The sequence below is a fragment of the Nicotiana tabacum genome, chromosome 7 (assembly GCF_000715075.1).
Source record: "Nicotiana tabacum cultivar K326 chromosome 7, ASM71507v2, whole genome shotgun sequence".
NCBI lineage: Eukaryota > Viridiplantae > Streptophyta > Magnoliopsida > Solanales > Solanaceae > Nicotiana > Nicotiana tabacum.
The window spans coordinates 84209083-84281171 of record NC_134086.1 but is presented as its reverse complement, the minus strand read 5'-3'; positions in this window follow the sequence as shown (position 1 = coordinate 84281171).

Below are 72089 nucleotides of genomic sequence, written 5' to 3'. Positions count from 1 at the left end.
TGTCAGAAGTAGTAGAACAGGTGGGGCTGCTCAATCAAGTCGTTCCCGCCCCTCGAACCTCCACGGCTTCAACATGATCGGTGAAGTAACAAAAGGAGAGATCACCCTCCCGATCAACACATCTGGCACAATCCAGAACACCAAGTTCCAGGTCATCGACGACGACATGAGGTACAACGCCTTACTCGACTGGCCTTGGATACACAACATGAGGGCAGTGCCCTCAACCTTGCACCAGTTGATAAGGTTTCCCAAGAGGGATGGCATCATGACCATACATGGAGAATGACGGTCAGTGCAAGAAATGTTCACAGTCCACCATGAGACGCCAACCCTCACACGCCCGGTCTCGGACAAGAAGGGAAGCGTACAGACCCCCGAAGATGACAAGGAAGACTTCCTCGCCCCCTGAACCTTCGTCGCCCCCGAGGAATCGGATGCGACCAAATCAATAGTCGAAGAACTGGAGCAGACCATTTTGATCGAGCACCTCCCGGATCGCAAGGAATACTTGGGGATGGGGCTGACCCCCCAACTCAGGATAGGGTTTATTCAATTTCCTAGTAACAATATCGATTGTTTTGCCTGGTTCCACCTAGATATGACAGGAATACCACCGAAAATAACTTCCTACAGGCTAAGTGTTGATCCCAAATTCAAACCCGTAAAGCAAAAGAGAAGACCACAGTCCGAGGTAAAACATGCCTTCATCAAAGAGGAGGTAGCGAAACTTCTTAAAATCAGATCCATTAGAGAGGTAAAATATCCCGAATGGCTGGATAACATAGTAGTAGTGCCAAAAAAGGGGAACAAGCTAAGAATGTGCGTAGATTATAAATATTTGAATAAAGCATGCCCCAAAGATTCCTTCCCATTGCCTAATATCGATCATCTGATCGATGCTACGGCCGGCCACGAGACCCTCACTTTTCTCAATGCCTACTCGGGGTATAATCAAATCCAAATGAACCATGAGGACAAGGAAAAGACCTCGTTCATCATGAAATATGGTGCATATTGCTATAATATAATGCCCTTCGGGCTAAAAAATGCGGGAGCAATATACCAGCGCCTAGTTAATAAAATGTTCGAGCATCAATTAGGCAAATCAATAGAAGTGTATATTGATGAGATGCTGGTCAAATCCCTACACGTAGAGAACCATTTGACCCATTTGTAGGAAACTTTCAACATCCTCAGAAGCTACAACATGAAGCTTAACCCCAAGAAGTGTGCCTTCGAAGTAGGTTCGGGCAAATTCCTGGGCTTCATGGTCTCAAATAGGGGGATCGAGATCAACCTCGACAAAATAAAAGCCATCGAAGAGATCATGGCGGTGAACAACGTAAAAGCCGTCCAATGGCTGACAGGGCGGATAATGGCCCCGGGCAGATTCATATCAAGATCATCGGATAAAAGCCACCATTTCTTCTCCCTACTTAAAAGAAAGAGCAGCTTCGAATGGACTCCGGAATGCCAGCACACCATAGAAGAACTAAAGTGGTACCTGACTAGCCCGCCTTTGTTGCACACACCCAAGGAGGATAAAATAGTATACCTATACCTGGCCGTGTCTGAAATTGCAGTAAGCGAAATACTGTTCGAGAAGAGCAAGGTACACAATTTCCTGTTTATTATGTAAGCCGAACCTTGGGGGACGCCGAAACCCGGTATCCCCATCTGGAAAAATTGGCTCTCGCACTAATAAGTGCCTCGCACAAGCTGAAGCCTTACTTTGAGCGTCACCATATCTGCGTTCTGTCAACTTATCCCCTCTAAAGCGTACTGCACAAACCTGAGTTATCGGGTCGATTGGACGAATGGGCCATTGAACTCAGAGGGTATAATATCGAGTATCAACCTCGGAAAGCCATCAAGTCCCAAATTCTGGCAGACTTCGTGGCCGATTTCTCACCATCCCTCATGCCCGAGGTAGAGAAAGATCTTTTATTAAAATCAGGCACGTCCTCCGAGGTATGGACCCTATTCACAAATAGTGCCGCAAACATATGAGGATCCGGGCTCGGTATAGTCCTAAAGCCGCCCGTCGACGGCACAATCAGGCAATCCATAAAAAACGCAAAACTAACTAACAATGAAGCCGAGTATGAGGCAATGATTGTAGGCTTAGAATTGGCCAAAAGTTTGGCAGCCGAGACCATCGAGGAAAAATGCGATTCAGTCCTCTTAGTAAGCCAAGTGAATGGAAGCTACGAAGCCCGGGAGGACATGATGCAGAGGTATTTAGACAAAATTCAAATCACCTTACATCGCTTCAAAGAATGGACCATAGTCCATGTACACCGGGAGCAGAACAGTAAGGCTGATGCCCTCGTGAACCTGGGATACTCTACCGAAGAAGAAGACCTACTTGCTGGAGCTGTCATCCAATTGCTCAAATCTGAGGTCGAGGAAGGTCACGCGAAGATTAACTCCGCCAGCCTGACATGGGATTGGAGAAATAAATACATCGTTTATATGTAGGGCGAGAAGTTACCCGTAGATCCAAAAGAATCGAGGGCCCTGCAAACCAAAGCGGTCCGGTTCTCACTTGACGAAAATGGGGCTCTGTATAGGAGAACTTTTGATGGCCCCCTAGCGGTATGCTTGGGACCGGGCGACATAGATTATGTACTCCGAGAGATCCACGAGGGCATCTGAGAAAATCATTCCAGGGCCGATTCTTTAGTCCAAAAGGTGATTAGAGCGGGCTACAATTGGGACAGCATGGAAAAAGATGCCAGGGAATTCGCCCCAAAATGCGACAAGTGTCAGAGGTTTGCTCCCATGATCCACCAGCTCGGCGAGCAGCAACATTCTGTTTTATCACCATGGCCATTCATGAAATGGGGAATGGACATCGTTGGCACCAGGTAAAACTAGATTCATTCAGTTTACGACTGACTACTTTTCAAAATAGGTGGAAGCGCAGGCCTTCGAAAAAATAAGAGAGAAGGAAGTCATCAATTTTATATGGGATCACATCATATGCCAGTTCGGAATTCCTTCCGAAATAACATGCGATAACGGGAGGCACTTTATCGGGAGCAAGGTAACACAGTTCCTTGAAGACAACAAAATCAAGAGAATCCTGTCAATGCCATACCACCCGTGTGCGTACGGCTAGGACGAATCTACAAATAAAACCATCATTCAGAACTTTAACAAGAAATTGGAGAGCGCCATGGGAAAATGGAGAGAAACGCTACCCGAGGTGCTATGGGCATACCGGACAACTTCAAAATCGAGAACCGGGGAAACACCTTTCTCTCTAGTATATGGCGCCGAAGCACTGATACCAGTGGAAGTCGGGGATCCAAGTGCCATATTCCAGCATGCTAATGAGGTCTCGAACAATGAGGCCATGACCATGGCCCTCGAGCTGCTCGACGAAAGACGAGAAGCTTCACTGGCTCGGATGGCTGCCCAGAAGCAGAAAATCGAAAGATACTACAATAGAAGGGCAAATCTCCGATATTTCGGGATCAGGGACTTGGTCCTAAGGAAGGTTACTCTCAACACCCGAAACCTTAATGAAGGGAAGCTGGGCCAGAATTGGGAGGGGCCATACCGTATCCTCGGGATAGTTGGCAAATATCCTATAAGCTTGGCTCCATGGAGGGGTAACAACTTTCGAGCAATTGGAATGTATCGATGCTCAAGTGGTACTACTGCTAGGGCGTCCAATTGCAAAGTCCCACAAATATCCTCAAGAAAACGTCGCACTCTTTTCCTTCGACGGAGCTTTTCATCCCGAAATGGTTTTTTTCCGGCAAGGTTTTTAACGAGGCAACATCCACTTATCTCCCGATAAATGACAAACGAGCTTCTATAGGGAATCATGTGTCGGACCAAACAGTCCAAGAAGCTGTGCCCGCACGGGCCGGGCTCACAACAACTGTGAGCACGTGATTTTTACCCGATATGAATTACTCCAATAAAATTCAAGAAAAATAATTTTTTTCCATTATTTGCAATTTTATTGGATTTTGTGAGAACTTGTTCTAATTGTTTGCATTTCTGTGCATGTTTATTTCTGTTAAAAATCATGATAATGTCAAAAATATCATGCATTTGCATTTAGGATTTATTTTTACATTTTAAGGTTAATTAGTAAATTAGTTGCTTTATTAAAAAATGAAAATCACAAAAATTAGCTTACTTTTGCATTTTAAACCTTTTAATTTTAAATTTGTAATTTTCCTTTTAATTTAGGAGTAATTAATTTTCATAAATATTTAGTAGTTGATCCGTTTTATTTTTATCAATTTAATTATTTTTAGGAGTTTAATTTAAGGTTGAAATAATTAAAATAGGGAAAGAAAATTGAAAAAGGAAAAGGAAAAAAGAATCAGAAAAAGGGTTGTTGTATTAGGGCAAATTTATCAAAGCCCAAATCATTTCTTCCTTACACATTTCAGTCAAGCCCAATCCCCACCCGGTCCAACAACCCCTACCAAAATAACCCCATTTCAGTTTGTGTCATCTCAGCCGTTGGATTCCCACAATCCAACGGTCCGGAACTAAGGTTTCGTTTATATTTAATTGTCTGAACCGGCCACCCCCAGTCAAACATATCTCAGTCTCTAACCTTCCAAACCCTAGAAGATCCGCCGCCCCAAATCCACATCGTCTCCGGCCGACAGCGGACCATCCAATCAGTTCCAAATTTCTCCCACATAATCCCCAGGCCTGCCTAAATCCTATCCCCACATCTATTTCCCAAAAATCCCAACAGAATTCCTCCAATTTCAAATCTAGGAATTTCAAACCCTAAATTGTTCTGCTTTTCTAATTTCGCGCAAAGCTCCGACTCGTTTTGACCTATAACTTACGTTAGTTAAGAGCAATCGATTGGAATTAGTTCTAGTTCATTCCTAGGTCACCGGATTTTGACCGACTCATCGGATTCCGGCCAAATTTTGACTCTCGTCATCGTTTGTCGATTCGTCTCAAGTTGTCAATTCATTCCGGCAAGATTTGGTACATTTCCCCTCTTTTCTCTCATGACTCTGTTCTTGCATCACTTTTCTATTTTTCTATATTGTTATTACTTTTATGTTTATATTTTGTTTCATTATTTGTCATGTTTTCTTTATTAGTTGAATTAACCTTAGTTTACTTAGGGTTTGTTTTCAATTGGTCAATAACATAAGTCAGAGTTGATTGTAAAAAATCATTTAGTTCTGGAATGTTTTCTCTTCTTGTTAATCACTGAATATGATTTTTGTTTGATCATTTGGACTGATTGGTTTTGTTTGGTCATCTCTGACCCGTTTTAAAGGAGCCCGTTCATTTGGGTTGGGACTTGGGTCAAATTTGGCCCATGTGTGATTCTTTTCTGAATGTAAATACAGGGTTGACAAAGTGTATTTTGGGTATTTGGGGGTTGAGAGAATATTTTTCTGTTGGGGGAAGTTTCTAGAGGATAAGGTTGGGGCTGATTTGTTAAGAGATAAGGGAGGGTCAGACATTTTGAAGGGGTAAAAAGGGTAAATATAACTAAGAATTGAAGGGGTAAAAGGGAAATTGGCTAACCAGGTTAAGGTTGTTTGAGGAGTGCCTGTATAAAGCCATTTTTCCTTCATTTTAGGGAGAATTGATAACCACTAAAAAGAACTAAAAGAGTTTTTGCATTGCTTCATTGAAATTTGGCTAAATTACTTCTGATTTTCTCCTTTAACAAGAGTTTAGAAACCTCCGCTGGATTTCTGATTTTTCTGGATTGAACATGGATGAAATCATGGCTGTGTGTTGCTGAGATTTGCTGTTGCTATCATTAGCTTGCTTTGCTGAAATCCTTACTCCTTTTGGTTTTGTTTCAATATCCAGGTACCTTTTGGACTATGATCTCCAAAGTGCAAGCCTGCTTGTTCAATGTAGCAGGAAACTGAAATCTATTGAAGTTTCTTTTTGTGTTGTTTTCATTAGTTCTCTTTTTAGCTTTAGTTTCCTGAAGTGTGCATGCAGTTTGAATATATTTTGTGGTTGTTTGTATGATAAGAAATCTGATAAATCTGTTGTTAGGAAGTATGTGATCCTTCACATTCAGTATACAGGTGTAGTGTTGTTGTTCTTTTGATAATATGTAAAAGCAGGACTGTAGTTTTGGAATCATTATTCATGAAAGTGATCTGGACTTCCCTGCATAATGTGATTAAGTGTTTAAGACACTAGTTTTTTTCCAGTCAAGATAACTATAGTTATATCAACATGTCCTTATGATTAGTTTACCATTTCTTGGCCTATAAAATAGCTCAATTATTTCAGTATCAATATTCAGCTTTGCCTTGTTTGTGTTTAAGCAGCTTGAACTCTCAAAGGCCTTTAATTTAATTTTGGGCCTAATTTTAGGCCTAGTAGTTCTCAGATTCGGCCTGCTCTTTTTACATGTTGTTTTCTTTGAAATGATTCGGAACATGGGATTTTTGTTTAAATGTGTTAGCCCAAGTCAGACTTGGCATGGGATGTGACGCTGGTCTTCTACTTCTGGGCTTAACATTGAGCCCAAATTTCATCAGTGACGTTATTACCTGGGCAAGTTACATGCTTCTGATTAATAGTTTAATTGGGCCGGGGCATGTGGTCCACTTAGAAACGAGCATTCTTTTGGTCCACTTTCGGGTTTGTTTTAAGCCCAGTTTTTCCCTTTGGGCAATTTGTTGAGTCTAAGTATAATCCAGAAGTGGCTAATCAATTATACGTCCAACATCTCCAATTTTTTTTTACTAATTGTCAAGTCATTTGCAAATAAGGATAACCCTTAGGCCTAATTAAAAATATTGAGGTGTGCCATTTTAACTAGATCACCTATGGCCCTTACCAATTTTATAATTAGTTGTTGGAAATGAACACTCGTAGAAAAGCCTTTATGCATGTTTAAAAGACTATTGTGATTGTGTACACGTTCGCGTGACATAATTACAATTCTAAAAACTAAGTCGGAGTATGCATTCGCGCAACTTTGATCAAACTTTCTTAATAATAAAAGTGTTGCTAATAGGCCATTAAATTAATTTAGTCCGAGGCGTGCCATCCACATTTAATCATACATGGCCCTCGTATTAATATAGACATAAAAATGACAAATGTTTGTAGTTTGCTTTAGGCACTTTTAATATACCATCTGGTTGTGGACACGTTCGCGTGACATGATTACGATTTCTAAAAATAAAACCGTAGTATGCGTTCGCGCAATTTCGGCCAAATTTCCTTAATAATAATAAGCGCTATTAATTGTGGACACGTTCGCGTGCCATAATTTTTGACGCGCCAGACAAATGGGTACACGTGCGCGTGACCCGTTTTAGGAAAATTTCTTAATTAAAAAAGGCTAATGCACATAGGTTCTAAAAGTAAGTAATTAAACAATTTAATTAAGCCAAGAATGATTAAAGCGACCGTGCTAGAACCACCGAACTCGGGAATGCCTAACACCTTCTCCTGGGTTAACAGAATTCCTTACCCAGATTTCTGCATTCGTAGACCGTAATTAGAGTCAATTTCTTTGATTCGGGATTTTAAACCGGTGACTTGGGACACCATAAATTATTCCAAGTGGCGGCTCTGATTTGAATAAATAATCCCATTTAGATTGTCAGTAAAATTGGAAAAAAGTCCCCCATATCCCTTCCAGGGTAGTAAAAAGGAGGTGTGACAGCTCTGGCGACTCTGCTAGGGATCGAACCCAGAATCTCTGGTTCAGGGCTCAAGAATTTGAGATTGTTAAAATGATTTTTACTTGGCTTCATTTATTGCTAATATTACTGTATTATGTGAACCTTTTGTGCTAAATGCTATCTGTTTATCGCTTTAATATTGTTTGAATTGTATATTATTGTCTTCTTACGCCACCTTTCTGAGTCTTCTGAAAATGGTGCACACGTTCGCATGACCTGCTTTTTCTGTAGAATTATACCGAATAGAATGAGGCTGGGCCAGCAACAAGGCCGGGAAGACTTTAGTGCTCCCGGTACGTTGCCCCCTCTTCAGCCCCAATTGTCTGCTCGGGTAACCCAAGTCTAGAACAAAATCATAGGATTCAAACCTAAAAAAACACAACCTCATGCTGGACCCCTAGTAGGAACATTTGTTTGAATCATGTGCATTTGACTTAGGGGACTCAACACAGGGGTTTGGTCCGTCTAGGACAGGTTGACCCAAAATAATAGACCATCCTGATGCATCCTATGTGCTATGTGAACATTTATTTGTTTCGTCTTGCATGCTGACCGGCTAGGAGAAATAAAGCAAAAGAAAAACCAAGAGTGATGTAAGGAAAGAAATAAAACCCGATTTTGAAAAATCCCCGGTATTTGGAAATGTCCCAAAACGCTGCCAAAATTTTTTCAAAAAAAAGAGGAAAGGAAAGAGAGTCACTTCAAAAGAGTCAGTATTGTGTCCTTTTCAAGTGTGTCAAAATTGACTGAACTACGCAGGGTTGATTCTCACCGGATGTGGGATACGTAGGCAACCTACATAAGGTTCAGCCTTATTTTTTTCAAAAAAAGAAAGAAAAAGAGAGTAAATGGTCAAGTAAATGTAGTTTGGGGTTTTTAAGCCGATCCAACTTCGGCAGTGTCTTAAGTCATTCTTGCTGAAATAGCCTTAGAGTATCTTCAGTTGTCGAAGGGCTATTTTCGTAAAAGAACGGACAAGTCTGTCGGTTAAGTGTCATTTTTCCATAAAACAGTCCTCCCCAGCCTCAAAATATATTTGGAATTAGGAAGGGGCCACGTTTGCAAAAACGATCATTTTTGCTAAAATTAACATATAAGGGAAGGAATCATGGTCCATTGATTTTTCTGGTAGAAATTGGAAATCCTGTTTTACAAAAAGGGTCCACCGGAGTCAAACCTAACCTTAACCCTCCACAAGTACAAATGAATACCGTCCAGGACCCGTCACAAATGAGTACTGCCTAGAACCCATCAAAAGTGGTCAGGAAACAGGCTTAGTTGCAGTTGCATATGTGGTGGAATGATCTGGATGAAGATGGCCAGAAGTGGGTGAAAAAACAGTTGGGTGCCCTTATAGACATTTTGGAAATCAAACCACGGGAAGATTTAATCAAGGCTTTGGTAACTTTTTGGGATCCTGTCTACAATGTGTTTCATTTCTCGGACTTTGAGATCACCCCTACTCTGGAGGAGATGGCTGGGTATATAGAGTTTGGCTGGGATTTGAGGAAACAAAAGCTTATATTTCCAAGGGCTCCATCGGTACACAAGGTCTTTGACCTCCTGAATATCAGTAAACAGATGAAGATGGCCCATATAAGCAAAGGGTGTTGTTCTTTCCACTTCTTGTACATCAGGTTGGGGCACTCAGCTGGGTTCGAAACCCATGAAAAGGGTTTGAGCAACAAACAAGATAAGGGCCTTCGGCAAATTCAGCGTCGATTCGCTTTTATTGTGGCGTGTTTAGGGATCATGGTCTTTCCAAATGAGGAAGGGACTGTGGATACCCGTATGGTTAGAATTGCACAAATCCTCACTACCAAGGAAGATTATACACTTGTCCCGTTAGTGCTGGCAGATATTTACCGCGCATTGACATTATGTAAAGTTGGGGCTAAATTCTTTGAAGGTTGCAATATTCTTCTACAAATGTGGTTGATCGAGCATCTCCGCCATCACCCCAAATTCATGAGTTATGGTTTAAGCCCGGATAACTTCATTACAAGTTATGAGGAAATGGTAAAAGACTACAACGTGCCAGAAGGGTTTGAAGCCTGGGTCTCCCACATGAAGGCTCTAAAAGCATGTCAGGTCGAGTGGACTATAGGATGGCTCCCGATGACTGAAGCCATATACATAACGACTACCAAGGGTTACCTGAGGTTGATGGGTATGAGGAGTATCCAGCTATATGCACCGCAGAGGGTCTTAAGGCAGTTGGGAAGATATTAGGTGCTGCCCGAAGATGAAGATCTAACCACCCAGGTCATTGAGCTACATCCAGAAGCTGCATTGCCCGAAACTCTAGTTCAATAGGATTGGAATGGCTGTAGGTATCTGAAAAATGGCACCCAGGTACCAGATGTTACAAAGGGGGAAGTGGATCCAAATTGCGCTGCATGGTTTGAGAAAAAGTCTTGTATAAACAGCGAGCAAGAGCTTGAGCCAGAGCCCCAGCCCGAGAGGCCTGCCAAGAGACCTCATGTTCAAGCTTTTGACGAAAAAATCCAAGAAACGTTAGCCTGGGGAGAAAAGGAGAAAAAATATCAAGCTGAGATTCACACCTTGAAAGAGAAGTTGAGAAACATGAAATTCAACAATGATCTCCAAGCACAAGAAGCTGAAGGTGAAAGAAGAAAGTTGGCCCAAGAGAATGAAGCTCTCCGAGCTCAAGTTCGAAAAATGAGAATAGCAGTTGAGAACCCGGGCAGAAGCAGAAAAGATGAAAAGCTCATCTACAGCCTTGCGCAAAAAGTACGTGACTATGAGGATGATTTGCAAAAGACTGAAGCTGAGCTAGCAAATGCCCGAGCCAAGTTAGCTAAGAATGCGGAGGACGGGCCAGTTTCGTTCGGCAACTGAAGGACAAGTATGATAAAGGAATGATGAGTATAAAGAAAAAGGTCAATGTCCTTGAGAATGAAATGGCCAAGCAGGCAAGAGACTTCAAAGCAGAAAGGGAACACTATTATGCCCTGATGGCGAAGCTAGAAAAAGACCTGCAGCAGCTTCAAGAGAAAAATCATACAGCCGAGCAAGTTTTGGATGCCAGATCTTAGCAGATCGGATGGTTGCTATAGGATAAAGGTTTATTAGGGAAAGGGTTAGGAGAATTATGGACTACATTGTGATGAAATGCAACGAATGTGAAGACATGACCAGGTCCATGTTCTTCGCTTCAGTTATGATTTTTGTCCAACAGATCATGGATGACTTATTTCGCCTCCAAAAAGACATGGCGCAAAGGCCCCTAGCAAGGCCAACTGGAGTAGCAGTTGAAGCGCTTATGTATTCTTGACTTTGTTTGTTCGAGTCTAAATTTTGTTTATTTTCGAGTCTGCATTGTCAGTTTGTTAGTTCATTTTCGAGTTTGTATTTTCAGTTTTCTTTTGAAGTTATTGGTTCACTCATCAAGTCTATCAGTCTCTACGTTTAACTCTGTAGGGGAAGTTGTAAGATGTTTTATTTTATTTTATGAAAATTTGAAAACCCAAAAAAAAGTTATTTATTTATTTACTTATTTTGCACATGATCCCAGAACTACACTTGGTCTGATTCATGCGGCGTCATGATACGTAGGCAATTCCTATAGGATTCGATCATAACCGTGAAATGAAAAAAAAGAGAAAACAAGAAAACTGTGGGAAAGAAATAATGGCAAAACAAGAGCGGAAAAATGAGAGAATAAAAGGATAAAAACAAGAGTCAAGCAAAGAGAAGAAGGAATGATAAAAAAGAAAAGAAAGGAGAGAGTGAAAGAAATTGCAAAATGGAAATTAGTGAAAGCCGGGATAACGCAAGCAGCCGTTCAAATGCATAATAGAAATGGTTAACTGCTTAGGTGCATTGCATCCCCAATGTGCGGTTGCCTATCTGTTAAGCTCTAATCTCTAACAAGTTTGCTTGTTATCATCAAGTTCAGGCTGGTGGTTAGTTTGTTTGGCATTCTGGAAACTCACCCGTACAACACCAGGTCCAAAGACAAGTTGATCATGGCCGACCAAGAACTGGATGCAAATGTTATTGATCCGTCAAGAGAGGGGGAAGAGTCTGATGTTAATCCGAAAGAGGAATTACATAAGTTGAAATACCAGATGGTAGAGATGTACTAGGCATGAGTGAAAGGGCATCCACCACCATCATACCCAGCCAACCCTGCTTTCATCTCGCTGCTGGCTAAATCCCAAGAACCTCCCACTGTTGATTCATCTCAAGGCGTTCCCCGTTACCACCACTACCAATGCACCACTTCCCAAACCCCACAAGCACCATCACCCAAACCAATCCCATATCCCCCTCCACCAGGCACCCCTATTTTCATAGCACCCCCACCCGCTACACTCTAGTGATCCTCCAGTGAACCCTTATTCCAGACCCAAGATAACGAATACTATCCCCCGGAGCCTACTTTTAAGGCCCCAGAGCATTACTTCTACACTTATCATTTCGACCTCCCAGTTGAGAATGAGAAACCACCTAAAAACCCAGAGCATGAGGAGATGTTCAGGTAGGTAAAAAACCTGGAATAATCATTCAGAAACATGCAGGGATTAGGAGGCTAGGTGAGCGTAGCCTACAGAGATCTGTGTCTATTTCCCAATGTTCAGTTGCCTCTGGGGTTTAAGATGCCGAAATTTGATCTGTATAACGGGCACGGAGACCCGGTGGCCCATTTGAGGGGATTATACAGTAAAATGAGAGGAGCTAGTGGGAAAGATGAGCTGTTGATGGTGTACTTTACCCAGAGTCTGAGTGATGTGGCATTGGAGTGGTACACTCGTCAGGCTCATGGCAGATGGTATACCTGGGATGATTTGGCCCAAGCATTCGCTCGTCATTTCCATTACAACATCGAGATTCTTCCAGATCGTTTGTCTTTGACTAAGATAAAAAAGAAGCCTAGTGAAAGTTTCAGGGAATATGGTTTTCACTGGAGAGAACAAGCGGCAAGAGTCAACCCTCCGATGGAGGAGAGTGAAATGGTGGAGTACTTTCTTCAGGATCTGGAGCCTACTTACTTTGGCCATCTGATATCGGCCATAGGCAAGTTTTTTGAACAATGTAGTGAAAATGGGTGGCATGGTGGAAGAAGGGCTTAAGTCAAGCAAAATCATGAGTTACTCGGCCATCAAAGCAACTACCCAAGCCATTCAGAATGGTACTGGAGGAGTGATCGGAAAGAAGAAGAAAGAAGATGTGGCAACAATCGATTCAGGATCATGGTTTGGACCAAGGGGCCCATCACACCATTATACCCAGCCTCGACCCCATCACCAAACCTATACCTAAACCCCATATAACCTACCTCAACATTACTTCCCATTACCAAACTCTCAGATTTCTATCCACCATGCCCAGACATATACTCAACCTTCCGCCTACTCACAATGGCGTGCCCCAGCCCCACAAAACACCTACCCAGCTCAACAAAATGCTTACCTACCCCCATGAACCTACCAAAACCCTGCCATCCCAAGTTTCCGACCCAATACAGCGTTAAAAAATGAGAGGTTGCAGCGAAAGAAAACTTTCACCTTATTGGGGGAGTTTTCTACCAGTTTATTCCATATATTGAGATATACTGAGGCCAATTGAGTCGAAATTGTCAAACCCTCTTCCAAAGAATCTTGATTACTCTGTGAGCTGTGAATATTGTTATGGTACTCCGGGGCATGATACGGAGAAGTGCTGGCACTTGAAAAATGCCATCCAGGAGCTCATTGAAACAAACCGGATATAATTCCAGACTCCAGAGGCACCCAACATCAATCAGAGCCCATTGCCAACCCACGGGGAAGCAAACATGATTGAGATAGTACACAAGGGGGGGGGGGGGGAGCCCAATAAGCCTTCACAGTCCGTCATGATGATTCGGTCCAATGAGATCAAGCCAGTAAAAAAACCAACGGTTGAAGGATCAGCAAACAAGTTGAGCACGACAAATGGTGAACCATCTGTGGTATTTAAGAAAAGATCCCCAAGTGATGTTATAGCAAAGCAATAAAAGTCAAAAGTGGTCGTGCCAGGGTTGGAAAACAAGCTTATCATAATTGTAGAGGGTGCCCATACAGATCCTGTCATCATCAAGCCTATAACCCAGTTGCCGATAATCGACACCAAGGCTGTCCCATGGAACTATGAACGGGTGATAGTGATCTATAAGGGAAAGGAAGTGAAAAAAGAAGTCAATGAGGCCTAGGGATTAACTCGTTCGGGGAGATGCTTTGCCCCGGAAGAGTTAGGGAAAGCTAAAACATCCAGAGACAATCTAGTTCTAGTAAAGAAAGCAGTAACTAAAGAAGAGGCAGAGGAGTTCTTGAGGAAAATGAAGGTATAAGATTATTCCATTGTGGAGCAGTTGAGAAAGACGCCTGCTCGGATTTCCTTGCTATCATTGTTGAACCATTTAGACGAGCATTGTTGGGCCCTGATGAAAATTCTAAATGAGGCTTATGTCCCCGACAAAATCTCAGTGAACCAACTCGAAAAGATTGCCAACAAAATATTTGAGGTGAACAGGGTCACCTTCTCTGATGACGAGTTGCCTGTGGAGGGTACTGAACACAACAAAGCTCTCTATCTTACGGTAAAATGTGAAGATTCTGTGGTCACTAGGGTGTTATTCGACAATGGTTCCAGTGCAAACATCTGCCCTCTCTCTACTATGAACAAGTTGAAAGTTGATGATGAGAGGATTCACAAGAACAACATCTGTGTCCGAGGTTTTGACGATGGAGGGAAAGACTCGGTTGGTGATATAGTGCTTGAATTGATAATAAGACCGGTGGAATTCACCATGGATTTCCAAGTACTGTACGTAGCTGTCTCTTACAATTTACTACTAGGTCAGCCTTGGATACATGCCGCCAAAGCAGTCCCATCCACTTTGCATCAGATGGTCAAGTTCGAGTAGGATAGGAAGGAGATCGTCGTGCATAGTGAGGAGAATTTGTGTGCTCACAGTGATTCCTCCATCCCATTTATTGAGGCTGAAGAGGACAAAGGGCCCTGGGTCTATCGAGTTTTTGAAACAGTGCCGGTCGAGAAGGTTCCAGAAGGGAAATGTGTTCCAACTCCAAAGATAGCCTCTACATCCGTCATGGTGGCCTATGAAATGCTGAAAAATGGTTTTGTGCCAGGTAAAGGTCTGGGTGCATCCTTACAGGGTATCATACAGTCAATGTCCCTCCCTGAAAACATGGGTACGTTCTGTCTTGGATTCAAACCTACAGCGACAGATGTGAAAAAGGCTAAAAGTTTGGAACAGAAGGCGTGGGCACTTCGAAAGCCTTTCCCTCCTCTCTCCATGTCTTTTGTCAAACCCCATGCCAGGAAACGCCCAGTGACGACAGTTCTAAGATCCGTGGTTGACGTTGATGAAGTGTTAATTGAAAGGTTCCAGAGTTTGTTTGATGATGTGAACATAGTAGAAGTTGGAGAAGGTTCTAGCAAAGCAAACATGCAGTTCATCGGGCCGAATGTAAAGCTTAACAATTAGAAGGCTACTCCTCTCCCTACTCAGAAGGAGTCTTGGTAGTTTGTTTTGTTTTCCTTTCTATCTAGGTCATTCCAGGGTTGTGACCCAGATTTTTATTTTTCGCTTGTTGAGGTACAAACCTTGTTATCCTTTTTTTAATGAAATGTAATTTCTCTTTTCCATCATTCCTGATAGTTTTATTTTTGTTTTCTTTTCTTCTCTGTACAGTTCTTTTTATGCTAGTTTCAGTGACATGACATGCATGAGGAATCTTCAGCCAAGTCTTGAAAGTCAATCTAATTCTGAAATAATAATCCAAGAAATAGAGTGTGATGATGAATCAGAATATGATAAGGATGAGGCCTTTGAAGATATTAGTAAGGAACTAAGTCATTTTGAAGAAAAACACAAGCCTAATCTAAATGATACGGAAGCAGTCAATCTAGGAGATCCGGATAATGTCAGAAAAACTAAGATAATTGTCCATCTTGACCCACAAATCAGGGAAGAAATAATTAAAGCATTGTTTGAGTATAAGGATATTTTTGCATGGTCGTATGATGAAATGCCAGGCTTGAGTACCAATCTTGTGGTCCACAAATTGCCAATTGATCTAGCATTCCCTCCCGTCAAACAGAAGTTGAAAAAGTTCAAAACTGACATGAGTGTGAAGATTAAAGAAGAAGTCACAAAGCAGCTTGATGCGAAAGTCATTCGAGTCATGCGGTATCCCATGTGGTTAGCCAATGTTGTGCCTGTGCCAAAGAAAGATGGTAATACCAGAGTGTGTGTTGATTACCGTCACCTCAAAAAAGCAATTCCAAAGGACAACCTCCCACTGCCAAATATCCATATTTTGATCGATAATTGTGCCAAACATGAGATTGGATCTTTCGTGGACTGCTATGCAGGGTATCATCAAATCCGAATGGATGGGGAGGATGCGGAAAAGACGACATTCATCATGCCGTAGGGTTTGAAAAATGTTGGGGCAACTTACTTAAGGGAAATGACTACCATATTCCATGACATGATACATAATGAGATTGAGGTTTACGTGGATGATGTGATCATAAAATCCAGGAAGCAGTCGGACCACATCAAAGATTTGAGAAGACTCTTTCCGAGGCTCTGCAAGTACAATCTTAAGCTCAACCCTGTAAAGTGTGTATTTGGTTTTCCATCTGGGAAACTATTGGGGTTCATAGTCAGCCGGCGAGGCATTGAATTGGATCCTTCAAAGATAAAAGATATCCAAGAGTTACCACCGCCAAAGAACAAGACTGAGGTGATGAGTCTGTTAGGGAGGCTGAACTACATCAGCAGGTTTATTTCTCAGCTTAGACAACTTCTGAGCCCATCTTTAAGTTGCTAAAGAAGGATGCTGCGGTCAAATGGATTGATGAATGCTAGGAAGCATTTGATAAAATTAAAGTTTATTTGTCGAACCCACTTGTGTTAGTCCCGCCTGAGCTGGGGAGACCTTTGATTCTTTATTTGACAGTCCTGGATAACTCATTTGGTTTTGTGTTGGGTCAGCATGACATCACTGGTAGGAAAGAGCAAGCCATCTATTATCTCAGCAAGAAGTTCACATCTTATGAGGTCAAATATACTCCCCTTGAGAGAAGATGTTGTGCCCTGACTTGGGTAGCACAGAAATTGAAGCATTATTTGTCACCCTACACTACCTACCTCATTTCTCGCCTGGATCCTTTGAAGTATATCTTTCAGAAGACCATGCCCATGGGAAGGCTCGCAAAGTGGCAGATTTTGCTCACAGAGTTTGACATCATATATGTGACTCGGACGGGGATGAAAGCCCAAGCTCTGGCCGATCACTTGGCCGAGAACCCAGTGGATGAAGAATATGAACCTTTGAGGACTTACTTTCCGGATGAAGAAGTAATACATATTGGCGAGGTCAAGAAGGACGAATAGCCTGGTTGGAAACTCTTCTTTGATGGAGCTGCTAACATGAAGGGCGTTGGAATAGGAGTTGTACTCATTTCTAAAACAGGGCACCACTACCTTATCATAGCTCAACTTTGTTTCTATTGTACCAAAAACATGGCCAAATACGAAGCGTGCATTTTGGGTTTAAGGTTAGTCGTGGACATGGGAGTCCAAAAAGTGCTGGTTTTGGGGGATTCAGATCTATTGGTGCACCAGATCCAGGGAGAATGGGAGACCCGAGATTTGCAACTCATACTGTACCGACAACGTCTGCAGGATCTTTGTCAACGGTTCAGATCAGTGAAGTTTAGGCATATCTGTAGGATCCAAAATGAGGTTGCTGATGCATTGGCTACTCTGGCGTCGATGTTACATCATCTAGATAAGGCTTATATTGACCTTTTGCATATTCAGGTCCGCGATTAGCATGCTTACTATAACATGGTGGATGAAGAACAACCTTGGTTCCACGATATCAGGGAGTACATCAGGTCGGGGTATATCCGGTACAAGCCACAGGGGATCAAAAGAGAATAATTCGATGTCTGGAAAGTGGATTTTTCTTTAGTGGAGGAGTTTTGTACAAAATAACTCCATATCTTGGATTGCTGAGATGTGTAGATGCTAGACAAGCCACAACTATCATGGCTGAAATGCATTTCGGAGTATGTGTGCCGCATATGAGTGGGTATGTTATAGCAAGGAAAATTCTTCGAGTGGGTTATTATTGGTCACCATGGAGCGAGATTGCATCAATTTTGTGTGCAAATGTCATCAATGTCAAGTACACGGAGATTTGATTCATTCTCTGCCATCTGAATTGCACACAATTTCCGCACCATGGCCCTTTGTTGCTTGGGGTATGGATGTCATTGGAACAATCGAGCTAGCAGCATCCAATGGTCACAGGTTCATTCTGGTGGCCATTGACTACTTCACTAAGTGGGTTGAAGCTAAAACTTTCAAATCTGTGACAAAAAAGGCAGTGGTCGATTTTGTTCATTCAAATATCATTTGTCGGTTTGGGATCCCAAAGGTGATCATCACAGATAATGGTGCACATCTTAACAGTCATCTGATGAAAGAGGTATGTCAACAATTTAAGATTACGCATCGAAATTCCACCACGTATCGCCCCAAGGCGAATGGAGCAGTTGATGCAGCGAACAAGAACATAAAGAACCTTAGTTAACTTTATGGTTTGTTTTCAATTGGTCAATAACATAAGTCAGGGTTGATTGTAAAAAATCATTTAGTCTTGGAATGTTTTCTCTTCTTGTTAATCACTGAATTTGATTTTTGTTTGATCATTTGGGCTGATTGATTTTGTTTGGTCATCTATGACTCGTTTTAAAGGGGCCCGTTCATTTGGGTTGGGACTTGGGTCAAATTTGGCCCATGTGTGATTCTTTTCTGAATGTAAATACAGGGTTGACAAAGTGTATTTTGGGTATTTGGGGGTTGAGAGAATATTTTTCTGTTGGGGGAAGTTTCTAGAGGATAAGGTTGGGGCTGATTTGTTAAGAGATAAGGGAGGGTCAGACATTTTGAAGGGGTAAAAAGGGTAAATATAACTAAGAATTGAAGGGGTAAAAGGGAAATTGGCTAACCAGGTTAAGGTTGTTTGAGGAGTGCCTGTATAAAGCCATTTTTCCTTCATTTTAGGGAGAATTGATAACCACTAAAAAGAACTAAAAGAGTTTTTGCATTGCTTCATTGAAATTTGGCTAAATTACTTCTGATTTTCTCCTTTAACAAGAGTTTAGAAACCTCCGCTGGATTTCTGATTTTTCTGGATTGAACATGGATGAAATCATGGCTGTGTGTTGCTGAGATTTGCTGTTGCTATCATTAGCTTGCTTTTCTGAAATCCTTACTCCTTTTGGTTTTGTTTCAATATCCAGGTACCTTTTGGACTATGATCTCCAAAGTGCAAGCCTGCTTGTTCAATGTAGTCGGAAACTGAAATCTATTGAATTTTCTTTTTGTGTTGTTTTCATTAGTTCTCTTTTTAGCTTTAGTTTCCCGAAGTGTGCATGCAGTTTGAATATATTTTGTGGTTGTTTGTATGATAAGAAATCTGATAAATCTGTTGTTAGGAAGTATGTGATCCTTCACATTAAGTATACAGGTGTTGTGTTGTTGTTCTTTTGAGAATATGTAAAAGCAGGACTGTAGTTTTGGAATCATTATTCATGAAAGTGATCTGGACTTCCCTACATAATGTGATTAAGTGTTTAAGACACTAGTTTATTTCTAGTCAAGATAACTGTAGTTTTATCAGAATGTCCTTATGATTAGTTTTCCATTTCGTGGCCTATAAAATAGCTCAATTATTTCAGTAACAATATTCGACTTTGTCTTGTTCGTGTTTAAGCAGCTTGAACTCTCAAAGACCTTCAATTTAATTTTGGGCCTAATTTCATGCCTAGCAGTTCTCAGATTTAGCCTGCACTTTTTACATTTTGTTTTCTTTGAAATGATTCGGAACACTTAGAAACAGACAGTCTTTTGGTCTATTTCGGGGTTTGTTTTAAGCCCAGTTTTTCCCTTTGGGAAGTTTGTTGAGTCTAAGTATAAGCCAAAACTGGCTAATCAATTAAACGTCCAACATCTCCAATTTTTTTTACTAATTGTCAAGTCATTTGCAAATAAGGATAACCCTTAGGCCTAATTAAATAGATTGAGGTGTGCCATTTTAACTAGATCACCTATGGCCCTCGCCAATTTTATAATTAGTTGTTGGAAATGAACACTCGTAGAAAAGCCTTTAGGTGCGTTTAAAATACTATTTTTATTGTGTACACGTTCGCGTGACATAATTACAATTCTAAAAACCAAGTCGGAGTATGCGTTCGCGCAACTTCGATCAAACTTTCTTAATAATAAAAGTGTTGCTAATAGGCCGTTAAATTAATTTTAGTCTGAGGCGTGCCATCCACATTTAATCATACATGGCCCTCGTATTAATTTAGATATAAAAATAAAAAATATTCGTAGTTTGCTTTAGGCACGTTTAATATACTATCGTGGTTGTGGACACGTTCGCGTGACATGATTATGATTTCTAAAAACAAAACCGGAGTATGCGCTTGCGCAACTTTGTCCAAATTTCCTTAATAATAATAAGCGTTATTAATTGTGGACACGTTCGCGTGACATGATTTTTGACGAGCCAGACTAATGGGTACACATGCGCATTACTCGTTTCAAGATAATTTCTTAATTAAAAAAGGCAAATGCACATAGGTTCTAAAAGCAAGTAATTAGACAATTTAATTAGGTCAAGTATGATCAAAGCGACAGTGCTAGAACCACGGAACTCGCGAATGCCTAAGACCTTCTCCCGGGTTAACAGAATTCCTTACCCGGATTTTTGCGTTCACATACCGTAATTAGTGTCAATTTCCTCGATTCGGGATTTTAAACCGGTGACTTGGGACACCATAAATTATCCCAAGTGGCGACTCTGATTTGAATAAATAATCCCATTTTGATTGTCACTTAAATTGGAAAAAACTCCCCTATATCCCTTTCGGGGATAGTATAAAGGAGGCGTGACATCAACGAAATGATATGTATTTATGCCAAGCAATAAAAGTATATCTTTCAACATCTCACACTCTAAGAAAAGGAATTTCAACATACTCTCGGTAGGGATTCCTCCACCAAATGCATCCCGAAATACCCAGAGACTTAGCGTCAATAATTTCGCACCCGCACGACGTCAGGGTCAGAACTCCGGGCTCATAAAGCCCCAACAAGGTAATTCGAGCTCACGAATAACGGCCTTCGGGCCTAAGAGAACTCGATGACTCGAAGACTGTCACCAATCGCCGTATACTAGAAAACTCGAGGCCGTAAGACCCCGAGCGGGCAAACTCGATATAAACAGGTCTATTCTACATAAAAAAAACTATAATACCTCAACAAGTATGGAAAACTGTAAGCCTCAACATGCATGAAAATTTTGTAAGACCTTTCTACAGGCATAAAACTCAATCCCGAAGTTTAGGCTATACGTCGCATTTGTAAGAATCCCAAAAGGGCATACCCTCTGTGTAGACGCCTAAAATATCACTCGGGATCAAAAGTGGCTCCGGCCAAACATATACGACTATGGTCAAAACGGCCGCTCCATCCAAATTAACGCGACTAGGGGACACTCGACTGTTGCTAACAAAATCGCAGTCTATTACTTCGAATATACTTCGAAAAGAATTAGTTAAAACAGGCTTCCCTCAACAGACAAACGAGCTTCGACCATGCAGCTCCAAAAAACACAAGGCTTCGAGCTACTTAGCCTACGAGCTAAAAACCTTCCGAAGTGCACGAACATCGCCGCTAACAACTTGAAATCGAGGTTCTTCAAGAACCGACGACGGGTCAGGCAAAATCATTTCAAAAAGACATTAATGAGAGGAAAAAAAAGCCTACAAAATGCCCACGGGCAAAAGCGTAAGAGCTATTCTCGCCAGCCAAACGAGCCTCTGGTCCGCACACTAAAAGGTCTCAACGACCAAACAGCATAAGAGCCATTGTCACTATCTTGACAATTGAAAACTTGAGGATTAAAATGAGTTCGAGTGATAAACCGATTCGGAGACCGAATCCAAAATAGTTAACTATAAAATGCCCACGGGCAAAAGCATAAGAGCTATTGTTGCTGACCAAATGAGCCTCCGAGCCACACACTCAAAAGGTCGCTTTGACCCGAGGTGCAAGAACCATCATCACCTGACCATACAGGCACAGGAGATTGAAGATCGAGTAGGCTCCAAACAAAACTCGGCCCGAAGATTCGACACAAAATGGTTGGGCAAAAGCGCAAGGATTCTCATGGCAGTTCACACTGAAGGCCGCATCGACCAGCCGCATAACATCACCCGAGCTGGCCCAAATAGGCCACAGAGCTGTATTGCGAATCTAAGGTTTTTTCACCAATCCTTGATAAATTCAGAGCAGAAAGGGGAATAAGGGAAACAAAACCGCAAGATTCTCTTTATACATATGCCAAAAAGAAAAAGTACTATATACAAACAAAGAGATCGGCAACAAAAAACAATAGAGATCCTAATCTATTTGCCGAATCGGCAGCCTCAATAGCTCCCCAAGAGTTTCACCCAGGCGATTACGAGTCCCCCAACGGCCCATTCTCAATGGCATCCTCTCTCTCCGGGGATCCACTCCCATTTTTAACACACTCGAGCTACCTTCCAATGCGCCCTCAATAATCTGACTTCGGGAACCCGGCCAAGCATGATCTGCAACTTGAGGTAAAATCGGGACAGCTTCCCCAAACGTCCTCTCGATGCAAGAATCTGCGACGACTGCTTCTTCCCCATGCAAAGATACGAGCACCTCGGCCTCAGCTTTGATCCGAACCAATGCTGCCACCAACTTGGAATGAAAGCTCTTGTGCTTACCATTATCCTCCTTCACGTCTTGGAGCTAACACTTAATCAAGGTAACTCTCCCCCTAAGGATGTCCCTCTCGGAAGCCACCTCGCTCACGTGCCGACTAAGCTCGGCGATTTCAGCATCTTTGGCCCGAAGCTCCCCTCTCAGCAGGGCGTTCTCCTTCTTAAACTTCACAAATCAAGGCCTAAAGAGTTAAAAGCGATGGAATCTCACAAGAGCTCAAATGATAGTAAAAACAAGGATGAATAACCTACTCGGTAAAATAGGCCTTCTCACGTTTGCGACGGCTCACCTCATCCTGATACTGGGCAAGAGCCTGGTTATAAAGCACTTTTGGCCTGGAACCATATAAAAAGTTAGGAGAATGAAGGCTGGAGCAGCCCAAAGCAGCGAAAAAAGCTAGCAGAAGTTACCCGCTCACAAAGTCTGCCCATCTCGCCAAAAATGAACGAAGCATCAACCTTGGAACTACACTCAAGAATGATTGACGACCTCTCGAGTGCATCTCCGCCTTCGATTAGTGCCCCTGCTGCAGAAGGCTCCTTGCGAGTCCCGTCTGGTGCTCTGTAAGATGGAAGGATCTCCCCCTGAGGAGAATCAACAACAATTAATGGGCCAACGAGGTCAGCCAAAATCTCCGTCCCTTGTTCACCCTAGGTCCTAGATCGAGGCCCCTCCGAACTGCCTGCCAAGGGCGTCCCAACTTAAGAAGAACTGCGGCCACCTACCAATTCGAGGACAGTGCTCGATACCCCATCTATTGCCTCACCGCCATAAAGTTGGGCCGTGCCAGTATCAGACTCCTGCCCGGAAACATCCACCTCCACGGCCCAATGATCAATCGAGCCCAAACACTCTTCGGGGGTGCCGAGAAGCTGCTTTCTCCCTTGCCTTCAGCACGGGGATTTCCCATCACCCTGGAGGACGGAATCACCGGGTCAGCCTTGGAATCTTCCACTTTGACTCTCTAGGGCTCTAGTGGCTTAACAAATAGACTCTCCTGCCTTTTCTTCTCCTCGCCAAGTACCAGAATGTCCCCTCTAATGGATAGTGCCTCCCTCATCAGTGGGATTCCTCCCAGACCTACATAGATGCAGAGGCTAAATGCACAGAATGGGAAAGCTACTAAACTGCGTCAAAATGCACGGGTGCGTCAAGGCTCGAGGCTCACCATGGTCTTTGGCTTCCCACCGAGCTCGGGATAAATCTCTCCATGCTCGAACTATATACGGGCAGACTGAGTACAAATGACCAACCCAACCCTAGAGATCCGACGTCGCGCAAGGATAGATCGCTACAACTGAAAAGACAAAAAAGGCAGAGTTAGGCGCATAAGGAGAAATCGCCAAGAAGGGGCAAAGACACCATGTTTACTTACGCCCGGCGTTCTATTTTTCAGGGAACGACATCTTTTCCACCGGGATCAGGTAAGACGTCCGCACTCGGACGAATCAGCTTAACTACCCGTCGTCCCCAAAATCCTTGGTGCAGGCAAAAAGGGATCTCGGGACTCGACAATGAAGCTTGATTGACAACAAAGCTTGATTAAGCCCCCCAAAAGAAAACATGGACTATACATCCGAATCAGATGGTTCAGGGTAAAGGGCATTCCCTCTATCATGCTCGAATAATGCCTGATCATATGAACCACAAGCCAGAACAAAGGATGAACTTGACCCAGAGTTACCTGATAACTTCGGTAGAAGTTGAGAATCACAGGGTCGATAGGGGGTGAGGATGGCCCCACCGGGCCCAAGGTGAATGGGTAGGTATACACACTCAGAAAGTTGGCTCTATGAGTCGTAATATCTTCCTCCCGAGCGGGAATCTCCACAAGCACAGTATTCCCCAGCAACAATCGGCCCTCACTCTTTCAATGTCTGTTATAGAGTTGATATAGCAGGTTACAGGCTTACGATGCCCCAATTTCGAGGAAGGTCTCTCGACCCTAAAATTGGAGGTCATCACAAAGGATCCTGAGATGCACTATTCGATAAGGGGGGGGGAGAGGGGGTGGCTGCTTCGCCTTGAGAGAAAAATGAAGAAGATGAGCCCGAAATCTCCTAGGAAGCAGAAGTGGAAATTTTTGCCATCCTTGAGAAAATCTAAGTGAAGAAGAAAAGGGCGGTTGCATCCCTAGAAAAGAGCAAGAACGAGGGAAAAATAGACCTTACTAGGCGTTTTTCTTTTTGGCACGAGATAGAATCTAGAAAGGAAGAGGTGAGTATTTATAAAAGCACCATAGGTACATTGAAGGAAGCCAACCATCATAGTCAATGCTGAAACCTGTAGGGATGGTGCACGTAGCCGTTCGCAAGAACACCGAAGGAAGCAGGAGTTCAAGACCATTTCTTATCGCTTCTTGTCACCTCCACTCTAAGAAATGCGAAGACTATCTATATACAGCGAATCCAGGGGCCCAATTTCCCCGCCATAAGGTCGTCTCGCGATCATGAACCTCGAAGCTCGGAGCCAAGGTCAAGACTCACCCTCGGGGGTTGTAAGGTATCGGTCCAAAGAACATCGCATTTCGATAGCTATAGCGGGCTACAACAGGCAAGAGGGGAGTTCCCAAGGCGCACGACTTAATTTGACAAAGCTTACCTACCCGGGGCCTATTTCCAGATGTCACGTCTAGCCATCCTATCTCCACGCCTTCATGGTTAACACGTTTTGTACTATACCGGATTTCCCTCCTATATAAAGGGGATATCACTTTGTCACCCCCCGTCTGATGTTGCTCCAACTATTTCTCCGCAAGATCAATAATATCTCTCTCTCTCTTTTCTCTCTAACTTCCTCGCTCTTATTGGCTCGAGACCACTCTTAGCGTCTATAGTTTTCATACTGTTCTTCATTTATTTTTTGGTATTGGCCATAAAGAGCCCTGCGTGATCATATTCTAACTGATATCCCATTCTCGAATACCCCCGATGGCTCGAGATCGAGCCCAGATATCGACCTCGAGGTCTTCCGTCGACCATTCCAAAGCCAGGGCAGTAGGCTGCTCGGTTTGATCATTGCCCCATTTTAAGCTCGTATTTTGTCAGTAACTTCATATTCTTAGCACCATCTGCTCTAACAACTAGCATAAAAATAAATCACATATTTTTAGAATCCCATTTACAAATATAATTGTCGTTACCATTTTCATGGTAAACACAATTGTTTATCGTGAAAATGGTAATAACAATTAAATTTGTTGGTGGGACTCTAAAAATACGTGATCTATTTTTATGCTAGTTTGTTAAGCAGTTGATGATAAGTATATGAGATTTAGAGACAAAATAAAGTTAGGGAGAGAGCTATAATCAAACCGTCGGGGCCTCGAGCCTGTCACTTTGGGGCCTCGAGGTCAATTCCAGGGCTCGGACTCGAGCTATCATGGGTGATCGGTGTAGAACTAACAGTTATGAAATAATCAACGATAGCTCTTTATGGCCAATGATAGGCAATAAATGATGAACAAATATAAAGACAGTAAATGAAAGAAATAATATCAAGGGAGTCCCATCAACAAATTTAATTGTTATTACCATATTCACGGTAAATAGTTTGGCGCCCACCATGGGGCTAAACATAACAGTGATTATTTTCTGGCTGGTTTCGTCAAACAATGCAAGTTATATTTCATGCTTTTTCTTGTCCAAGATCTTCGATTTTAGGTTAATATGTCTAACTCAGTGAACGGAGGCGAAAACAACAATCTCAAGGACCACGAGGAGAATAGTGTGGATGTTCCGGGTGTTGGTTTGCCGCAACAAAACCCTAGTAATGCACCAGAGCCAGTCCCCATGGATGCAATCTCACGCGACGCCCAATGGGTCGATATAAGCTCGCATACCGACAGAAGCATGTGTCAAAGAGATCCGCAAGAAGCTCTGAAAACCCCAACTAGGGAAGAACGTGAGGTTAGACTTCATGTTATTTTTGAAATATTGCAAGCACAATAACTAGCTATTGCTCAGCTGCAAAGTCACCAGAAAACTCCCAGCATGGTGGGCGCCAAACTATTTACCGTGAAAAGGGTAATAACAATTAAATTTGTTGATGGGACTCTAAAAATACGTGATCTATTTTTATGCTAGTTTGTTAAGAAGTTGATGATAAGTATATGAGATTTAGAAACAAAATAAAGTCAGGGAGAGAGCTATAATCAAACCGTTAACTATTTCGGGCCTTAAGACTGTCGATTTGGGGCCTCAAGGTCGATTCCAGGGCTCGGGCTCAAGCTATCGTGGGTGATCGGGGTAGGGCTAACAATTATGAAATAATCAATGAGTGCTTTTTATGGCCAATTATAGGCAATAAAGGATGAACAAATATGAAGACAGTAAATGAAAGTAATAATATCAAGAGAATATGTTAGAGGGCGAAATAGAGAGTTCTTGTATATTTTCGTGTGGAGCAACTGAAGTGACCAACCCTTACAATGTGATAGGGATTCCCTTTATATAGGAGGAATATCCCATCATAGTACAACAAGCATTAATTACAAAGATATGGAGATGTGACCACTAGATGACACCCTGACTCGGGTCTTAGAATAGTTCTCTAGGCTCTGTCAGTCCTAGCCACGTGCCTTGGAAAATCCCCATTTCTATTGTGACCGTGGTCGACGTTATCCTGGGACCGAATGTCGACGAACCTCGAGGGAGGAGACTCGATCATAACCTTGTAGCCTCAGGACTTTGAGATGGTCTTCCGAGGTGCTTTGTTAACTAGAAATTGGTTCCTCCGATTTCGCCGTATACAACAATGACCTACATGAAAGAGCGAGCTTCCTTGGTGAATAAAGTCAACTCTTGATGCTCTAGTGTCACATTTGAACTATTGTACTTGAAAAGTCAAATCATTGCCGTGTTGATAATTCATAAGGGTTGTGGGTAATTGTTGGTCCCAATTGATGTGTGTTTGATTCACCTTAGGCCAGCTGAAATAGATCTTTTCTTGTGGAGGTGGGACTTGATTTATTTTCTTGAGTACAAGCAAAATCTTAAGTTTGGAAGAGTTGATAAGTAGGGATTTGGACCACTTATTTGCACCCTTTTACTTTCGTTTTAGCTAAATAAATGCTTAAAGATATTTCCAAGAACTGATAAAATGTCTTTACTTGCAGGATTATTGGAAAATGCACCAAAGAGATGAAAATCAACTCAAGAAGAAGTAATTTTGGACCAGGACTAAAACAAAGCAAAAAAGAGCAAACTGCAAACCACACAATATTTATTGTGTGAGGCTGCAGACTATGAAGAATCCTCTGTCAAATTTCCTATGCAAAGTGCGGACGCACAATTATAGTGCGGCCGCAGAAGATGAGGTTTATAGAGATGTGATTTTGGTCCATGAAGAAGTGCGGACCGCACTATTATTATGCGGTCGCAGAATCAAAAGTGCGGCCGTACTTAGAAATGCGCGGTCCGCAGAAGTCTCTTATGTCAAAACTCGAGCTCAAGAGTGCGACCACACTCATAATTTTGCAGTCCACAGAATCTGAAGAAGTGCGGCCGCAAATCAGAATTGTGCTGCCTCAGAAGTCCATCCTGTCAAGCCAACATCAAATTGCGGACCGCACACAGAATTGTACGGCCGCAAAACCTCCGCAGGGGCAATTTTGTTTGATAATTTTAGCTGTGTATAAATAGTTTTTTTTTCTCAAAATTAGGTTAAGTTTGAATATCAGAAAGTAGATAGTCGTTTTTCCTTTACCGCTTTGGGAAACATTGTGATAGTTTATCATTTTAACATTAGATTTTCTTCCCTTTATCATCTATTATGAGTTCAATCTCATTTTTTTCTTTAGTTTCTTCAATTTTCTCTATGAGTAGCTAAATGTCTAGCTAGTGTTGTGACCCAACCCTAGTGTGGGTACTTAATGTGTATTTGATTTAGGGCTTATTTATGGTTGGGTGTATGATATTTAGCCTATTTCTTGCTTTAATTGCAGAATTAATGGTTGCAGACATTGATTCAAGCCTATTTGACTTAGCCTCTACTTGAGAAAGAGAGATTGAGTCTAGGAAAACTTGGATAACAAGAAATTAGGGTGAACTCAAGAAATTGATAGCCCTAATTAAAGGGTTGAATCTAGAGATAGTAAGACCGGATTTGAGCATCTATCACTTGTTTTGTGAATTACCCATTTGGACTTGAGAAAGCCAAATTGGGCAACACTACTCTAACTACCGAGTGATATCAAGTGGGTAATTGCATGTTATTGCTATATTACACCCCAACCAATCAAACTTGCCCTAAAGCCTACAATCCGTTAGGTAACCACCTAGGTGGAAGTCATGACCTTAGATCTTTTATAAACTTGAAAAAAAAAACACCAAAAATATCTTTCTGTAGCTTTTAATTTTCAAACATTAGCATAATCATTAAAAGTAGAAAGAAACAACCAAACATGTGGAAGTGCATTTTGGGCACATCATACTTAGTCAAGATATATACCTAATCCAATATAAGATCTCTATGGAATCGACCCGGACTCGCGTTTGGTAATTATAATTGCATCGACCGCCTCGCAATCCCAATTAGTGGTGTGAATTTGGGTGATATAAGTAACTTCAGCTGTCTAGACGCGTAGGCAATCACCCTACCATCTTGCATCAACACCGCGTTGAGGCCAACACGCGATGTATCACAATACACAGTATAAGAACCCAAACCAGTAGGCAATACCAACAGTGGGGCCGTAGTCAAAGCAGTCTTGAGCTTTTGAAAGCTCTCCTCACGCTCGTCGGTCCACCTGAACGGAGCACCCTTCTAGGTCAGTCTGGTCATAGGTGCTGCAATAAATGAGAAACCCTCTACAAATTGATGGTAATGCCCTGCTAACCAAGAAAACTCCGAATCTCCATAGCTGAGGACGGTCTGGGCCAACTGGACACTACATAACCCAAAAATGCCACTGAATCTCGCCAGAATTCACACTTTGAAAATTTTACGTATAACTTCTTTTCTCTCTAGGTCTGAAGCACACTCCTCAGGTGCTGCTTGTGATCCTCCCGACTCTGGGAGTACACGAGAATGTCATCAATAAACACAATGACAAATGAGTCAAGATAGGGTCAGATAAAATGTTCATCAAATGCATGAATACTGTTGGGGTGTTGGTCAGCCTAAAAGACATCACAAGGAACTCATAATGACCACACCGAGTCCTGAAGGTAGTCTTCAGGATATCTGGTTCCCGAATATTCAACTGATGATAGCCTAAACGTAATTCAATCTTAGAGAACACTCTGGAACCCTGTAACTGATCAAATAGGCCATCAATACGTGGCAATGGATACCTATTCTTCACTGTAACCTTGTTCCACTAGCGATAATCAATACATATGCGCATAGAACCATCCTTATTCTTTACAAACAAGATTGGGGCACCCAAGAAAACATACTAGGCCAAATGAAGCCTTTATCAAGCAACTCCTACAACTGCTCCTTTAACTCCTTCAATTATGGTGGGGCCATACGATATGGAGGAATATAGATGTGCTGAGTGTCTGATAACAAATCAATACCAAAATCGATATCCCTATCGCACGACATACCCGGAATATCCCCCGGGAATACATCTGGATAATCCCTCACTACCGAAACTAATACGGTAGGAGTATCAACACTAACGTCTCTCACATATTCTAGATATGCATAACACGCCTTCTCAACCATTGTTGAGCCTTTATAAATGTAATAACCCTACTAGGAACATAATCTAAGGTAGCTCTCCACTCTATCCATGGTAATTCTAGCATAGCCAACATTATGGTCTTGGCGTGGCAATCAAGAATGGAATTACAGGGGGACAACCAGTCCATGCCCAAAATAATATCAAAGTCTACCATAATGAGCAACAATAGATCGACTCTATTTCTTAAAACCACTAAAAACAACCAAACATAACCGATATATACAGTCAACAACAATAGAATCTTCCACAGGTGTAGACATATAATGGGAGAACTCAAGGAATCGCGGGATACACCCAAATATGGAGCAAATAAGATGACACATATGAATAAGTGGAGCCTGGTTCAAATCAGACTGATGCATCTCTATGACAGACCGGAACAATACATGCTATGACATAGTTGGATGCAATTACTTCTTTCCTAGCAGGAAGAACATAATATCTGGACTGGCCTCCCCCTCTAGGGAGACCCCTACCTGCCCTACCTTCACCTCTAGCTGGTTGTGTAGGTGGAGTGGCAACTAGCGCGACGGCCATGGATTAAGAAGCCTGAGGACCCAGTAGAACACGCAGGAGCTTGAGTAGTCTATGGAGGTGCACCCCTCCTGAGTCTGGGGCAATCCCTCACCATAGGACGAGTGTTACCACACTCAAAACAAGCTCTTGAAGGATGTGGCTGGCTTGGTCTTGATCGGCTGAATTGGCCACTAAAAGCACCCCGTGCAGGAGGTGCACTAGACAATTGCAGTGCATAATAGGGAGCCTAAGGCCTAAAAGTGGCCGGAATACCACTAGAAGCTGGAAGTGTTGAATGAACAGGGCGACTCACATAGCCCCTACTATGACAAGCTGCAACTGGGGCACGGGTGTCACTATACATGCCATAATCCCGAGACCTCTTGGCCTCCCTCTCCTCTCTCTCCCGAGTCAAGATACCCTCCAATCTCTTAGTGATCCCCACTACTTATTGATATGCGATGTCCATCTCTAACTCTCGGGACATGCTAAATCTGATACTGGGGTTGAGCCCCTAATAAATCGATGGACCCGCTCTCTAACAGAAGCAACCAAGGCTGGTGCATGCCTAGCCAAATCACTAACCGGACTGCATACTCCGACACGGTCATAGAACGCTAGCGCAACTGCTCAAACTCTGCGCGCCGTGCATCTCTAAGGCTCTTGGGAACATACTCCCTCAAGAACATATCTGAGAACTGAGTCCAAGTTAGTGAAGCTTCCTCAGCCGGACTACCCAACTCATGTGCTCGCCACCGCTGATAAGCTGATCCCTTAAGCTAAAATGTAGAGAAAGTAACCCCACTAGACTCCGCAATACCCATACTATGGAGGATAAGGTGACACTCCTCAAGGAAACCCTGGGCAGCCTGTGACACCAAGCCACTAAAAGTAAGAGGGTGGTCCTTCTTGTACCTCTCGAGCCTGAGTTGCTCCCCCTCAAATCTGCAGCCTTAACCTTGGGATGAACTAGGGCTATCGGTTGTACTAGTATTACCTCTAGAACCTGTTCGACCTAAACCCACTACTCTAGGGTATAGGCGATGAGAGTCTGTGCTCCTCACTCGGCCTAAGATGTGGCAGGAGCAAGTGGTATCAACCCTGCCTAAGCTAAAGTGCGGAACATGCTCATAAACTGGGCGAGAATCTCCTGGAGAGCTGGTGCAGTAACAGGCGTCTCAGTTGCCTGCGCTCCAACTGGAGCTACTGGTGGCTCCTCTGCAGCAGCATGTGCAGGTGCTCTGCCTGCACCATGTGGACATCCTCGGCCTCTACCCCGGCCCCGACCTCTCACGGCTCTATCAAGGGGCGTGGGTGTCTGGTCATCTCATCCACATATACGTGTCCTTACTATATGTGAGAGAATAAAAAGACAAAAATTTAGAATCCTGAAGTCAATAATTTCGCATGATAAAGAATCAAAGAAGTGAAGCTTTTCTAAAAGTTTCATAGCCTCCCGAAGATAAGTACAGATATGTTCGTACCGATCTTCAAGACTCTACTAAACTTGCTTGTGACTCATAATGTCTATGAACCTAGAGCTCTGATACCAACTTGTCATGACCCAAATTTCCCTCCGTAGGATGTCGTGATTGTACCTAGTCTCTAAGACAAGGTAAGCCGAACAAACATGTGGAATAACTGAAATAATAACTTAAAAAATTCAAACCGCAACAACTATATATGAAATCTGCATCTCAACATGAACAACTCCTAAAACCGAGTGAAATATAAGTCAGAAACGCTAAATACAGTACTAACACTCCTATGCATCACTGTCTACAAAGATATAAAGAAACAAGAAAAGGACGGGATAGAAGAGGACTCCGAGGCATGCGAATGCGGGCAGGTGTACCTTGAAGTCTCTAAGCAGCAACGCAACACGCTAATACCGAGGCTGATAGGATGTACCTGGATCTTCACAAAACATGTGCAGAAGCGTAGTATGAGTAAACCATAATGATACCCAGTAAACGTCAAGCCTAACCTTGGTAGAGTAGTGACAAGGTCAGGTCAAGGCCCTACTGGAAATAATAAGAAACAAGGCAGAAGATATAATGATATAATAAAATGACAAGAAGTGAAACAATTAAGAATTTACGGAAGGTAACAACACGGATCAAAAGAAGCATATACAACACAAAAAGGAAACAAGAATCTTGCATGTTAAGGAAACAACAACCAAACAGTACAACAAAATAAAGAAGATCAAAAGGGGCACTCCCGAGGCACCACCTCGTAGTCTCAAATCATAAATAGCTCACTTTCTTACTTATATCACAGCGGGAGCCTTTATATTTTGTTTTGAAAATAATTTTCCCAAAATAGCCTCCCGCATTTTAGCCCACTTTATCACACTGCATGATTTCTAGTAGTTCCCCTACAAGCCAGGCGTATCAAGTCCACCTTATATCACCGCATGCATTATAACATCCATACTTTATACCACCGCATGCGTTTCAATAATCACAACGGCATGTCATAAACCTCGTGCAAGCAATAACAACCGCATGGCAAAAACCTCGTGCAACAATAACAACAACGTGACAGAAACCTTGTGCAAACAACCAAAACAATCACCTCAACAATAACACGAAAGCCAAATATAACAGCTAAATAACATGAAGTTTCACAACTTACACCTTGCCTCAACAGAAACCACGACCTTGCAACTCAACACCAAACTCAACAGAAAGATATGTCAATTATAGCCATTTTAAGTAAAGAACTCCACAGTGTAGTAATTAATACGAAATCAAGAAAGCAATTAATTAAACTAAGTATGTAATACAAGTTTCAAATATGAGGCAAGACAAGTAGATATGTGAAATTAGGCTAAACATGATTACTATAACATGCTAAAGTAACTCAATTAAGACATGAAAAGGAAACCAGGTAGCTAAAATCAAAATTTCGGCATTTAGCTCATGTACGCACTCGTCACCTTGCGTACACGGCCTTCACGTATCACAAATTATCACAACAACACCAATTCCTAAGGGGAATCCCCCTACCTCCCCCCAACAATGTTAAACAAGCCACTTACTTCAAATCACGCTCAATCAATCAATTAGAAGGCCTTTCCCTCGATTTTCCAACTTCGAACGACTCGAATCTAGCCAAAATTAATTTTATACTATAAATATAACTAGGGGAACTAATTTAAATAAATAAATAATGATTTTAGCCAATAATTGGAAAACCTCCCCAAAACGTCAATTCGGAGCCGCGTCTCGGAACCCGACAACAATTTCTAAAACCGAATACCCATTCAATATCGAGTCCAACCATATAAAAATTACACAAATCCGATACCAAAATCTCACTCAAATCCCCAAAATTCGGCCTAAGAAGTTTCCTCCAATTTTCCCCAAATTTTCAATCCAAATCCATAATTAATGATAAAATCAATGATAGATTAAGGGAATTTAATAAAATACGAGTTAAGAACTATTACTTGAACAATCCCTCTTAATATCCCTCGAAAATTTGCCTTAAACTGAGCTCTCAAGTCCAAATTGTGAAATATGAAGAAAACCCTCGATTTGGAATTTAAGTCTGCTGCCCAGTTAATTCCTTCTTCGCGAACGCGGACAATTCCTTGCTTTCGCGAAGCACAAAGATGCTACTACCCATATTTCCTCTTACACGAATGCAAGGATCTACTCACGAACACGGAAAAATGAATACCTATACTTACGCGATTGCGAAATAACCCACACGATCGCGAAGCACAACTGCACGTGAACCTGTTGCACCCAATTCCTCTATGCAAACACGACCTTCACCATGCATTCATGACTTACTGGGAACTAACCTTCTACGATCATATCCCTTTATCTGCGAACGCATATAGTAAACACCAATCCACACAAAAACTCCTTCGCGATCGCGGACCAAACCACGTGATCGCATTGAAGGAAACCAGACCTGAGAAAACAAACAACTTTAGCTATTCTTTAATGATCTGAATGCATCGAACATGGTCCGAATTACACCCGAGACCCCCAGGACCTCGACCAAACATACCAACAAGTCCTAAAATATCATACAAACGCGCTCGAAGTGTTAAATTACATCAAACAATACTAGAATCACTGATCGCGCATCGATTCAAGCCTAAGAGCTTATGAATTTCCAAGTTCCGAAACAAACGCCGATTCATACCAAAACAACTTCAATTAACCCTAAATTTTGCACACGGGTCCCAAATAACATTACAGAACTATTTCGACTTTTAAAAATGAAATGCAACCCCGATATCAAGTAGTTCACTCCCGGTCAAACTTTTGAAAATCTTCCAACTTTCCAACTTTAACCAATTTACACCGAAATGACTTATGGACCTCCAAATCAACATCTAGACACGCTCCTTATACCAAAATTACCATACAGAGCTATTGGATCTATCAAAACTCCATTCCAGAGTTGTCTTCACACAAGTCAACCTACGGTCAACTCCTACAACCTAAAATTCTAACTTAGGAACTATGTGTCCCATTTCACTTTGTAACTCACCCGAAACCAAAACAACCATCCCAGCAAATCATATAATTATAGTATAACACATAGAAGGCAATAAATAGGGGATTGAGGCTAATAGACTCAAAATGACTGGCCAATTCGTTATAAGAATATAATACTGTAATGGCCCGACCAGTTGTTTTGCTTTTAGAACCCTTTTCCCCTAAATAAGACTCCTTGTATATTATTTTACTATTTTATGGCTTGCGGGGATGGTTATTTTGGGATTTCGAAGGGTTTGGGTTGAAATCAGAACACTTGGTTCCTTAAGGTAGGCTAAAAAGGCTAAGTTTGATTCCTGTCAATGTTTTGAGTAAACGACCTCAGATAGGGATTTGACGGTTCCAATAGGTTTGTATGATGATTTTTGAGTTGGGTGTATGTTCGGATAAGATTTTGGATGACCCGGTAGTGTTTCGGTGCTTAATAGTGAAAGTTGGTTCGTTGAAGGTTTAGAAGTTCTTTAAATTTGGTTTGGAGTAGGTTTTGATGATATCGAGGTCCAATAGGGATTCTAATACCAGGAATAGTTCTATGTGGTAATTTAAGACTTGCACGCAAAATTTGGTGTTATTCCGAGTAGTTTAAGTACGTTTCGGCGCATTAGGAGTAAATTGAAGAACTTGAAGTTCATATTTTTGATTCAATTGGTTTGGGGTGTGATTCTTAGTTTTAATGTTGTTTTGTGCATTCCAGGAGTTTGAGAAAGATCATTTTATGATTTCAAACTTGTTGATATATTCGGGCGGGGGACTCGAGGGCCCCGGGGACCTCAGGTGTTAATCGGACGAGGCTCAGACCAAGTTTGTACTTGGGAGCATCAGCAGAAGCCTTCAGCTTTTAGTGTAATCGCACCTACAGAGGGCCAGTTGCAGGTGCGGGCTCGCAAAAGCAAGCAAGGAGCCGTAGAAGCGGACCAGGAAGGGCAACCCAGGAACCGTAGGTGCACCCCATGCTCCCGAGAAGCGGGGCCCCATTAGCAGAAGCAGAGCCAGCCAGCCTTGGGCACTTGCGCAGAAGCGGACTTCGGTCCGCAGGTGCGGCCTTGCAACCATATGTGCGAAAATCGCTGGAGGTAGACTCCAATTTAATTTGGGTCTTAGTCATTTTGAGCTGATTTATTTAATTGTTTGGGCGATTCTTGGAGCTCTTAGAGGGGATTTCATCTAACACTTTGAGGTAAGTAATTTCTACAGAATGTGAGTTTAATAGATAGTTTATGGGTAGATAAACATGTAAATAAGTGAAAATTCATGTGTTTAGGTAAAAACTTAGGATTTTGATAAAAATAAGATTTATCCATGAAATTTGTTATGGAACATAGTAAAAATCATATATTTGTGTTCATGAGCTTATGGGTAACAACTTTCTTCAAAAAATTTCGGAACCCGGGTACGTAGGCCCTGGGCTGAATTTTAGGAATCCTACATTTGGGGTTGGGTAATTACTTTAATAGTTGGAATATGAAGTTTTGAATATGTATTGATTAATTTATATACCATTTGACTAGTTTTGGATTGTTCGACACCAAGTTGAGGCTTTAGAGTGAATTTAGGCCTGGAAAGTAAGCTTTGAGATGAGGTAAGTCTCTTTTCTAACTTTGTAAGAGAGAATTAACCCCATAGGTGAATTGATTAATATGTGCTCATATTTGTGGGGGGCTACGTACGCACGAGGTGACGAGAGTCTGTACATAGCTACTAATTATTCTATTGTCGTACCCGAATAGTGATAGACTTGCAACCCCCGCTACTTAACTCAACTTCCTGTGCACCAAACTTGAACGTAGCTACTAACTTTTATTGTCCGTACGTAGCTACTAACTTTTATTGTCGAAGACAAGAAAAATTATGCCATGTGCTTCAAACTTGAACTCAACTTCCTTTTTTCACCTACATCCGCTTCTCACTCAAGAAACTGGTGAAAGTACAAAGGCTTAAGCCATTAAGTGGAGGCGCTTTCCAGAGGTGAAATCTTCTAGTTCTTCCTACTTGACCCAAATTTGATCGATCTAGCCATGGGCAGGTTGAAGAGAGCTCAGTCTAGGACCCATACCATGCTATACTTATGATGTTTGCACCCTACTTGTTAACTTAATTGCTTAAGTCATATTGGAATTTGATAAAGGAATATTAAAAGGTTAAATTTCACTTACTTGAAGTTGTGGATGGGTCACTTGAATGTTATTGAGAATTGGTGTTTCTTTAAATATTAGCCTGTTAATAAATCTTAAATCGATTGTCACATAGTATTTTCTCTTTTCGTGGAGCGGTCCGAACACCTCGGTAGCAGATAGATGCATCTATGGTTTTTGCCGTTTGACCCTCGATAGTGCACAATTCAAAAATATTTTATGTTGGATTGGGCCGTATGAACTCAGCATGAATTGCGTGTAATAGATCTTTGGAACCAATTATAATTGATATTGCTTCATTGGCTTGATATATAAATTGTTAAATGATGGAAATAAATTTGGGATTTACTATTAGTGACACGATTGCATATTATTTCCTATTGTTGAGTTTTAAGCTATATTTATATATTCCATGCTTAGTTATAATGTTGACATTTTATTGTTATCCCATAGTAGGTGTCAAAGTCGACCCCTCGTCACTACTTCTTCGAGGTTAGACTAAATACTTACTAGGTACATGTTGTTTATGTACACACGCTACACTTTTACACTAAATGTGTAGGATCTGAGGCAAGTGCATTTGGATATCAGTCTGGCACGTATCCTTGACTACTACGAGACTTCGCGGTGAGCTGCCCTCTGAGCCCGTTCAGCAGTAGCCGAAGTCTTTCTTTTGCTTGTATTTTCTGTCTATTTCACTTCAAATAGTAGTGTAGTATTCTTTTGTATATTCTACTAGTAGCTCATATATTTATGACACCAGGTCTTGCAGATTCATGCTAGTAGACACTTAATGGTTTTAGGTTATTTTACTTATCTCATTGCTTTAAAAATCTTGATCTTTCATTTTTATTAAATTCTTACTTCTTATTTATGCACAAACCAAAAATTAACTATTTCAAATCTTTAAAATAAAGAATCAGAAAGATAACTATAGGCTTGCCTAGCAGCAACATTGGGTGCCATCACGACCTATAGGAGAAATTGTGTCGTGACAACATGGTATCAAAGCACTAGGTTCACGTAGGTCTCACAAGTTATGAGCAAGCCTAATTGAGTCTTGCAAAATGATGTAGAGACGTCTGTACTTATCTTTGAGAGGCAATATGGTGTTAGGAAACTACTCTTTCATCATATTATATCATGCAGTTGATGTTATACTAAGTGTGTTTATCTTATTCTCTCATAGATCGTGAGAACGCGCATGGTGGATGTTCCGGACCCGGGAGGAGCTGCTCCCCCTGTTGCTAGAGGCTGAGGGTGAGGATGAGGGAGGGCACCGGCTCGACGTAGGGGACAAGGATGTCCCAGAGTTTCCCCAGCTATACTACCAGTAGATCCTGTAGAGGATCCCATTATTGAGGAGCAGGGCGAGGTGCCTGCAGCATAGCTAGCCCCTGTAGATTTCATGCTAGCCACGGTTCCGGTATGTAATTAATGTTCTCCATAGACGGGTTCACTTCCTCTTGAGTCTCCTCCATATTGTCATCAATATCAATTTGCACTTCATCATTTGCTTGCACCACATGTTTGGGATCTCATCTTCTTGTACCAGTTGCTCATCACCCACAAGTTTCCTTTGACTTGAGATGGGTGCATCCCCACCTTTTCCACTTCTTGTAGTAATGCCCATGACATGTCCCATGTTATTCCCACCCTTTGGGTTCACCACCATGTCACTTGGTAGTTCCCCCTTAGGACGAGTGTTTAAAGCTTGAGAGACTTTCCCCAATTGAATTTCCAAATTGCGAATTGATGTGTTGTGTGAGGCTAGTTGAGCATCAGAGTTGGCATTCTTCTCCATCATTTGTTTGAACATATTCACAATTTGTCCCATTTCATTGTTGGAAGAGCTTAGAACATGGGAAGGATAAGGAGGCGGGTTGCCCGGTTGTTGATACATCGGGGGCCATTGAAAGCCTGTCCCCTGATTGCCTTGGTTATTGTTCCAACGCCCTTAGTTGTTACCTCCCCAATATCCTTGGCTGTTGCCACTCCAATTTCCTTGGCTGGTGTTGTTCAAATCTTCCATCTTTCCTTTGTTCCTGCTTCTGGTAGGACTAGGAGGAGGAGTGGGTGGAGGGCCCTTTGATCTTGTGGAATTTGATGACGATGCCAGAATGAACGAACTAACCTTTGGGGAGGGTAATAACAATGAAAAATAAAACAAAAGGTAACAAGTTAGTGAGAATTATAAGAAAAAATGTTGCGATATTTAAACACATAGTGCAAGAGTGTAAATCATGTCCTAATTTGGGGAACCTCTTTGTGCCCGAGGTAGGCCTAGCGACAAGTTGATTTGGAGAACTTAGAATGCTAAATGCCTCATTTTATTGATAAAAGTAGACGAATCCCAAAATGACGCTAAATAACAGGAAATAAAATGTCACTAGTGGCCATGGGCCTTATTACATTTCTTAAAGCAAAATAACAAGCTCCTATCTATTTGATCCCAGCAGGACCTTCCTCAGGTTGAATGATCTCGTTAATCAAATCCTCCAGCTCGCGTAGTTTCACCAGTAGAAATGCCTTTGCCATGTGTTCTCCTTCGTTTCCTTCAGCGTTCTAGCAATCAGTGACTCTCTTCCTCACTTTCCCTTCCAATTCCAGTAGACTGTACTCCAGATATTCCAACTTTTTTCTAGCTTTGGCGGCCCTCTCTTTCCACTCGTTGATTTGGTCATTTGATGGAAGACTCCTCCACAGTCTAGCAAGAGTGGGGGTGTGCTAATCATACCGAAACTGGGGACCTCGTGCCTCATATTTCTGCAAGACAAAAGGGTTAGGCCCTTACCCCCACCAGACTCGACTATGTAATACCAATAATTAGCATAAAGCATTTAGTTCTCTAAATAAATGCACAGAACGTGGTGATGTCCATTTGGGTTCGGGGAAACCCGATGGACTTTGGACAAGGCTATCTTAAAGAGTCATTAAGCGGACAACACAACTGACTCGGCTAGGTTTGACCATGATCCATGCACAGTTAAATAGAGTAAGGTTTCTATGGGGTTTAAGACGTGTACCCTTGAGCAGACAACTCGAGGTGGAAAGGCACAAAACTGTCGACTATTTGATCGACTGGTTTTACTGCAAATATGCCTTTGCCGGATTTAAAGGGTGATAATATCGGAAGAGCGCAACCACTCATTATAAGCGTTGCTATGGTATTTGTTTGGCACGAGTGGAATATGATGTTGAAACATGCTTATGCAATAATTAAAATAAGTTGTCACGTATTTGCACGTTATGAAGTAATTACAACAATTCTTCATAATTTAAAGTAGTAATAAAGGAAAGCAGTAAAAGAAATAAAGGAAAGAAACAAAAGACAAGTCAGTTTTGTAATAGGAGAGGGAATTACATACTTAAAGGCATTAAGCAAATAAAGACATATAGAGAAGCGTAAAGTCACAATAATAGCTTGAAATGGTAAAAGCCTAAAAGAAATCCCCAGCAGAGTCGCCACACTGTCGCGCCCTCTTTTTCTCGCGAAATTGGGTTTATGACATTTGGGAGGACAACTCGTTCCCTTTCGGGAATTGGGTTTGAATTGAAGAGTCGCCACCTAATGATTAAAGTGTATTAGGACACTAGGAGGGGTTTGTTTTGAGTAACCAGAGATTGGGTAAGAACTTGAAATTATTCCAAGAGGGAGGTGTTAGGCACCCCTCAGGATCCACTAGTGTGGCTTTCGGCCAAACTATTATTGTGACTTAAATGCACATAGGCAAATAAAGGCTTCAGATAAGAGGGGATTTTCACGTAATGGTTACAAATAAACAAAATTAAGAAAAAAGAACTAAAAATAGTTGATTTTCTTGAAAGAAACGGTTTAAAAAGATTTAAAAGAAACAAAGAAAACAAAGGAAAGGGGGGTACTAGGTTTATTAATAATATGGATCACCCTAACAACATCCGGTAATCACTCCTCAGTGAGGGTCTACACGTGATGTTATTGCGTGGTCATCATGTCCATATCTACTCTTTCCCACCCCGTTAAGGTATTAAAGCGCGGAATGGTCTCGTTTACTTATTGCATGCTATTACCCGCCTCAATCCTATCAGCACCGGAGGTACTTGGGACTACTAATCTTATAGGGAGGAGGTATTGGACTTATTTGTGGTTTCAAAAGGTAAAATACTAAGGCGACAAACAAAACACATATAGCAAGTTTGGGGGAAGCATACAAACAAATAAAAGGGCTCAAACATACCTCCTTTAAACCAAAGAAAGCACATAATGTAGCATAACTTGCATGTACTGTTTAAGGTCTGATTAAAACTTAAAAGGTCGAGGCAAACTGATTTATTACATAGTTCAGGTAGAAGCTCGAATCAGGCATGCATGCTGGTTGTAGCTAATAAAAAGTCTGATTCAGTTTATAAGTTTACCCTATGGCTTGCCTAAGTGCTGGACGAAGACTTATAGGCGTGATATCTACTGATTCTAGAAACAATGAAGTAAATATGAATACATACTAGTTTAAGAAAAATCGTTTGTTATTAAAGAGAGACGAGTTTTAGCAAAAGAGCATGAGTCACTGTTACTGGTTTTAGACTTAAAAGTGACTGAAACGATTCAGACTTGATTAATAGCTCCTATAGGCATGCTTTCTTCGCATTGTTGATATTAAACCCCTTTTAACAGACATGGTAAAATGCGGAAACCCTATAAACATGATATCTAGGTGTTGAATTTCATTTAAGGCCTATAAACATGATATCTAATTGCGGTTGATTGATTAAGACCCATAAACATGATTGCCTAATGAAGAATGTATATGCAAGATTTAGAAAGACCTATAAGCATTATTTTTTATATCCATATGCAGGATTCAGATTTCTAGGTAATTATAGACATGGTATCGATATGAGAGAATGCAGAATTCCTACAGACATGGTATCTATATGAGAAATGCAGAATTCAAAAGTAACCTATAGGCAGGATATCTATATGAGAGTGCAGAAATTCAGAAATAACTTATAGGCAGGATATCAATATGAGAGTATAGAAATTCAGAAATACACCTATAGACAGGATATCTACCATTCACATAGTTATCCCTCCCTTTTCACTAGCCATCCCCGAGAGTTTATTACAAAATTATTATAGCCCAGAAAAAAGAAAAATACATCAGAAATTAAAAGGTAGAACCAAGGAGAGCGTGATTCAGACTTCCTGTCTGAAATATGAAGTAAACCAACTCCAAGAGATCATATTTTAAAGCCTTTCTCCCAATTGGATGTGTCAGAGTTCCCTAAGAATTTAATAAGAACTCTGGGCAGTGCTTACACCTAAATGTATCATCAGATTAGGACATAGTGCCGTGTGGAAGGGCCCGCCCTCAAATGTCCAAGTTCACAGTGAACTCAAGGTCCCAAGGCAAAGCTCACCAGAGGGGGGCAGAACTTATGAACTAAGAGAGAGTGCAAGTGCAAAAGTAAAATTCTGAAAGGGGAAAGGGAAAAGGGGAATAACTTAAAATCAGTACACATAAGGGTGCAGGGGAATGTGGGAATTTGCAAAAGCAAAAGAAAAGCAGGCTGATGGGCACACCCATCAATGGGAGATGCTGGCACACCCTCCAGCCTATTTACTTAGAGGTTAAGACCCCATTGGTTCAAACATAATTCATGGGCAACAACTCATATTGCCATGCCTTAAGTCACAACTATCAAACGCATAGGGGTAATATGGGTAGGGAGTAAGGATTCACAGCAGAAACAAGCAGAAAGATATGAGCATACTAACTTAAATATTGAACTTTACAGAAATAGTACAATAGACATGGATATAAAAGCTGTAAATGAACACATTGTGATGATGCTAAGAATTAAACCCGGACATACAAGTTTTCAGGGAAACAAGTAAGGAAAAGCAATAGATCTTGTAAAACAGGCCACAATGCAGACAAGAAGAGAATATTATTATGAGAGAGTATGAGTTCAGAAGGATTCTAAAAGTGTCGTGTCTGTGAAGAGGGCCGTGCCTCTTATAGTGAAAATTCAGGCAAAAATAAGTTAAGAAAATAGTTGAGGAACTGATATATAAGGAGCATGTGAGCATGTTAATCATGAAAGAAAGAAAAAAAAAAGAAATTGTCGTGTCATTGTGAAATCAGTAGGAAAATATAGTGTAGAAGAGTTTAGTAAAAAGCCAGAATTGTATGAAAACCAAGATGTCCAAACTCAGTTCAGAGACTCGAAGTTAGACTGAAAGAATTAGGGGTTTTTTGAAATAAGACCCTAGTCAAGCAAACCACAAATCAAAGATGAGAGGGCAACCAATTGAATCGAAACATGTTTAGAGGTTTCAGAAAAGAACTGAAACTTCCAACATGCTTCTTTCAGCAACAGAACTCATGAGTAACATGCACACACAGTAGAAGGGTTCAAAGCAAACAGAGTGAAGAAACTAATTCGAAGAATAATGAGAAAAGACTGATAAGAACAGTAGAAGAAGCATGCTTAAGAAGATCTTTTAGAAGAAACTTAAACAGAGCTCAGTAGAAGGAAAATAGTAAGAACACTTAAGAACACAGTAGAAAAATATAGTAGGAGAACATACCAGAACATGGTAGAATAAAATACCAAAACACAGTAAAAAAGCATACGAAAACATAATATAGGAAAACACAGTAAGAGATGCATACAAGAACATGGTAGAAGAAAATTCAAGAATACAGTAGAGGCAAATACACATGAAAGACAAAGAAAGTCAGAAAAACACTTAAATACTTTCAGAAAAACCCTAGATCGGAAAAGAAAGATTTTAAAAATAGTTTTTTTTAAAGAAGAGTTAGGAAAATCGTTTGAAAACTCAAGGAAAGCATAGATACCCAATGGATCTAAAGGAATCGGAGAAACCTCAAAGGGTTAGGGTTTCAGAAGAACCTAAGAAATGAGAAAGGCTTTGAAAAGTCACTGATCTGAGTCGTAGAGGTCAGAATCAGGCTCACACAACCATGGTACGCCGGAGCAAGGCCAGAGATGACCGTGGAACTCGAATTGACAGAGGTCTGGACACAACCCTTCATGGTCGAGTCATGGAGCTTCAGTTAACCAGGCGTAAGGAGCCATAAGTGGCTTGGTGGGTTGTGAAACCACCATGGATTTAGGTTAGAGGGTGGTCGGAGAAGGTGAAAAGGATTCATCGGAGAGGCGGGGATGGGGGAAGGTTTTAGAGAGAACCAGGGGTTAGAGAGATAGAGAGGAGTGAAGGGAAATGAGGGGTATTGGGGGGGGGGGGTCGTTTGATTAAAAAAGGTAAGGGCCGATCTAGACCTTTGATCAAAATTGATCAACGGCCACGATCTGATCCGGGTTGGGCCGAGTAGTTTTAGAAATTAGGCTGGGTGATTTGGGAATTGAAATTGGGTTGGATTAGGGGTGCAAATTAGGCTGAAATTGAAAATGAAATCTGGCTAGGTTTTAAATAGCCACTTTTCCCCATTTATTTTATAAAAAATAGCAAATTAATTTTTGGAAACAAATTAAAGGTAGATTAATTAATAATATATAAATATTAAATTAAAAATATTGGAATCAATTTTGTAATTATAAACTCAATTAAATCTAAAATAGGCTAATATTGCAATTAAATGCAATTTAGCTTTAAAATATTAAATAAATTTGTAAAAATGTGCAAAAATTACCTTAACTATATTTTAGTATAAATATGAGTATTCAACAAATGAATTACCAAAATGCCAATTTTGGGAACACTTATTGGGTTTTTCTTGATAAAATAAGGCAATAAAATTGATTTTAAAAGCCTTTAAAATTAAGGAAAAATAATAAAAATATTTGTAAATACTTATATATGCATACATGTGCTATTTTGAAAGTATTTTGCATATAAAAAATATACAGGGAAAAATTGGGTATCAACATCCTAGAGTGCCTCAGCGCCCGAAATTCCGCCCTCAGTGCCCCAATTCCGCCCTCAACGGAAGTTCATTCGCCCTCAGTGCAAATTTAAGCACCAGAAGCATGCCTGAGTTCCCGTAATGTCCGGACTCGCTCAAAACTTACCCGAAACACACCCGAGGCGTCCGGATTCTCAACCAAATGTGCCATCAAGTCCTAAAATACCATACCAACTCAATCGAGCTCTCGAATCACCTCAAACAATAACAAAAACATGAATAACACACTAATTCAAGCTTAATGGACTTGAAACCTCAAACTTTTACAATCGATGCCGAAACCTATCAAACCTCGTCCGAATGAGCTCAAATCTTTCACACATGTCACAAATGACACAATGGACCTACTCCAATTTCTGAAATTCCAATCCGACCTCGATATCAAGATTTCCACTACCAACCGAAAAATGCCAAAATTTTAATTTCGCCAATTCAAGCCTAAATCTACCACAAACCTCCAAAAGACATTCTAATCACGCTCCTAAGTCCCAAATCTCCTAATGAAGCTATTCAAACCATAAAAACCCAATTCCAAGATCAATTACCCACAAGTCAACTTCCGGTTGACTTTTCCAACTAAATGACCAACTTAAGAGACTAAGTGTCCCATATCCCTCCAAACTACTCCAAGCCCAAACCAACTAACATGACATGATGAAATGTAGCTGAACAGCACATAAAGAAGCAAAAATGAGGAAAATCAGGTTGTAACTCATGAAATGACTGGCCGGGTCATTACAGGATACAAGCGCAATGCTTATGTGATTGCTTTTAAAAAAAATTACTCATGAAGATAGGTGCCATGACCCAGAATTCCGACCTTCGGGTCTGTGATGGCGCATAACATTTCACTAGCTAGGCAAGACAATGTTAGAGAAATTCCTAAACCAATTTTTAAAGAGTTCAAATAAATAAACCAATTAAAGTGAGATGAAACTAAAATGAAGTAAGAAGCAACATAATAACCGGCATATCTAAATACAACCCGGATATGGAGTCATAAGTACACGAGCTTCTAAAGGTTCTACAAATAGGGTCTGAAATAAATAAAATAGTTTCGAATGAAATGAACAATAAATAAGGAAAGAGGAAGGGGACTTCAACATCTGCGGATGCCAGCAGATCTACTTCTGGTCTCTAAATAGGACAATCTGAGCTGATTCACCTCATGTACAGCTGGGACTAGTACCAAAATATGCACAATATGTGTAGAGTGTAGTATGAGTACAACCGACCCAATGTACTCCGTAAGTGTCGAGCCTAACCTCGGCGAGGCAGTGACGAGGCTATGATAGGACACTCATGTAATTTAACCTGTACAACAAAGATACACGTGCAACAAAACAACAAATAGAGATTAACATGTACGGTTTGGGAGGGGACATGCGAAAGGGGGTATAAGATACGGTAACTACAACAGGAATGACAACAGAGACAGTCAAATAAACCATCAACCAATGAAAATAGAAAACATAATGAATAAAGATGGAACGACATCACCCTTCGTGCTTTTAATTTCAATCTCTCCATGAAACGATAAATACGGCACGGCATCACCCTTCGTGCCTTTACTTTCAATCTCTCCATGAAACAATAAATACGGTACGACATCACCCTCTATTCTTTAACCCTCTTTCTCACATTAATAAGTAAATGAAGCAATAAACGGTACGACATCACCCTTCGTGCTTTAACACTCTCCCTTACAATGTAGCAATGAATATAAATATTTGGGAGATAAAACGAGCAAGAATAAACCTTACGCCAACAACTGTTCCAAAATACCTAACCTCGGCTTCTAAAAATACTCAATTATCACAAATAGTTCATAAATGCGGAAAGAACGATCAATTAAGTAATAAACTAGTCTAAGCATGGATATCATAATTAAAGAATATAATAAATTACAAGGAAACAAGTCCCACCCGCATGCTTTAACCAACAACAATTCATAGGTACTCGTCACCTTACATATACGTTGTACCCACACATTTAAACACATAGAGTATTGGCAAACGAGTCCTAATTCCCCAAGTCAAGGTTAACCACGATACTTACCTCGCTCCACATTCGACTCAAAGTTGAACTCTGAACCAACCAAATCTAGCAAATTATTAACCAAACAATTCAAAATAAGCCTTAGGAACTACCCACGATGAAAGAGCTTTAATTTAGGTCATTATTGAAAAAGTCAACAAAAGTCATGTAACGACCCAACAGGTCGTTTTGCTTTCTAGAACCTCATTCCCCTGAATAAAACTTCCTGTACTTTCTTTTACTAATTTATGGATTGCACGGATGGTTGGTTTGGGATTTGGAAGAGTTTGGGTTGAAATCGAAACACTTGGTTCCTTAAGGTTGGCGTGAAAGGTCAAGTTTGACTTCAATCAACATTTTGAGTAAATGACCTCAGAATTAGGATTAGATGGTTCCAATAGGTTCGTATGATGATTTCGGACTTGGGCGTATAACCAGATTGGGTTTTATATGACTCGGGAACATTTTGGAGCCTAATAGTGAAAGTTGGTTCTTAATGGTTTTTAGAAGTCCTTTAAATTTGGTTTGGAGCAGGTTTTGGTAATATCAAGGTCCAAATGGAATTTCGAGACTGAGAATAGTTTTGTACTATCATTTAAGACATGCACGCAAAATTTGATGTCATTACGAGTAGTATAAGTACGTTTCGGCAACTGGAAGTAAATTGAAGAACTTTAAGTTCATAAGTTTGATTCAATTGGTTTTATGGTGTGATTCTTAGCATTATTGTTGTTTCGAACATTCTGAGAGTTCAAGAAAGTCCGTTTGATGATTCCAAATGTGTTGGTATGTTCGAGCGGGGCCCCGGAGTCCCCGAGAGTCAATCACACGAGGCCCGGACCAAGTGTAAAGTTGGAGCAAGAGCTGAAGCTCCAGCTGCTATCATAACTGCACCTGCGGTTGGTCAGCTGCAGGTGCAAACTCGGAGGTGTGGGCCAAGCACCGCAGAAGCGGCCAAGGAAGGGCAGCCCAGGTGCAGCAAAAGCGATTCCTTTTTCGTAGACGCGGGACTGCAGGTGCGATGCCAGCCAACCCAGCCCATTTCCGCAGAAGCGAACCCTTGTCCGCAGAAGTGGGGGCGCAGATGCGGCCTAGTGACCACAGATGCGGAAAAGTTGGAGCTAGTGCACTTCATTTAATACGGGACTTAGGCATTTTTGACTCATTTTCACTCCATTGTTGGGCGATTTTTGGAGCTTCTTGAGAGGGATTTTCATCCAGCTATTGGAGGTAAGTAATTTCTACCATATGTGAGTTAAGTACTTAGATTATGGGTGGATTAACATGTATAAATTGTGAAAATCATGGGTTTAGAGGAAGAACCTAGGGTTTGATAAGAATGAGATTTTTACGAAATTGACCATAAAACTTAGTGATAATCTTATATTTATGTTCCTTAGGTTATGGGTAACAACTTACTTCGAAAATTTCTGGAATCCGGGCATGTGGGCCTGGGGGTGAATTTTAGGAATCTTGCCTTTGAGGTTGGGTAACCACTTTGATAGTTAGAATATGAACGTTTGAACATATAATGATTGGTTTTTACATTATTTGGATAGTTTCGGATTGTTCGGCTCTGCTTTGAGGGTTTGAGCGCATTCTTGAGTTTGGAAGTAGGCTTTGAAGCAAGGTAAGTTTGTGGGGGCTACGTACGCACGAAATGATGAGAGTTCGTTCGTAGCTACTGTTATGTCCGGGTAGTTTTAGGTTTAGACCATGCTTTGTGGACACCATTATTTGATTATATGTGCTAATTTTAACAAAAGGAATTAAGTTGAGGATTTCTAAGGATTTAAGGGCTTCAAGTTGAATTGTCTTCATTTTTGAAAAGAATCAAGAAAGGGTTATGATTTAAATGATAAAATTATGTTTGACCGCGTCGTGCGTATGATTCGCGAGCAGGGTTATATTTTGACCGCGTCGCATGTATGATTCGCTAGCGGTGTGAATAGATGCATTTATGGTTTGCGCCGTTCGTCCCTCGGCAGTGCACAGTTTAAATTTATGTTGGATTGGTCCGAACGTCCTCGATTGTATTTTTGTGTGAAAATAGAACTGGAACTCTTTATAGTTTGTATGATTTGTTGCTTGAAAGGTCACTTGTTTCAAATAAATATAGTGCCTTGGCTTCTTAAATATGATGCAAAGATTTTCCAGTTATAATTCTTGTTTGAGCTTGTTGTTATTTACATACATTATGATTTAAAAATTGGAACATTATATTATTATATTATTATGATTTAAGTGTCGAAGTCGACCCTCATCACTACTTTTTCGAGGTTAGACGAGATACATACTAGGAACACACTTTTATGTACTCACGCTCACTTCTGTACTTGATTGTGCAGAATTTGAGGCAGGTGCATTTGGCCATCATTCCGGTACGTAGATTTGACTCCCCAGTTTGAGACTTCCCGGAGAGTTGTCCTTTTGAGTCGTTCTACAGCAGCTGGAGTCTCTCTTATGTCTTATTTTCCTATCTATTTCTTTTCGGACTGTAGGATAGTATGGTTTTTTATATTCTACTAGACTGCCCACATACTTGTGACACCAGGTCTCGGCACACACACTAGTAGACTTATGATTTTGATTTACTTACATGATTATGATTTGTATTTTATTGCTTCATTTATTTATGTTAAAATTTCAAACTCCTAAACTTTTTATCAAATAAGGAGAAGTTATCACTTACTAATTTATTTAAAATGAGAATTCACTAGTTGATTAGTGTTGGCTTGCCTAACAACGATGTTGGTCGCCATCACAACCTATAATGGAATGTGGGTCGTGACAACATGGTATCAGAGCACTAGTTTCACGAAGGTCTCACAAGTTATGGGCAGACCCGGTAGAGTCTTACAAATCGGTATGTAGACGTATGTACTTATCTTCGAAAGGCTATATGGTGTTAGGAAACTACTCTTTATTCATCTCCTATCGTGCAGTTGATGGTATACTAAATTTCCTTCTTCTATTCTCTTATAGATGGTGAGGACACGTACGACAGACATTCCAGACTTAGGAGTAGCTGCTCCTCCTGTTGCTAGAGGACATGGGAGGGCACCGACCAGAGGTAGGAGACGAGGGCACCCCAAAGCTTCCCTAGTAGCACCACCAGCGGATCTAGTAGAGGATCCCATCATCGAGGAGCAGGGCAAGGTGCCTGTTCCAGAGCCAGCCCTGGTAGATTTCATGACGGGACCAAGTTTTCAGGAGGTCATGGGTAATATGCTGCGGTTCATGGACACTATGACTCAGGCTGGTTTATTTCCAACATACCCAGCCACATCTCAGGTAGTAGGGGGAGCACAGACCCCTATTACTCAGGCTCCTGGGCACGTAGCTGCCATATATCAGACTTCGGTTACACTACCTATTGGCGGTGCCCAGCTAGTTGCCACAGCAACACCTAAGCCTAGACCAGCTGCGAATGGAGATCTGCAAAAGCTACTGGATAGATGGACTACGCTACACCCTCCTATGTTCAGGGGTTAGCGACATGAGGACCCCTAGGACTTTATTGATCGGTGCAGGGACAAACTGCACAACATGAGGATATTGGTATCCTATGGAGTAGATTTCACTGCTTTCCAACTGGAGGGAAGGGCCCGTAGATGGTGGCAGTCTTACCTTCTTGGTAGACCAGCAAGTTCTCCTCCCATGACTTGGGATCAGTTTACACGGCTTCTATTGTATAGGTATATTCCACCCTCTCAGAAGGAAGAGTTGTGGTGGCAGTTTGAGTAGCTCGAGTAGGGTTCGATGTCTGTGATCGACTATGTGGTGAAATTTTCTGAGTTGTCTCACCATGCACTTATGATACTTCCTACGAACACAGAGAGAGTGTGAAGATTTGTAGTAGGGTTGCACCTCGATATTCGGGCTAGCATGGCCCGAGACGTTGAGATGGGTACTGACTATCAGCTAGAGGTAGAGATTGCTCAGAGGATTGAGGGCTATCGCCAGAGGGGTAGAGAGAATATGAAGCCGGACAAGAGGACACAATTCTCTAGAGAGTTTAGAGGTGCCCCCGCTAGGGGCTCATTTTAGCTTTGGAGGGGTCAGCCTAGCAGGCCCACATATCCAGCACTACCACCACCTCCTCGGGGTGCTCTAGCGCGACCCCATTTCAGCACTATGATAGAGAGTTCTTACCACCCAACAGTTCAACAGGGTTCTTCCAGTGCCTTTTTCAATGCCACGCTAGAGAGTTCATACCGTCCGCCAGCCATTCAGGGTTCTTCAAGTGGGTATTCGAGCCATCTTGGTCAAACTTTGGGATGGCAGTCTATGGTACCGAGAGGTTGTTACGAGTGTGGAGATCCGAGTCATATAAAGAGGACCTACCCCAGACTTTGGGGCAAGGCAGTACAGTAGGATCATTAGCCCAAAATTGAAGCACCAGCCACCCGGCTACCCAGAGGTAGGGGACAAGCTGGTAGGGGCGGTCTTAGAGTTGGAGGCCAGGCAAGGGGAGGTCAGCCAGCTATTGTTCAGCCAATCGGCGCTCCAACAAGATTCTATGCTTTTTTGGCCAGACCAGATGTAGTGGCCTCAGATGCCGTGATCACATATTTTATTTCTCTCTACAGTAGGGATGCTTCAGTACTATATGATCCAGGGTCTACCTATTCATATGTGTCATCTCTGTTTGCTTATTTCTTGGATATTCTTCATGAGTCTTTGGGCACTCTTGTTTATGTGTCCATTCATGTGGGTGATTCTATAGTTGAGGATCGGATCTACGGGTCCTATGTGGTTACATTCTGTGGTTAAGAGACTAGAGAAGACCTTCTGTTACTTGATATTATCGACTTTGAGGTCATCCTGGGCATGGACTAGTTATCCCCATATCACACCATCCTTAATTGCCATGCCAAGACTGTTACTTTAGCGATGCTAGAGTTGCCGAGATTGGAGTGGAAGGGTTTCTCTATTAGTACGCCTAGTCAGGTTATCATTTTTTTGAAGGCTTGACATATGGTCGAGAATGGTTGTTTGGATTATCTAGCTTATGTTCGGGACACCACCGAAGAGTCTCCATTGATTGATCCAGTGTTATTAGTTCGGGAGTTTGCTGATGTGTTTCCTTCTAATCTTTCGGGCATGCCGCCAGATCGTGATATTGATTTCTGTATTGATTTGGCTCTAGGTATCCAACCTATATCGATCCCACCGTATCGTATGGCTTCTAAAGAGCTGAAGGAGCAACTTGAGGAGTTATTAGCAAAGGGGTTTGTCAGACCAAGTGTATCACCTGGAGGTGAACCAGTGTTATTTTTGAAGAAGAAAGATGAGACTATGTTGATACGCATTGATTAACGACAGTTGAACAAAGTTACCATCAAGAACAAGTACCGATTTTGCATATCGATGATTTGTTTGACCTGTTGCGGGGTGCTAGGGTGTTTTCTAAGATCGACTTAAGATTGGGGTACCATTAGTTGATGATTCAGGACTCAGATATTCCAAATACTGCTTTTTGTACTAGATATAGCCATTATGAGTTTCTAGTGATGTCCTTCGGCTTGACTAATGCCCCAGCGACATTTATGGATTTGATGAACCAGATGTTCAGGACTTATATTGATTCTTTTGTTATCGTCTTCATTGATGACATCTTGATTTACTCATGTATCTTGGGGGAGCACGAGCAGCATTTGAGAGTGGTGTTTCTAGAGTTGCAAGAACAGAAGCTATATGCTAAGTTCTCCAAGTGTGAGTTTTAGTTAGAGTCCATTGCATTCTTCGGATTGTATCAGGAGAGGGTATTAAAGTGGATCCCAAGAAGATTGAGGCAGTTCAGAGTTGGCCACGTCCCACTTCGGTGACTGAGATTAGGAGTTTCCTGGTGTTAGTAGGTTATTATCGCCAGTTTGTGCAGGGCTTTTCATCCATTGCAGCACCTTTGACTAGATTGACCCAGAAAGGTGCTCCATTCCGTTGGTCCGATGATTGTGAGGCGAGCTTTTAGAAGCTCAAGAAATCTTTGACCAGTGGCGTCTGCATGATTTTTTATAAGCGGTGTCACTATTTCTAGCAATAGGCCTGTAACAGTCAAGAAATATTTTGTGGTGCCAAGGGAGTTCGAACCCAAGACCTCTTGTATCAAACTTGAAGCTGTCAACCACTAGGCTATTAAGCTATTTTGTTGCAATGGTATAACTTCTAATGATGGTATCATGTATTTCCGTTTTACTTATATATATAGTAACAAATTTCGACGAAGAGGTGTCCTGTGACACCGCTTGGGTCCATGTAAATCCGCTCCTGGATTTGACTACAACACCAGTTCTAGTGTTGCCTTCCTGTTCGGGGATGTACACGGTTTATTGCAATGCTTCACACATTGGCTTGGGTTGTGAATTGATGCAGGAGGGGGAGTTATTGCATATGCTTCCTGTCAGTTGAAGAGTCACGAGAAGAATTATCCCGTGCACGACCTAGAGTTAAATGCGATTGTTTATGCTCTTTAGATATGGAGGCATTATCTGTATGGGGTGTCATGTGAGGTTTACACTGATCAACGCAACTTACAACATTTGTTTAAACAATGAGATCTCAATTTGAGGCAGCGTATATGGCTTGAGTTACTGAAGGATTATGATATCACCTTTTTTATCATCCAGGCAAGGCAAATGCGGTCGTGGATACCTTAAGCAGGAAGGCAGAGATTATGGGTAGCTTCGCATTCATTTCAGTAGAGGAGAGGCCACTAGATTTGGACAATCAGTCCTTGGCTAAAAGACTTGTGAGTTTGGATATTTCAGAGCCCAGCCAAGTTCTTGCATGTGTTGTTGCCAGTCTTCATTATTGAGGCAAATCAAGGCTCAGTAGTTTGATGATCCTCATTTGGCAGTTCTCAAAGAGACAGTACTACAGGATTGTGCCAAAGAGGTTTCTATTAGCGAGGATGTTGTTCTACGACTCCAGGGTCGCCTATGTGTTCCTAATGTCGATGGCTTGAGGGAGAGGATTCTAGAGGAGGCACACAGTTCACAGTATTCTATTCATCCAGGTTCTACGAAGATGTATCGTGATATGAGACAACATTATTAGTGGAGGCAGATGAAGAAGTACATAGTGGAGTATGTAGCTAGGTGCCTAAATTGCCAACATGTCAAGTATGAGCACTAGAGGCCAGGTGGCCTACTTTAGTAGATGACTATACTTGGGTGAAAATGGAAGCGCATTAATATGGACTTCGTAGTTAGGTTGTCGCGGACTTTGTGGAAGTTTGATGCAGATTGGGTCATTGTCAATAGGTTGACCAAGTCGGCACACTTCATTCCGATTGTGACTACATATACTTCAGAGAAGTTGGCCCAGATTTATATTCGGGAGATATTTCGATGGCACGGTGTGCATGTTTCCATCATATCAGATAGAGGCCCTCAGTTCACTTCATATTTTTGGAGGGTTGTACAAAGTGAGTTGGGGACCCGTGTAGAGCTCAGCACAACATTTCATCCTCAGACTGATAGGCAGTCGGAGTGGACAATTCATATACTAGAGGACATGCTAAAAGCATGTGTGATTGACTTTGGAGGATAGTGGGATTAGTTCTTACCTTTGGACGAGTTTGCTTACAATAACAGTTATTAGTCCTACATCGAGATGGATCCATTTGAGGCTTTATATGGTTGACGATGTTGTTCTACCATCGGGTGGTTTGAGCCTGGTGAGGCTAGGTTATGTGGTACTGATCTGGTAAAGGATGCCTTGGAAAAGGTAAGGGTGATTCAGGAGCGACTTCGCATAGCACAGTCTAGACAGAAGAGTTACGCATATCAGAAGGCGAGCTTTGTATCATTTATGGACAACCAGAAGGTTTTATGGAAAGTCTCACCGATAAAGGGTATTATGAGATTCGGGAAGAACGGCAAGTTGAGCCCAAGGTTTATAGGCCCATTTGTGGTGTTGAGGCGAGTTGGGGGGTTGCTTATGAGCTTGCTTTACCTCCCAGCCTCTTCGGGGTTCATCCAGTTTTTCACGTATCTATGCTTCGGAGGTATCACGCCGACTTATCTTATGTGTTAGACTTCAGTACTATTCCGCTAAATGAGATCTTGGATTATGAAGAGGAGCCAGTTGCAATTGTTGATCGACATGATCTCCAGTTGAGATCCAAGAGGATTTCTGCGGTAAAGGTTCAGTGGAGGGGCCAACTAATCGATGAGGTGACCTAGGAGTCGGAGGAGGACATGCGGAGCGGATATCCACACTAATTTAGCACTTCACGTATGAATCTAAACTCATTCGAGGATGACTATTTGTTTAAGAGGTGGAGAATGTAACGACCCGACCATTTATTTTGCTTTCTAGAACCTCATTCCCCTGAATAAGACTTACTGTACTTGCTTTTACTAATTTATGACTTTCGGGGTTGGTTGGTCTGGATTTTGAAGAGTTTGGGTTGAAATCGGAATACTAGGTTCCTTAAGGTTAGCCTGAAAGGCCAAGTTTGACTTGAGTCAACATTTTGAATAAACAAACTCAGAATCGGGATTTGACGATTCCAATAGGTTCGTATGATGATTTCGAACTTGGGCGTATTCCTAGATTGAATTTTGGATGACCTGGGAGCATTTTGGCACCTAATAGTGAAAGTTGGTTCTTGAAGATTTTTAGAAGTCCTTTAAATTTGGTTTGGAGCAGGCTTTGGTGATATCGAGGTCTAAACAAAGATCTGAGATCGGGAATAGTTTCGTTCTATTATTTAAGACTTGCACACAAAATTTGGTGTCATTCCGAGTATTATAAGTACGTTTCAGCACATTGGAAGTAAATTGAAGAACTTGAAGTTCATAAGTTTGATTCAATATGTTTTAGGGCGTGATTCTTAGTTTTAATGTTGTTTCGAACGTTCCGAGAGTTTGAGCAAGTTTGTTTTATAATTCCAAACGTGTTGGTATGTTCGGGCGGGGCTCTGGGGGGCCCGAGCATCAATCGGATGAGGCCCGGACCAAGTTGAAAGTTAGAGCAAAAGCTGAAGCTCCAATTGCTATCATAAACGCACCTGCGGTTGGTCAGCCGCAGGTGTGAGCTCGCAGGTGTAGGCCAAGCACGACAAAAGCGGCCAAGAAAGGGCACCCCAAGTGGCACAGAAGCGGGGTCGCAGGAGTGGGAGCCCGTACGTAGGTGCGATGCCAGCCAACCCAGCCTATTTCCGCAGAAGCGAACCCTTGTCCGTAGAAGTGGACCCTTGTCTGCAGAAGCGGGGGCGCAGATGTGGCCCAGTGATCACATGTGCAGAAAAGTTTGAGCCAGTGCACTTCATTTAATACCGGACTTAGGCATTTTGACTCATTTTCACTCCAATGTTGGCGATTTTTGGAGCTTCTTGAGAGGGATATTCATCTAGCTTTTGGAGGTAAGTAATTTCTACCATATGTGAGTTAAGTACTTAGATTATGGGTAGCATAACATGTATAAATTGTGAAAATCATGGGTTTAGAGGAAAAACGTAGGGTTTGACAAGAATGAGATTTTTACCACGAAATTGACCATAAAACTTAGTGACAATCATACATTTATGTTCCTTAAGTTATGGGTAACAACTTCCTTTGAAAATTTTCGAAATCCGGGCACGTGGGCCTGGGGGTAAATTTTAGGAATCTTGACTTTGGGGTTGGGTAACAACTTTGATAGTTAGAATATGAACTTTTGAACCTATAATGATTGGTTTTTACACTATTTGGATAATTTCGGATTGTTCGGCTCCGATTTGAGGGTTTGAGCGCATTCTTTAGTTTGGAAATAGGCTTTGAAGAAAGGTAAGTCCCTTTTCTAACTTTTTAAGAGGGAAATTTCCCCATATGTGAACTTAATTTATATGTGTTACTCGTGGGTGCTACGTACACATGAAATGCCGAGAGTCCGTACGTAACTACTATTTCTGTTATGTCCGGGTAGTTTTAGGTTTACTCCATGCTTTATGGACACCATTATTTGATTATATGTGAACGAAAGGAATTAAATTGAAAATTTTTATGGATTTAAGGGCTTCAAGTTGAATTGTCTTCATTTTTTAAAAGAATCAAGAAAGAGTTATGATTTAAATGATAAAATTATGTTTGACTGTGTCGCGTGTATGATTCGCGAGTGGAGTTATGTTTTGGCCGCATCGCATGTATGATTCGCGAGTAGGGCGAATAGATGCATTTATGGTTTGCACCATTCGACCCTCGGCAGTGCACAATTTACTTTTATGTTGGATCGGCCCGAATGTCCATGATTGCATTTGTGTGTGATAATAGAACTGGAACTCTTTATAGTTTGTATGATTTGTTGCTTGAAAGGTCACTTGTTTCAAATAAAGAAAGTGCCTTAACTTCTTAAATATGATGGAAGGATTTTCCAGTTATTATTCTTGTTTCAGCTTGTTGTTATCTGCATACATTATGATTTAAAAATTGGAACTTAATATTATTATATTGTTGGCCCTAGTAAGTGTCGGAGTCGACCCCTCGTCACTACTTCTTCGAGGTTAGAAGAGATGCTTACTGGGTACATATTTTTATGTACTCATGCTACACTTCTGTACTTGATTGTACAAGATTTTAAGCAAGTGCATCTGCCCATCAATCCGGCGCGTAGACTTGACTCCCTAGTTTGTGACTTCCCGGTAAGTTGCCCTTTTGAGCCGTCCTGCAGCAGCTGGAGTCTCTCTTATGTCTTTATTTTCCTTTCTATTTCTTTTCAGACAGTAGGATAGTATGGTTTTGAATATTCTACTAGACTGCCCACATACTTGTGACACCAGGTCTTGGCACACACACTAGTAGACTTATGATTTTGGTTTACTTACATGATTACGATATGTATTTATTGCTTCTATTTATTTATAGTAAAATTTCAAACTCTTAAACTTTTTATCAAATAAGGAGAAGTTAACACTTACTAATTCATTTAAAACGGGAATTCACTAGTTGAACAGTGCTGGCTTGCCTAACAACGATGTTGGGGCGCCATCACGGCCTATAATGGAATTTGGGTCATGACAATGTGGTATCAGAGCACTAGGTTCACATAGGTCTCATAAGTTATAGGCAGACCCGATAGAGTCTTGCGGATCGGTACAAAAACGTATGTACTTATCTTCGAGAGGCTATAGGGTGTTAGGAAACTACATTTTATTCATCTCCTATCGTGCAGTTGATGGTATACTAAATTTCCTTCTTCTATTCTCTCACAGATGGTGAAGACGCGTATGTCGGACGTTCCAGACCTGGGAGGAGCTGCTCCCCCCATTGCTAGAGGCCTAGGCAGATATTGGGAGAGGGCACCGACCTGAGGTAGGGGACGAGGGCGCACCAAAGCTTCCTAGTAGCACCACCAGTGGATCCGGTGGAGGATCCCATCATCGAGGAGCAGGGCGAGGTGCTTGTTCCAGAGCCAGCCCTGGTGGATTTCATGACAGGACCAGGCTTACAAGAGGTCATGGGCCGTATACTGCTGTTCATGGACATTATGACTCTGGTTGGGTTATTCCAAGACCCAGCCATATCTCAGGTAGGAGGGGGATCATAGACCCCTACTGCTCAGGCTCCTGGGCACGCAACTGTCGTATATCAAACTCCGGGTACACTGCCCATTGTGGTTCCTAACCAGTTGCCACAGTAGCACCTGAGCCTAGACCAGCTGTGGACGGTGATCCATAGAAGCTACTGGACAGATGGACTAGGCTACACCCTCCTATCTTCGGGGGTGAGCGACATGAGGACCCCAACACTTTATTGATCGGTGCAGGGACAAACTACACAACATAAGGATATTGGAGTCCTATGGAGTAGATTTCATATCTTTCAAACTGAAGGGCAGGGCCCGTAGATGGTGGCAGTCTTACCTTCTTGGCAGACCAATGAGTTCTCCTCCTATGACTTGGGATCAGTTTACAAGGCTTCTACTGGACAGGTATATTCCACCCTCTCAGAGTGTAGAGTTACGATGCTAGTTTGAGTAGCTCGAGCAGGGTCCGATGTCTATGACCGACTATAAGGCAAGATTTTTTGAGTTTTCTCGCCATGCACTTATGATATTTCCTACGGACGCATAGAGAGAGCGAAGATTTGTAGTAGGGTTGCACCCCGGTATTTGGGCTAGCATGGCCCGAGAGGTTGAGATGGGAACTGATTATCAGCTAGTGGTGGAGATTGCTCAGAGGATTGAGGGCTATCGCTAGAAGGGTAAACAGTAGGTGCAGCAGGACAAGAGGACCCAATTCTCTGGAGAGTTTAGAGGTGCCCCAGCTAGGGGCAGAGGCCAGCTTGGGAGGGTTAGCCTAGCATACCTACATATCAAGCACCACCACCACCTTCTCGAGGTTCTCCAGCACGACCCTATTTTAGCGCTATGGCAGAGAGTTCTTACCGCCTACCAGTTCATCAAGGTCCTTCCAGTGGCTATTTCAATGCCATACTAGAGAGTTCATACTGCCCACCAGCCATTCGGGGTTCTTCTAGTGGGTATTTAGGCCATCGGGGTCAGACTTCGGGACAACAATCTATGGTATCGAGAGGTTGCTATGTGTGAGGAGATCCGGTTCACATAAAGAGGACCTGCCTCAGACTTCGGGGCAAGGCAGTACAATAGGGTCATCAGCCTATAATTATAGCACCAGTCGTTCGGCCGCCTAAAGGTGGGGGATAAGCTAGTAGGGGTGGTCCTAGAGGTGGAGGCCAGGTAGGGGGAGGTCATCCAGCTATTATTCAGCTAGGCGAAGGCCTGCCAGCCGGCGCTCCAGCTAGATTATATCCTTTTCCGGCCAAACCAGATGTAGTGGCCTCAGATGCCGTGATCACTGGTATTATTTTTATCTGCGGTAGGGATGCTTTAATAATATTTGATCCAGGGTCTACCTATTCATATGTGTCATCTCTGTTTGCTCATTTCCTGGATAGTCTTCGTGAGTCTTTGGGTACTCTTATTTATGTATCCACTCATGTGGGCGATTCTATGGTTGTGGATCAGATCAATGGTCCTGTGTGGTTACATTCTATAGTTACGTGACTAGAGCGGACCTTCTATTACTTGATATGATTGACTTTGAGTTCATCCTAGGTATGGACTGGTTATCCCCATATCAAGCCATCCTTAATTGTCATGCCAAGACTGTTACTTTAGCGATGCTAGAGTTGCAGAGATTGAAGTGGAAGGGTTCCTCCATTAGTACGCACAGTTGGGTTATCTCTTTTCTGAAGGCTCGACATATGGTCAAGAAGGGTTATTTGGCTTATCTAGATTAGGTTCAGGATACCGCCGTAGAGTTTCTAATGATTGATTCAGTGCTATTAGTCAGAGAGTTCGCCGATGTGTTTCCTTCTAACGTTTCGGGCATGCCGCTAGATCGCAATATTGATTTCTATAAAGATTTGGCTCCAGGTACCCAGCCTATATCGATCCCGCTGTATCGTATGGCTCCTAAAGAGCTGAAAGTGCGACTTCAGGGGTTATTAGCAAAGCGGTTTGTCAGACCAAGTGTATCACCTTGGGGTGCACCAGTGTTATTTGTGAAAAGGAAAGATGGGACTATGCTAATATGCATTGATTACCGCCAGTTGAATAAAGTTACCATCAAGAACAAGTACTCGATTCCGCATATCGATGATTTGTTTGACCAGTTGAAGGGTGCTAAAGTGTTTTCTAAGATCGACTTGAGATAGGGGAACCATCAGTTGAAGATTCGGGACTCAGATATTCCGAAGATTGCTTTTCGTACTAGATATAACCATTATGAGTTTCTAGTGATGTCCTTCGGCTAAACTAATTCCCCAGCGACATTTATAGATTTGATGAACCGGGTGTTCAGGCCTTATATTGATTCTTTTGTCATCGTCTTCATTGATGACATCTTGATTTACTCACGTATCCTGGGGGAGTACAAGTAGCATTTGAGAGTGGTGCTTCAGGCATTGCGTGAACAAAAGCTATATGCTAAGTTCTCCAAGTGTGAGTTTTGGCTAGAGTGTTGCATTCTTGGGGTTGTATCAGGAGAGAGTATTAAGGTGGATCCCAAGAATATTGAGGCAGTTTAGAGTTGGCCACGTCCCACTTTGGTGACTAAGATTAGGAGTTTCCTGGTGTTACCAGGTTATTTCCGCCGGTTTGTGCAGGGCTTTTCATCCATTGCAGCTCCTTTGACTAGATTGATCCAAAAGGGTGCTTTATTCCGTTAGTCCGATGATTGTGAGGCGAGCTTTCAAAAGCTCAAGAGAGCTTTGACCAGTAGCGTCCGCAGAATATTTTATATGCGGTGTCAGTATTTCTAGCAATAGGCCCGTAATAGTCAAAAAATATTTTGTGGTGCCAATGGAGTTCGAACCCAAGACCTCTTATATCAAACTTGAAGCTGTCAACCACTAGACTATTAAGCTATTTTGTTACAAGTAGTGTCACATTTAACGATTTTATCCTGTCTTTCTATTTTACTTATTATTTTTATTTATATATAAATAGTAAAAACTTTCGACAAAGCAGTGTCCCTTGACACCGCTTGGGTCCATGTAAATCCGCCCCTGCCTTTGACCACGGCACCAATTCTAGTGTTGCCTTCCGTTTCGGGGATGTACATAATTTATTGTGATGCTTCACATGTTGGCTTGGGTTATGTATTGATACAGGAGGGGCGAGTTATTGCATATGCTTCCCGTCAGCTGAAGATTCACGAGAAGAATTATCCCATGCATGACCTAGAGTTAGCCGCGATTGTTCATGCTCCTTAGATATGGAGATATTATCTGTATGGGGTGTCATGTGAGGTTTACACTAATCAACGCAACTTACACCATTTGTTCAGGCAAAGAGATCTTAATTTGAGGCAACGTAGATGGCTTGAGTTACTGAAGGATTATGACATCACCTTTTTTTATCATCCAGGCAAGGCAAATGTGATAGAGGATGCCATAAGCAGGAAGGCAGAGAGTATGGGTAGCTTAGCATTCATTTCAGCAGAGGAGAGGCCACTAGCTTTGGACAATCAGTCCTTGGCTAACAGACTTGTGAGGTTGGATATTTTAGAGCCCAACCGAGTTCTTGCATGTGTTGTTGCCCAGTCTTTATTATTGAGATAGAACAAGTCTTGGTAGTTTGATAATCCGCATTTGGCAGTTCTAAGAGAGATAGTACTACAGGGTGGTGCCAAAGAGGTTTATATTAGCGAGGATGGTGTTCTACGACTCCAGGGTCACTTATGTGTTCCTAATGTCGATGGCTTGAGGGAGAGGATCCTAGAGGAGGCACATAGTTCATGGTATTTTATTCATCCAAGTGCTACGAATATGTATCGTTACCTAAGACATCATTATTGATGGAGGCGGATGAAGAAAGACATAGTGAGGTATGTAGTTAGGTGCCTAATTTGCCAGCAGATCAAGTATGAGCACTAGAGGCCAGGTGGCCTACTTCAGTATATGACTATACCTGAGTGGAAATGGGAGCACATTAATATGGACTTCGTAGTTGGGTTGCCGCAGACTTTGCAGAAGTTTGATGTAGTTTGGGTCATTGTCGACAGGTTGACCAAGTAGGCACACTTCATTCTGATTTTGACTACATATACTTCAGAGAAGTTCGCCCAGATTTATATTCGGGAGATAGTTCGGTTGCACGGTGTGCTAGATTCCATCATATCAGATAGAAGCCCTCAGTTCACTTCATACTCTGAAGGGTTGTATAGAGTGAGTTGGGGACCCGTGTAGAGCTCAGCACATCATTTCATCCTCAGACCGACGGGCAGTCAGAGCAGACAATTTAGATACTGGAGGACATGCTAAGAGCATGTGTGATTGACTTTGGAGGACAGTGGGATCAGTTCTTGCCTTTGGTCGAGTTTGCTTACAACAACAGTTATCAGTCCAACATCGAGATGGCTCCATTTGAGGCTTTATATGGTCAGCGATGTCGTTCTCCTATCGGGTGGTTTGAGCCCGGCGAGGCTAGGTTATATAGTACGATATGGTAAATTATGCCTTGGAAAAGGTAAGGGTGATTCAGGAGCGACTTTGCACAGCACAGTCCAGACAGAAGAGTTACCCGGATTAGAAGGCGCGTGATGTATCATTTATGGTCGGCGAGAAGGTTCTCTTGAATGTCTCGCCGATGAAGGGTATTATGAGATTCAGGAAGAAGGGCAAGTTGAGCCCAAGGTCTATAGGCCCATTTGAGGTGTTGAGGCGAGTTGGAGAGGTTGCTTATGAGATTGCTTTACCTCCCAGCCTCTCTGGGGTTCATCCAGTTTTTCACGTGTCTATGCTTCGGAGGTATCACGCCGACTTGTCTCATGTGTTAGACATTGATACTATTTAGCTAAATGAGAGCTTGGGTTATGAGTAGGAGCCAGTTGCTATTGTTGATAGACATGATCGCCAGTTGATATCCAAGAGGATTTCCATGGTAAAGGTTCAGTGGAGGGGACAACCAGTCGAGGAGGCGACCTAAGAGTCTAAGGAGGACATGTGGAGCAGATATCCATACTTATTAGGCACTTTAGGTATGAAATTAAACCCATTCGAGGACGAACATTTGTTTAAGAGGTGGAGAATGTAACGACCCGTCCGGTCGTTTTGCTTCTGTATACGGCTAAAATTGGAGAGTATGATTTTGGGAATATCATGGCATTCCATAGCTCGCTGCCAGAAGGCTCGAGGCATAGCTCGAGGTTTGATGAAACAAAAGGCTCGAGGCACAGCTCGACCTCGGGGCAGTACAAATCAGAGGGTATGATGAACGGGTGGGAATTTCCCAAGGTGAGTGGTTAGAGTTGACCAAGTCTATAAGAATAGTACAAGTCCGTACCGTGGCATTTAATGGTTGTACCAGCCGTTTATCTTTGTAATAAATGCATATGTACTATGTCGGGATTCCCCCTCCTATATAAAGGGGACCCTTATTATTTTTTTCACATATGATATTCAATACATGAACAAGAACATTCTTTGCTCTCTAACTTAAACACTCTCTATTGTCTTTCCTTTGAATTATTTCTTACATTTATTGTGTTTCATTGATTGTTCTTCATTTATTACTCGTCATTGATCATATAGAGCCCTCATTAAAGCTCTTGGAACTCTTAGTCCTTCATCGGCTACCCACAACCTGATGCTTAGCACGACCTCGTGGCCTAGTATAGGCTCGCTCGAGTCCCTGATTCTCGTCTACTCGGTTTGTACAGAGTTCGACCTTCAATCTCTCATTTTATTTTCTGGTGTCACACTTAGCATCTACTGCCTAACAACTAGCATAAAAATAAATCATATACTTTTAAAACCACAAAATCAAATCTAATTTTAATTACCATTTTCGAGGTAAACAGTTTGGCGCCCACCGTAGGGCTAAAAATAATAGTGATTGTTTTCATGCTGGTTTACTGAAAACAAAAGTTATTCTTTACACTTTTTCTTGCCCAAGAATCTTTGATTTCAGGTCAAAATGTCTAACTCAGTGAATGCACATGAAAACAACGGTCTTGAAGACCATGGAGAGAATGGTGTAGCTGTTCCAGGTATCGGTGTATCACCACGAAACCCTGAGGATACATTGGAACAAATTCCTGTGGACGTGGTCTCAAGCAACGCCCAACACGTCAATATAAGCTCACATACTAACAGGAGTATACGCCAAGAAAACCAATAAAAAGCTCAGAAAACACTAGCTCGGGAGGGACAAAAGGTTAGCCTTCACGTTATTTTTGAGATATTAGAGGCACAACAGCTGGCAATTGCTCAAATGCAAAGCTAGCAAAAAACTCCAAGCACAGCAGCACCGGAAATGGCTCCTCGGGCCGAGTAGGTACCAGAAAGATCAAGCAACAATGGGTCAGCAACCGACCCCTCTATTATAAAGATGCTCAAGGACCTCACAAAGAGGATTGAATCGGGTGAAAAGAAAATAGAAGACAATGACAAAAAGGTAGAAACCTACAATTCAAGGGTCGATCAGATCCCAGGTGCACCCCCAATCCTGAAGGGTGTTGATACAAAGAAATTCGTACAAAAGCCATTCCCATCAAGTGTGGCTCCGAAGCCCATCCTGAAGAAATTCAAAATGCCCGATCTCCCAAAGTACAATGGAACCTTGGATCCCAACGAGCACGTCGCTGCTTACACTTGTGCCGTAAAGGGAAATGACCTTAAGGACGACGAGATTGAATCTGTCCTGTTAAAGAAATTCGGAGAAACACTTTCAAAAGGGTCCATAATGTGGTATCACAACCTATCCCCAAATTCGATAGACTCATTTGCCATGCTGGCAGATTCTTTTATAAAGGCACATGTCGGTGCCATCAAGGTTGCTACAAGGAAGTCCGACGTCTTCAAAATCAAACAAAGAAAAAATAAGATGTTGCGGGAGTTTGTGTCTCGCTTCCAAATTGAGATAATGGAATTACCACCAGTCTCTGATAATTGGGCAGTGCAGGCCTTCACCTAGGGTTTGAGAGAATGAAGCTCGGTAGCTTCAAATCAACTAAAGAAGAACTTGGTTGAATATCCTATCGTGACTTGGTCGGATGTCCACAACCGATATCAGTCGAAGATTAGGGTCGAGGACGACCAACTGGGAGCCCCATGGGGTTTAGTATATCCTAGCAGGCTCCTGGCAAAGGAGCCAGAGTCAAATAAGGAAAGGTACCAACCATACACTGATGATCGAAGAAACGCCCCAAGGCGTAACATACCCCGAAACGACCAAAGGACAAATCGAGGTCATAATTCTCGGGGACTCGTAAACAGAGCCAGATTCAATAGATACACAGGGCTGACTGAGGCACCCCAGTTATCTGAGTACAACTTCAACATCAATGTTTCGGACATCATATCAGTCGTAGGTAAAATCAAAGACACCAGGTGGCCAAGGCCCGTACAGTCAGATCCATCGTAGAGGAACCCTAACCTGGTGTGCGAATTCCATGACACACACGGTCATAGGACCAAAGATTGCAGACAGCTCTGAGAAGAAGTAGCCCGACTAATTAGCAAAGGGAACCTTCGATAGTTCCTCAGCAACCGAGCCAAAAATCAATTTCAGGAAAGAAAGGCGAATAGGAAAATGAAACAGAAGAACCACAACATGTCATCCACATGATTGTTGGGGGAGTCGACATCCCAAAGGAACCCACTATCAAAAGAATAAAAATATCCATTACTAAGGAAAAGCAAACTCGAGGTTACATACCTGAGGACGCTCTTACGTTCAGCGACGAGGACATTGAGACCCTATCTCAGCCTTATAATGACACAATGGTAATTTCTTTTCTTGTGAATACATTTAAAATTAAACGCATACTTGTGGATCAAGGTAGCTCGGCCGATCAAATCGAGGGTGGTAGAGTAGCTCGGACTGCTCTACCAGATTGTTCCTGCTTCTCGAGTCCTCAACGGATTCAATATGGCGAGCGAGAAAACAAAAGGGGAAATTACCCTCCCGGTCAATGTGGCCGGCACAACCCAAAACGTCAAGTTTCTTGTCATCAAAGGAGATATGAGATACAATGCCTTGTTCGGATGGACATGGATACACGGCATAAGAGCAGTACCATCGACCATTCATCAGATGATGAAGTTTCCAACAAAGGATGGCATAAAATGGTATAAAGGGAGCAGCACGCTGCAAGAAAGATGTTTGCAGTGCACGATGTGGCACCGACATCAGCACCTTCAGCATCAAAGGAGCCAAAAGATAAATAAACAACAAAGTAGCAATCACAAGCTACATCCTCGGGTGCACTCGAGTTAACGAACAAGGGACTGTACCGCGTCTTCGGGGCAAGCAGTGGAAGCAAATAGATGATCGAAATGCCATCACAACTAAGGTATAACCACCTCCCTTTTTATTTACGTACTACACTAACTTGTGTGCAAGCGTCTAGTTAGAAGAATCGAAGTACCTTCCGGCTTGAAGACCTTAGGTTTTAAAGCATGCGTTGCACTCTTTTCCTTCGAATGGATTTTATCCCAAGAAGGGTTTTATCGGCAAGGTTTTTAATGAGGCAACATCTATATGCTACCTATGGAGAACTCAATAAGTATTCAAGGCTTCTCTTCAATCAACCTCGAATACTGGGGGGCATTCCCCTGGGAGATCATCTCCCCAGAGAAATCAAGACGAGCTAAAGAGTGTCTCAATAGAAAAATGATGTATCGGGCCAAACGGTAGAAAGAACCGTGTCCGCATAGAACAATCGAACCCTCAGCGGGGAAGACTATGTATACTTGTACCAAGTAATCAACGAATATTTTTTGATTTTTACCATCAAAACACTCTGCGCTTCAAAGAAGTTTGCTATTTTTACAAGAAATGGCCCTAGAGCCGCTCGAAGCTGTAAGACCTCCGGGCCGGAAAACTTCGAGCTCGTAAGCCTTCAACAGGGCAACATCAAATTTCACAAAGAACGGCTCCATGGCCAAAAAAGCACTTGATGTATCGTGGATTATCGCCGACTGTCACCCATCGAGATGTCAAAAACTTGAGGCCATAAGGCACCGTGCGGGCAACATCGAGCTCATAAGACCTCCAAAAGGAAACACAAAAACTGAAAGACCTTAAGCTAGGCATGAATCACACTTGTACCAAGAATCTATAAGACCTCAAGAAAGGCATGAATCACACTTGTACGAAGAATCTGTAAGACCTCAAGCAAGGCCCGCTCAATCTGTAAATGAGCACCTCCGCATAAGAAAAAGAGTTTCGATCATATCAGCTCCAAAAGCCTTGGAAACAATTTAGCCATTGAGTGAAACCTCCCGAGGTGCTCATCACATAATGACTCACAATCAAGGTCCTTATCGAACCATCAAAGAGTTAGACGAACACAAAAATTTCAAAAAGTCTTTAACAAGGGGAAAATAAAGCCTATATTAAAGGTCGTACTTACCCAATGCGTAAGATCCACTATCAACAACTTAAATCAAAAGGTTGTATTGACCCAATGCATAAGAGCCACTATCGCAAGCTTAAATCAAAAGGTCCTACCGGCCTAATGCGTAAGAGCCACTGTCGCCAGCTTAAATCAAAAGGTCGTACCGACCCAATACGTAAGAGTCGTTGTCGCCAGCTTAGATTAGAAGGCATACCGACCAAATGCGTAAAAGCCTACAGGCCAGCCTAACAAGCCTCAGGGCTGATTTATAAACGTAAGGGTTTTCACTCGAAGGACAATTCATCGGGCTAATCATTCACAAACGTCAAAACTCAAGACAAAAAAATACATACACAAGCAAAGGGAAATGCATGAAAAATGAAACTAAAAGTCTTCCTTATATATGTATATGTGAAATAATGCAATGCTCTCTGAGAGCCCTATACACAGAATCAGAAAAGAATTGCCTATTCTACTTTCTCCTCGGGGACTACGGCCCCATCGGCCTCTCCCTTATTATCTTCGGCATCAGATACGAGGAACTTGGCATCGTATTCATCCGCCTTGGCCCGCTCAATCTATTCCGAGAAATCGAAGCCCCTAGCATGGATTTCCTCGAGGGTTACCCTCCGGGATTTGCACCAGGCATACTCATTACTTCTGCTCTCCCGATCGGAAGCCCCTCTCAACTCACCTCGAGCATCTACACCATCTTTTAAATAGACGAATACTTTCTTATCAGCCTTGGACCGAATTTCTACAGCTTCAGACCGAGCGTCCACGACCTCAACCTTCATCTTTAAAAGGTCAGACTCGACACTTACAATCCTGCTCGTCTGGATCAAGCTATTTTCGCGAGCGTTCTGAAGCTGCACTTCGAGGGCAGAAGCCTTGGCCAAAGCATTTTTCTTGGCCGCAACTTAGGTATCTATCCGGGCCTTTAGCTCATCACACTCATACTTGGCCTAGCCAACTTCGCCCCGAAGGTGTTCGAGGTCCTCCGTCTTTCTCTGCAACTGAAACATCAAAATGTTAATCTCGGAAGATAGAGGAAGAAGCACGCATTCCCTCGAAACAAAGGTTACCTGTTTCTCAAGGTGGCCCTCGTAGTTTAGGCATCGATTCATCTCGTACCAAAGGTGTCTCAACTCCTTTCCCTTTTTATCACAAAGAAGCCTGAGGGATTTCTCCTCATCCAAGGCTTTCCGCAGCCTGGCTTCACGACGGAGCAACTCAGACTTGAGCTTGTCAAAAGCCTATGAAAAAAAAGCTCAATGAGAAAATGAAAATGTAAAATCAAAAAACCAACAAAGTCAACCAAAGCTCAACATAATACAAATCCATTGAGCCTCCTCAAAGGTTGAGTGTGCATCTACTGGCCTGGTCTCACCGGCCCCAGTTGAACCGATCTCAGTGGGGACATGGTCGCTCGAGACCCCGCTTAATTAAGCTGACCCCTGGCCTCGAACATCCCTCGAAGTACCTTCGACTGGAGGTGAAGACGGTGGTACAAAACTTATATCCCTCGAAGTACCTTCAACGGGAACGGCGGAAAAGGAGGAGCCATTCTTCCGAGGCTAGAAGCCTTAGGTGCTGCAAGCTCAGACGGTACATCTCCTTTGAGCCTTCGAGCGGGGCTTGCCTCGCTATGAATATCTTCATCATTCAAAAATTCCTTTCGTTTGTTATCATTTCTCGGCCCCAAAGCCGACGATCCTTCCTCTTCTCCAAGGGGGCACGGTCTCATCTCAGAATATTCTCCAATACCTGCGGTGATGGAGTTAATACACATAAAAAAAGTACCTTTAAAAAAAAATAGGTCACACATCACGTACCGTGGTGTTTGGCCTCCCATCTACCTTTGGACAGATATCACCACTTATGTTTATCATAAGTTAAGCAAGCTGCCAGTTTCTGAGTTCAATCTGCCAGATCAGGGACCTCATATGGCAACCACGGGATTGCTATAGAGAAGGGAGGAAAACATCTTTACAGAGTCTGCCTCCACAACAAACAAAATGATAAAAGCACAAGTGTACCACTTACATGTGAAATTCCATTTCTCTAGAAATGGCAAGAACTCTACAGGGATAATATCGACAGTATACACTCAGACAAATCGACTCATCCACCCTCGGTCACTGTCTTCTTCATTACTACAATAAAGGGTCGGGTGGATCGACGTCGTAGAGTAATCAGGCCTCGGTAATGTAAGGGCCAGTACAATCTAACGAGGTTGCCAAGGGTAAACTCGAGCCCAGCTTTATCTGCAAAGTACTTTATCATTAACACTATCCTCCAAAATGAAGGGTGAACCTATGCCAGGGCAACCCGATATCTTTTGCAAAACTCAAGCACGACTTTGTCAAGAGGGCCCAATGTAAAGGGGTACGTGTATACGTTCAAAAATCCCTATACGTGAGTCATGATGCTCTCTTCCATGGAAGGTGCCTGCGGTACCACCTTTTCTCCCCATCCGCAGTCTATCATAACCGCCTCAAGGTATTCCACTCCTATTGATGAAAGAAACCTCGACGCATGTTCCCGATGGCCCTGAACATTGGGCGGTCTCTCTAACAAAAAGTCCCTCCTTGAAACAAAGCATCTCGAGGTTAGGTCACTGGATACTGGCGGTGTACTACCGACCGAGCGGGAAGTAGAGGCGGAACTCTCTGCTTCTTAGTTGACAAATTTGGGCATAGCATCCATAACTACGGTGAAACAAGAAGAAGGAGATGAAAACTTAAACGAAAGCTTTGAACTAAAGCGATGCAAGCACTGATGCAAGAAGTAAAAGCTCTACAAAAATAGCGAAGTCCTCAAATAAGAGGAAAGTAAGCTCGTATATAGAGCAAACGGCGACTGCTCGCCTACCCTAAAGGCCAATTAATTCTGACTAGGCCATTATCACTTTTGGAGAAGTGTACTGGCGGGGCTACCTCGGCCACTTCATGGCCATGTCATACGAATGATGTTGTCATACGACATTCGAGGGGTCAAGATTCTCGTATCAGTCTAGCCTCGAAATTGTGCCCGATATCGAGGAGCTCTGTTGTTATAACTATAGGCTCTAAGGAGCCATCAATATAAATCTAAACCTCGAGATGGTGCCCAATCTCGAAGATCTCTGTCAAAATGAAAATAAGCTCTAAGGAGTTGTCGATATCAATCTAGCCTCTAGACGGTGCTCGATCTTGAGGACCTTTGATACTACAAAAGGGGCTCTAAAAGGGGGATCAACCTAGCCCTGGGATGGTTTCCGATCTCGAGGGCCCCTATTATACCAAGTAAAGGCTCTAAAGAGCCGAACATCAAAATTCAAAAGACTAGCTCTACATAAGCACTGAAAAATAAAGGATTTGAAACAAAAGGGTCTCTTTGCATTTCCAAAAATATGTTTATAGATTGTATCTTTACATACTCCCTCGAGGAGCCCTCACACAAAAGGAAGAAATAAATAATTACAAAGGACGATGTGAGATTATTCCTCGCCCTCGCTACCATCTGAATCACTTCTAGAGTCCTCATTCGAAGTAGTCGAAGGTGCCGATCTTTCCTCCAAAATTCTGGCTTTCTCAATCTCAACAGAGAGATCGACACCTTCGGCATCTTCTTCCTCGAAGGCCTACCTCCGAGCTTGCAGACGAGCATAAGCAATGGTCCGAGCCAACTTCTGCTTGACCTTTTTCGATATCTCCCTGGCTCTAGCGTTTGCAGTAGCGGCATCCCTCTTGTATGAGGATGCATCTTCAACGGCCTCAGCCTAGGCCACAGATAGTGCACCAACCTCCTTTTGAGAATTTCCAAGAAGTTCCTGGGTCAAGGCCAACTCTCCCCACAGAAGGTCTTTTTCCGAGGTCACGA